General features: G+C 41.8%; 4 protein-coding genes across 7 annotated transcripts; 1 reads left to right on the top strand and 3 right to left on the bottom strand.

Moving 5' to 3' along the window:
* Positions 1-16,235: 16,235 nt before the first annotated feature.
* Positions 16,236-21,568, top strand: vma21 (vacuolar ATPase assembly factor VMA21). The gene is made up of 3 exons (XM_079503593.1): positions 16,236-16,458; positions 19,123-19,232; positions 20,426-21,568. The coding sequence occupies exons 1-3, from the start codon at positions 16,397-16,399 to the stop codon at positions 20,566-20,568; spliced, it is 315 nt and encodes a 104-aa protein (XP_079359719.1). The 5' UTR covers positions 16,236-16,396; the 3' UTR covers positions 20,569-21,568.
* Positions 21,569-33,088: 11,520 nt separating this feature from the next.
* Positions 33,089-37,500, bottom strand: LOC306922300 (gap junction alpha-3 protein-like). 3 transcript variants are annotated; one of them, XM_079499793.1, is made up of 2 exons: positions 37,219-37,500; positions 33,089-34,533 (listed from the first exon to the last, which is right to left on the bottom strand). In XM_079499793.1, the coding sequence occupies exon 2, from the start codon at positions 34,498-34,500 to the stop codon at positions 33,415-33,417; it is 1,086 nt and encodes a 361-aa protein (XP_079355919.1). In that variant the 5' UTR covers positions 34,501-34,533; positions 37,219-37,500; the 3' UTR covers positions 33,089-33,414. The 3 variants fall into 3 exon arrangements, with proteins under 3 accessions (XP_079355919.1, XP_079355918.1, XP_079355920.1); XM_079499792.1 differs by having other exon boundaries at positions 37,206-37,500; XM_079499794.1 differs by lacking the exon at positions 37,219-37,500 and adding an exon at positions 36,533-36,641.
* A 5,158-nt stretch (positions 37,501-42,658) lies between these two features.
* Positions 42,659-44,691, bottom strand: LOC306924612 (gap junction beta-1 protein-like). Its single transcript, XM_079503185.1, has 2 exons — positions 44,599-44,691; positions 42,659-43,664 (listed from the first exon to the last, which is right to left on the bottom strand). The coding sequence occupies exon 2, from the start codon at positions 43,648-43,650 to the stop codon at positions 42,820-42,822; it is 831 nt and encodes a 276-aa protein (XP_079359311.1). The 5' UTR covers positions 43,651-43,664; positions 44,599-44,691; the 3' UTR covers positions 42,659-42,819.
* A 4,769-nt stretch (positions 44,692-49,460) lies between these two features.
* LOC306930087 (uncharacterized protein) lies at positions 49,461-60,059 on the bottom strand. Of its 2 annotated transcripts, none has more exons than XM_079510830.1 (8): positions 58,994-60,059; positions 57,264-57,402; positions 55,041-56,079; positions 54,650-54,783; positions 53,520-53,686; positions 52,869-53,023; positions 51,231-51,319; positions 49,461-51,109 (listed from the first exon to the last, which is right to left on the bottom strand). In XM_079510830.1, the coding sequence occupies exons 1-8, from the start codon at positions 59,153-59,155 to the stop codon at positions 51,036-51,038; spliced, it is 1,959 nt and encodes a 652-aa protein (XP_079366956.1). In that variant the 5' UTR covers positions 59,156-60,059; the 3' UTR covers positions 49,461-51,035. The 2 variants fall into 2 exon arrangements, with proteins under 2 accessions (XP_079366956.1, XP_079366955.1); XM_079510829.1 differs by having other exon boundaries at positions 55,041-56,082; positions 58,994-59,164.
* Positions 60,060-71,713: the final 11,654 nt, after the last annotated feature.

Raw genomic sequence — 71,713 nt, forward strand, 5'->3', positions numbered from 1 at the left:
ATATAAGTGTCGGTGTCATGTGGAGACATTGGTCTTGCCTTGCATTCAAGGACAACACAGGCCTTTGATCCTTGCAGCTCAAAGTCTTCCAGCCAGGCCCAGAATGCATGACCTTCATGATGATTATACTGTACACACATCCATGTTTGATCTCCTGGGATCAGTGGTGGAGCATATATACCCATTCCTTTTTCTTTTTACTTGAGCAAAAGTAGCAATATCCCAATATAAGGCCTGTTTCCAAAATAAGGAAGAACAAAATACAGCACTTGCACACTGAGGGCCCCAATGGGACAGATGCACACTGAGGGCCCCAATGGGACAGATGCACACTGAGGGCCCCAATGGGACAGATGCACACTGAGGGCCCCAATGGGACAGATGCACACTGAGGGCCCCAATGGGACAGATGCACACTGAGGGCCCCAATGGGACAGATGCACACTGAGGGCCCCAATGGGATAGATGCACACTGAGGGCCCCAATGGGGGCTCCAATGGGACAGATGCACACTGAGGGCTCCAATGGGACAGATGCTTTTCATTGCACCAAATGATCTGTGTGACGTTTCGAGCACAAGGCTCTTCTTCTTTAGACAGGGGCTTTATTTATCTTGTATCCAAAATGTCACTTGATTAAAAGTACATAGTAGTATATGGGCTATTAAAGGGATATTTCACTTTCAAATAATTGTTTTAATTAAAAAAGTAATCGTGGCCCCCTCACGTTCTTCTAAAGGTTGAGGGGGACTTGTGCTTTCATAACTTTTTCTTTTACATTTATTTATTTATTTTTTTAACTTTGTTTTTATTTCAAAAAATGAAACACGAACAATGAAACAGAAATCAAACATAAATGTGAATGCAAGAAAACAAAAATACATAACAAAAACAGAGACAATAAAATAAATCAAAGAAAAACAGAAAAACAGCTTGACAAACTTCAAAAACACAGCATTCTTCAGACAGTACAGGACAAGGCAGGGAACAGCAGGAGACATGACTCACAATATAATATACAGCAGATATCCAACATTCAAAGCATTTTTATAGACTCAACAACCCCTACTCAGCACTCTTAGACCTCTACACATACACCGAAACACCCAAGTACAATATTACAGAAGTCCATTTAAGTATGAAACTTTCCATTTTTAATTGTAACCTTGCAGTCATTTCCTCCATTATATAAACCTGCTTCAGTCTCTGTTTCCATTGGGTTATAGTAGGTGGTTTTAACTCCCTCCAATTTACTGTTATCATTTTCTTAGCAATCAGTAAAAGTATCCTTAATATGTAACTCCATCCACGCACGTACATTTATTTTTTATATTTATTTTATTTGAAAGTGAAATATCCCTTCATGTGGTTAATGTATGTTTTGTACAATCTAAATCTGAAAAGTAACAAGTAACTAAAGCTGTCATATAATTGCTGTGGAGTACAAAGATTTCCTAAAAAGTATTGAAAAAAGTATTGAAAAAAATGTGTTCTGTTCCATCACTTCCAGGGAGCATTTTACAAAGCATGCCCATGCACCCTCTCCCTCCTCCGCCCTATCGCTCACACTGTACACACCACCTCCTCCCTACTGGCTACTGGCTGGGTGAGCTTGTGAAGGCGTATTAATAAAACACTGTGAGTCATAAGGACATAAATCCATCCAAACCAATGTGTCACTGGAGGGGAATATGTCATTTAGTAAATAGGAGCAATGACATTGATTTACTGCCTGTTATGGGCCACTGGGGCGGGGCAGGTCTCCCTGTCTGCTTTGGTAAATGTAGCCAAGCCCTGAGAAGCCAGTGCAGTGCTCTGGGCAGCATCCATTTGATGTCATTGTATGATCGACAGTATATGGTGGACAAAGTACATCAAGCCCAGTATGCGGGTGGAAGTTCTTGTTAAAAATGTTAAAGCTCCATATTGTCATTAGTCATTGCTAGAGAGCAGAGACCTGCTTCATATCCCTCTCTCTCTCTCCCTCCCTCTCTCTCTCTCTCTCTTTCTCTCTCTCAGCTAAGGGGTCCTTGGCCTAAACAAAATGTCGAAGACTCCTGCTAATGTGTCTGTTCAGTAACGGGGGTCTCCCTGTCTCTCCAGCTCTTTACTAAACACAAAATACATTTTCAGGCGGGATGCCAGTCTCCCAGCCAATTGGGAGAAAGAACCCATTTATCTGCTTCAATTTGATCGTGTTCCAGTTCCAATGTCTTTGTGTCATCACTTCCAATTACACTACGGGCCAGATTCACAGCGCCGTTTACGCTCACATTTTGAGCATACGGACATTTACGAGCATTCCCAGGTTACCTGTGGAATTCATCATTTGAACTTGGCTGTAAAATCCACTCATTTCCAAGTCAGCTTGGAGGGTGTCATACCAGTGATCAAGGCATGCGTACAGTATTTAGAATGCTTTAGTCTTCATGCTGAATCAATTAATAGTCCCCAAACCTCAAAAAAGATATGTAAGTATGTGCCCAGCATTTGTCAACACACATACATAAAAGAAGAAAATGTGTCAGCTTAGCTTATGTTATGCACATTCCACTGGTTTGTATTTGTATTTATTTTGTAGGCTTTGTAGTTGCATTCAGAGCTGAATTATTAGGTCGCTCAGCGTGTTGACAGACTTAGCCAATTAAAGTTTCATGTAATAATTTAAATGGATGTATCGTGCCTTAATGTCGCTGCATGAGCACCTATCTGCCTCCATTTGCGTCCATTGCGTCGTGGTATTTATTTATAATAATGTATATTGATCACATGCCACACACAGAATAATAGCCTAATAGAGCACCGAAGTCCTGACGTCACTGCCCTCTACTGTCAGTAGAGGGCATCAGTCCACAGGTTCATGTACTTTTTATTTGCATTGTAATCTCCATAGGGGGATTTTAGATCGCCTCATATAAGAACTGTGTTTGAAAAATAAACCGATCACCCCGGCCTTTTCACTCATATGGATATGAAGCATCGACTGAAGGTGGAAATGTACAAATATACCCAAAGAGTAACAAAATAAGCGTTAGAAACGAGTCAAACAACCCAGAGACTACATTTCCGGGTACACGGGTGGCTGCATCTGCCCGTCGCACAACAGAAACTGAATGTCAATTACGTTTATTTTTATTTTATTGATATTTAATGTTTTGTGATTAGTACGAGTCGAGTCACCACCAGCTGAGCTTACGTCAACGAGGAATCTCAGGAACGCAATGTGTTGACAGCTGGGCGTGACGTATATTAGCAGCGACATTGCCTTCATATGTAGTTTCAAGGCTTTTGCGGCCACATTAATTCCATTTTCTCCATAAACTGGCTGTATCAAATATGAATGGAAATCATTAACGACGCATAGCCACTCCCCTGACAGAAAGGCCGGGGTGGTCGGTTTATTTTTCAAACACAGTTCTTATATGAAGCGACCTAAAATCCCCCTATGGAGATTTCAATGCAAATAAAAAAATACATGAACCTGTGTGTTGGTGCCCTCTACTGAAAGTGACGTCAGACTTCGGTGCTCTATAACTCTTACCATTAAGGAAACCGATAGCTGGATGAAATCTAGCTTTTCTGACATATAGAACAATGATCCAAAACCGTTTAATCCTCAGTAAAAAAATAATAAAATGGATTGGATTAAATCTGTGTCCTGTGTCCATGTCCATTATTGCATTTGTTTTTTAAATCCGATGACAGAATCAATCACCCCAGTAATCAATAAACCTCTGATGAAAATTATCGGATTTTATTTTTACCTCTGCAAAGGTGCGGTGCACAATTCATCAGTAGACAGGGCTTTTATAACATTATTCTTGCCGAGTTTATAGCATTTGGTCGTGAGGTTGAACTGTACAAATTAACTTCTTTCTCATTATGCGTGAAAGTAACTTTATTAACATCAGTTATTAACGTTCAGCAAGGAGTGAAGGAATCGAGTGCCAAAATAAGTTGGCAAGTTTCTAATCTATGGGGTGCACTCGCACCGTGCTTCCCAATCAGGTTTGTCCGTTTCGTTTATAATTATATATATAACTTGTGCTGTTTGCTTGAAGATCTTGAAGAAGTCTGTGCCTGTCAAAATCAAATCAACACGATCATGCAGTGTGATGCATCGTGGACCACCGTGTTCACCGTTGTAAGCTTGAAGATCTGTGCATTTTACAGGAATGTGATGACGTTTTTCACCCGAGGAAATATATTTCCTGTTGCCTTATATGGCGTGGAATGGGCGTGGATGTTCAATTATATCAGGCGACACCAGGCGAAGCGCTTGGGAAAGAGGCGAAATGAGCTCCAGCCGCGATCCGCACAAATGAAGCCATTATGCAACCTTTGGTGAATGACACGTGAGATTGATCGGACTGATTAATACGCTCTCATTACGCGCTTAATTTACACCTGGTCGTACATTTCTGGCCCGTACTTTGTAAGTTCTCTCTCCTGATTGGATAAAATTGCTACGCTGACATATCAATAATAGTGAAAATAGCAGTTCATTAGAGCAACAAATTGATATAAAGTACTATTTTTTTCCAGAAACTTAAGTCGGGATTTAAAAGGCGTTTTTAGAATCGTCCTCAGTCCTAAAATGGGTTAAAAAGCAAGTATTCAGTATACTCCACCGATGATGGATAATGAGTCTGACCAGAGGATTTCTGATCTTCTGGAAGAAGTCAGGAAACCATCTTTCGGAACAATTTTGTTGTTAACGCTATACTATCGCAGTTTGTCACCAATCAGCCCAGTACAAATAAACAAGAGCTCAATAATGGAGCGGCATGTGATTTGCAAACATGCTTATCCAAGTTATCCCTCATAGTTAAACACATGCACAGAATGAAGGATAACATAACACAATAGTACAGACACCCCATAAAATGTTCCTGTGGTAAAAACTAACTTAATTGAATTACAATAGAACAATAAACTCTGTGTGTGTGTGTGTGTGTGTGTGTGTGTGTGTGTGTGTGTGTGTGTGTGTGTGTGTGTGTGTGTGTGTGTGTGTGTGCGTGTGCGTGTGCGTGTGCGCGCGTGTGTGCGTGCGTGCGTGCGTGCGTGCCCTGAGGCATGCTGGAACGTCCCTCCCCTTACATATGTGACCCTCAAATTAGAACTAGTTAAAACTAGATTCAAATGGTTATGCGCCATATATGGGTGAAATATTTTTACCACCTGCAAAGCAGAGCTCGTCTATTTCTTCTCGGGTTGGCTTCCGCAACCAATTTCTCATTGGATGCCGTAGTCACGACCTGGCGTCCTGATTGGCTGCCTCGTCTCTAGGCAACCAGACACTTTTAATGGCAGCAACAACCCATTGTCTAAACGGTCGCGTGCAGCCAGCCAGACACTTTTTGCCTCTAGCAGACCTCTCAGCCAATGGGATTGGGATAGCATTGCAGCCAGCAAGTTGCAACAACAACCCACTAGTCTTTATCATGTCGTACGCCAATGTTATTTCACCAATGGATTCTAGTTTGGGGACCCCCACGCCGACCTCCATGGGGACCCCCACTGTACCCGCGGGCCCCCATGCAGACTACCGCGGACCTCTGCACCGACCTCCGTGGGGACCCCCACTGTACCGACCTCCGCGGGACTTCTTTATACCTGCCAGTGCCAAGCCTATGTCAACTCAACACCACTACAATCGACAGCTGTGTGTGAGGTGCTACCTGAGAGTAAATACAACCAAATGGACCCATAAGAGTCCATTTGTACAGTCTCAGAGTTTATTGTTATAAAAGGGTGCTTTGGTTCCATTTGTAGTATAGACTACACTCTCAGAGTTACAGGACAGATACTGTTGTTGTTTCCACACACACAAATACAGATAGACACAGATATTTCATAGTACAATTCTGCAGATATAATAACGCGGCTGGTAATTATGACTATGTCATCAATTCTTGTTTCTCAACAAGAAAAGCAAATGTTTTATGGTTACCCCATAGCGGAATAAGGGACAACAGAATTGTTGTGGGGCCACCATCTCATAAAAGATTATTGGATGAGTACAAGGGAATTAGCTCTATGACTTTATTGTGGCACACTCAATGATTTAATTCATACTACATGCGTGCAACACCCACACCCTCTGCACCACCCATGACAAATGACATAATTCTACAAACACTGCTTCTCAAAGTGGGATCAGAGGACCTTAGGGGTTCCAGTGGGTCCCTCAAAATGAGTTAATATAGCATACAAATCTGTTTATTTAAATGTTGTCTGTATGGTACAGTATTTGTTTATATACACCACAATTATACAATTGGGGTGGTTGTATTTTGTGCTCTACTATTAGGACATTTAGATTGTGTCAAAGGTCATGTCTCACCTATAGACACAGGATCTGACACAGATTTTGACCTGAAGGTCAAGATTCAACCATTGAGGTAGCTCTGTTACCTCAATGGTTAAAACAAATGTTACTTGTACCAGAAACTGCAGGGTTCAAATCTGCTATCAGATCAACTATTTGAAAATAGCCTATCAAGCTATGCTCTGCAAAAAAAAATCTTTATAAAATCGTTTAAAAAAAAGATACAATTTTGAAACATCTTAACAACATCTTGTATGGGGGTCCCAAGCACAAAATCTTCTCAGATGGTGATCCGCGACTAGATGCCTTGACATGAAAAGGTGTGAGTACATGTCTGTCTGCATCACTGAATAATGCAAGACTCTAGTCTATTTCTGTATAATCGTTGTGTTGTGTAACATAGACATTTTAGTCAAGTCCGTGCAAAAGATCTATGTTTTCATGTCTGCCGAGTGCGGCGGCTCTGGCTGCTGTGCTTTAGCTGGTGAACTGAGGAGTGTCACTTTCTGCTCCAGTTGCTTCTCTACAGGGGTGGAAGAAGTACTCGCACATTTTACTGAATTAATTTGAATCCTGAAAAGTATCAGTTTTGGACAATGGACATTATGTGGTTTCCATCCGACACTGGCCAACAGAGACCATTAACTTGATTCTATAAACTTGTCTCTTTGTGTTCACAATGAGCTTTCTTTATCATCAAACTGCATACTTTGGCACCACTCTATTTGTGTTAAACATGACATATATTAGTGTTGAGTGTTTTTATTCTCCAGAGGTTTTCTTTTTTTTCCCCAGCTCTTTCAATTGTTGGCATTTGTGATCAATTTGTAAGTACAACATTAACAGCACTTAGATCAGAAGAGCCAACGGATGGAGTTGTTTTGAGTCATTAATCATTGCTGGTAGAAGTGTTCCACACAAGCGCAGAGTGACACGCAACCCTGTTTATACCGCTGGTGCTGAGTGACCATTTGCCTCAGAAGGGCAAAGTGACAGACATGATTGCGGGCAGCTGTAGACAAGCTTTGGTATAAATAGAATATGGAAAATCCTCCTTTCAACTGCTTTACACTGTGATTATATTTTCAATCCCATAGTTGGAGCGGTGGGGTGTTGCCATAGGAACCGGACCAATGTTAAACGCTGCCGTGGGACTCAACCATTATATAGACAGTATACGTTGGTACGTATATATAGGGACCTGGGATATGACGCCCCCTAGTGTTTGGGAAAGAAATAATTAAGGTGCTGTTTCAAGTAAGACTCCCTGAGGGCGAGAAGTGACTGGGTGACAGCAGACTGCTGGGCGAGCGCTGGCGCTTTGGCATGGGGGATCAGATCAACATATGGAATTAATTCTGTACTGGCCACATATGGAGCATGTTTTGAGTGTACAGGGTTTGATGAGGTCAGATCAACATATGGATTGTCAGAACAGGTCAGCTCCATATATGGAGATCTAAGGGTGGCAGCGGGGGCAGTGTCTTCAGTGTACAGGGTTTGATGAGGTCTTGCCATATATGGAGCATGTCTTGAGTGTACAGGGTTTAATGAGGTCAGATCAACATATGGAATGTCAGAACAGGTCAGCTCCATATATGGAGATCTATGGGTGGCAGCGGGGGAAGTATCATGAGTGTACAGGGTTTGATGAGGGCCCAGGTAGGGCCGGGCCTTAATTTTCGGGCCGGTTGAGAACTCTACTTTTCGCCGGCTGCCGGGCGTGGCTGCACTAATAACTTTGGGGCGGGCCCGTCTAGAGTTTGAATGGACCGGTATCAGTCAAAAAGGAGGCATCGAAGAGGAAGGACGGCTGGGGGAAGGATCAACATATGGAATGTCAGAACAGGTCAGCTCCATATATGGAGATCTAAGGGTTTGAGGTCAGATGTAGAGTTGCTGGCCAGTTCATATATGCAGATCTAGGTGATGATCCAGTCTTCTCTATGTATGGCTATCCAGGGTTTGATGAGGTCAGTGTCGTGATCTTCATATAATGGAGATGGCCATATATGGTGGCGTGACGTGTCACGAGGCGTGATGTCACGAGGCGGGACCATATATGGAGGCATGATGTCACGAGGCGTGACCATATATGGAGGTCTGACCAAGTCACGGACTGACGGTTAATGCAGGTTTTCATAGTAAACTGTGACCGTAGGTCGCAAAAAAACAGTCTAGTCCTAGTCTTTTGAAAAAGAAATCATCTGAAATGTTTTAGTTTATAGTCTAGTTTTGATTTTGTCAACAAAAATATATGTTGACGGTATTGATGGCGTCGTAATAGCTAATTTTACACTTGGTTGCATGCTGAATATTTTATAGTTTTTATTCCTTGACCAAATTGTCAATATATTTAGTTTTGGTCATCATATATAGCTTAGTTTTTATTTAGTTTTCGTCAGTGAAAAAAGGTAGTTTTATATATAGTTTTATAGTCGACGAAATCAACACTACAGTGTTCACTTCATGCCCTGTTTCAACAGTGTGATGGTACAGTAGCCTAGTAACTGTTGACATGTTGGCTGTGTCTGTGTCCTCAACGGAAATGTCTTATAATCCCATCGAGTCAGAAGGTCTTTATGTCCAGGTTCAGTATCGGGACAGCCATCCTCTTGGGTCTGACCTCTGACCTTTCAGTATCTTTTCCCATCACGTCCTCTGTGTGGACACTGGACACTGTTCCCGTTTCCACTCTGCCTGTCACACTGCTCCTCTTTGTGTCAGATTAATTCAATACGCAATGATAAACATCATTGAGAGGAAGTACAATATACATTGTGCAAATTAATAAACAACTCATTAATTTGTACAGCGTTGAGTCCTTTCTCTCTGCCAGTGCCTGGGCTGTCTGGCATGGTGGTCTGTCACAGTAGGGGTTCTTCTCCACACGTAGGGAGCATGGGAACAATTTGTCAAGCATAACTTTAACACAAAGGAAAACGTAAACGAACCGTAATGCCCTGAAGACGTGAGGCCGAAACATGTACAGTATAGGCTTGATTCTAATCTGTTCCGAGATTAAGAGTGCCAAGGATTTTCTTCCTTTTTGAACCGTAATGTCCCGATTCTGTCTGAAAACAATTAAAGGGAAGAACTCTGACACAAACAATCACTATCCTCACGTGCTCCTCAGCACAACGCAGCGCAGCTTGAATTGATCTAAAAGTTGTTGGTAGCAGTTAGTAGTGACCCTCTGGCCTGCCCAGACAAGTATAGGAACACCCATCGTATGCATGGGAACACACACAGGCTCCATGTAAACTGAATGCACAAATCCATTAGGGGGACATTATGACTGTAGCTTCTCTCTCTGTTGTGGTGGCAGCAGGCCCACGGCCAGGATCATGGTGCTGTAAAATGCACTGGCGTGCGAGAGCCGTTCGACTCGACATTCCTCTGTGCACAGAAACGACTACCTTGAACTCCGTCCAGCGGGGAAACATATCATGCCATGCCAGTCCTAGTAAATTCCATATAATGCTTCACTTCGTGTCCATTTTGTGTGGCAGACAGTGTTGCAATAATAATCACCCTCTATTACTGTCTGTCTGTTTCTCTTTGGAGGCCTTTTGCTGCTCACGTTAACCTTAGTTTAGACTGAGGAAAAGACAAACAAATGAATGCATGTAGCTGTGTTCATAGATATATGCATTTATTTGTTTAACTTAGAGCTTTGTTTAAAGTAGATCTGCTATTTTCTCTGTTTGAAATGGGGCTTAAGTGATTAATTCACATTATACAACAGGTCGTTTCTAGGAAGCAATCTGATTGGTTGAAACAGCCTTCTAGCGTGGATCAAACATACACCACTCCACACCTAATCAAAACAAAGAATTCAGCTGCTCTGTTTTCCCAGAACGCAGCAAACTCTGTGTAATATTGCTTAATTGTAGTTTTTCCTAGAAATGGGAGTCAAAAGTACATCTGTCTCTCTCGTACAAATACAGTACTCACGTAAATGTACTTCAATAATGTCCACCACTGAGGGAGGAATGAATTGGCATAATGCTAAAATGTAAAAAAGCTAAAAATGAGAGGATATTGACCAGCTTGCAGCTGGTAATAAATTAATGTCCACCACTGCAAACGGTGGCCAATAGAAATCTGCACTGCTATTTGCTAGTGGCTATCTGGCAGACCTCCAGGACGAGTGCATCATCAGAAGGGATCTATAGTGGAAACATTCCACCAGCCTCCATGGGCTCAGTCACTATAACTCTTCAGCATCGCCCTGGCATGTGAGCCAATAATGCCAACACATATTACTGCAGGCATGGCATCTGAGCCAATAATGCCAGCTTTCTACCCCAGTCATGTGGTAGAATGCTGGCAGATCTACATTTTAAGCTTGTATATCTGCTATTTACGGCACGTGACGTCACACCGCCGTGTCAATTAGGCATTACATAGCGTGCAACATTGTACAAGTATAGTAAGTTATAGGCAGCGTTACACATGCAGGCTCAGCCAGCTGCCCAGAGTGTGATGACAGCTTCATTGCGTGTCTAACGGCCAAGCTCGACGCCACTTTGGTTTATATATATTATATAAAAGGTTCGGGCAACCACTAACCTGTGTAGCAGTGGAGGAGCTCTTTCAGCACAGCAATTTGAACTGGGACCCCCCCACCCTGACTAGCACTCAGAATTGTAGTTGACATTACATTTTGTTTGACTCATTTTGTGAAAATAGCCAAACTACAAGCTTGTAGCTATTTTCACAATTTCACAATTGCCTCTTTCTTCTGTAATATTTGGCAATTTGGCCAATGTTTGACCATTTCTTTTATAGTAATGTTTGTTGTTTCGTTTGGAGTAGTAATTGTCTTATTATTATTTACCCCCCCCCAATCATCTGGGTGTTATGATTTGTCCATGGCCATCTAACGTCTATGTACTGTTCTTGTTACGAGATACAGCTTGTTGTTGTCCTAATACAGCATGTTATTGATACGAGATGCTGCGTGGTGCGATCTGTTAGATGCCCACAGCAAGGTCATCCTTATTCGTTCTGTTGTTTCTATGTCTCATATCTTCTGGTCATGTCATGTGCCCTATATGTATTTCCTATATATAGTAAGAGAAATCTATGAAAATCTGGGAACTAAATCGTTACCAAGAAATTTCTTCACCAATGTGTTTCTAAAGGTGTCTAATAACATGTACTAAAAGTTTGAAATTCAACTCCCGTGGGAAAATTGAGTTATTAGCATAATATGTGACCATACCCATAACATCCTATATAAGGCAAAAAAGTCCAAATTTCATCATTCTTTAAGTAGCATGTGACATATGAAACTAGGGTGTTTGCATGATTCTGAATCCATTCCAAGCATTAGTTTTGCACAAAAAACACTCCTTGGGAGGAAAACGGCCACACAAACGTGATGAGGTCAGCACATTTGGTCAACTGGATATGGCCTAATTTAGCCCAGGGAGTGTTTTTTGTGCAAAACTAATGCTTGGAATGGATTCAGAATCATGAAATCACCCTAGTTTCATATGTCACATGCTACTTAAAGAATGATGAAATTTGGACCTTATATAGGATGTTATGGGTATGGTCACATATTATGCTAATAACTCAATTTTCCCACGGGAGTTGAATTTCAAACTTTTAGTACATGTTATTAGACACCTTTAGAAACACATTGGTGAAGAAATTTCTTGGTAACGATTTAGTTCCCAGATTGGTCAAATACCTGATAAAATGCCCTTACTAGGGAATTCATTCATTTTGTGAACCCAGTGGCGTAGCTACGCAGCACCAGGCCCTGACGCAGGATGGTCTAGAGTGCCCCCGACAGTGTTGGTTTATAAACAGCGGGGCACTGTACAATTACTGTAGTTGTGATTTGGGCACGTACCTGGCTGTCGGGACTCGAGACTGGGAAAGCCCACTGCATGCACACTCGCGGTGCGCCACAGACACTACTGACTTCCTTCACATTATTAGCCTACAGCCTGGGACCGACGCTACACTCTAGACAGGAGAGCTGTTGGGGGAGGCGGGGCACATGTTGCCTATGCATATTATGGTATGGTGTGGGGCTGTGTGTGCTATAGCAGCAGCCACCACCATGCAGGCTCCGCCAAACTTTGTTCAACTCAACTGTCATTGCATCTCTGTAGCCTATTATAATTAAATTTTACAGACGGCGCGGGTGGGCGGCCGTGTGCCCCCCTTGCCTCTGGGCCCCCACGCAGTCGCGTTGTCTGCGTCACGGTAGTTACGCGCCTGTGTGAACCTGTCATCGCGTGATACTGTCTATGTGTCATCTTGTTCTCCCGGGCCCGCTTTTACTGAATTGTCACACGCAACCCAGTACTGAGTAGGGTCTCTGAAATTCACAACAGTATGGACCCCCCAAAGTAATCTGGGGCCCTGCAGATTAATTTGCTCGCACGCACGCACTGAAGGCAGAGGCAACGGTGCAAGCAAGGCACCAACCTGCTCATAGAGAGAGAGAGAGAGAGAGAGAGAGAGAAAGTTTTCATTGTCTTGCTCAAGGACACTTGAGGGCAGACAGCTGCTCACCCTACAGATACACTGGGCCCATTCACAATCAATGGGAAATCACTTAGCCTAATGAATGACCAAGTGGCCAAGGGCGTGTGATGTTCCAGACCACTGATGGTTTATGGGCCCATGGGTAGCAGGCAGTGGTGGTAGATCTGTACGCAGATTTTTTCTTTTCTTTTTACTTGAGTAAAAGTAGCAATACCTCAATGTAGACAGGCTCTGTTACAAGAAGAAATATGGTTTGTATTAATAATCTGAAATCTGGAAATTACCTTCTACCACTTGTGAGATGTAGTGGAGTAGTTATATTAAGTACAGTATAACATAGTATAACATAGTACAAGTATAGTAGTTATATCAAGCTAAAGTACAGTACTGATAAATAAAAGCTGGGGACAGGAATACCCCTGACGTGGGACGCCCGGGTGTGCATTGGACAGGGGAGGGAATTCCCAGCATGCCTTGGGGTTTCACAAATGTTTGTGTTATTGTTTTATTGCTATTTAAGTCAGCAGTTTATTGCCATGGGAATGTGGGGGTGTTGGTTATGCATGTGCTGTATTAATGTTATGTCTATAACCATGAGGGATAAGGATGGTTGCAAACACCCTACCCTCTCCCTCCAAGCTCCATCTTTTCTTCTTGAGTGAGTTGTTTCGTGACATGACATGACAAGTGGTATGAGAATGCTCTAAAAGAAAATCGTTGTCATGACTTCTTCCAAAGTCAGAAATCCACCAGTCATTTAAGCTATAATACATTTGAGATATTAGCCTGGTCGAGTGATTTCTGACTTTTATGAAGATGAAAAAGCTTTGGAGCATCCTATTTTCTTTTTACAACATAAGAACAGAGAAATAGCAAGAATAACTCCTTACACATGGCACAAACACAAGTAATTTTCTAACAGTATAACATATAATGTTTGTTTTAGTCCTCAAAACAAACATTAAAATTCTCTTTATAGAAGGTATGCGCATGCTTAAAGTGAATGGCACATCGAGTGGCAAATCGAGTGGCAAAGTAACAGGCAAAGTGAGTTTAACATTGTTTAATGTTTTTTTTGTTTAATGCAATCAGATAGGACTTTTCTGTTTGGAATGCATGGGCTGTCAAGGCCAGAAAGTATTTTTTTGCCACTCAGTATAGGCGTTCCTGCATAACTTCCGGGTTTGATGATGTCACTCGCAGTTTGTAAATACATCAAAGACTCTGGGGTATTGCTCATTTGTACGGTCTGTAGCTTGCGTGGTGCCCTCTTGCGAGTGCTGCAACAGAGGTTGCTAACCCCTGTTGCCCTGCCAGACTTTCCTGGCGGTCAGCTGTCTCTCCAGCGTCACCGACCTTCCTCGGTTTCCATCCAGACTTTCCTGGAGGTCACTGGTTGCCCAGGGAGTTCAGTTTGTAAATACATCAAAGATGTATGGATGCCTTGGCCTGGAGGAGATACACTCTATTGTCTATGGTGTTTTCTTAAACAAGCATCGTTGAAAAACAAACATTAAAGCTGTATAACGCGTCGCATATATATATATATATATATATGGTTCTCTCTCTCTCTCTCTCTCTCTCTCTCTCTCTCTCTCTATATATATATATATATATATATATATATATATATATATATATAAACCACTTTGGTAGGCATTCACATTCACAAGATGATTTGTGGGAACGAGTCATTGGCCTTAAACCACTTTGGTTTATATATATTATATAAAAGGTTCGGGCAAGCGGAGTTTGATGTCAGGTTGCCCGACGGGTAAGCGTGTTTGTATGAGGAAGCAACAGTCTTCATTAAATATCATTGGTTATTCATGAAGAACAAATAATGCTTTTTACAAGTAGCTCATTCAGATTTCCAAAGTGATTGTCGCCACTCTATATATACTGTGTATATATATATATATATGGGGGTGGGCATGTAGATTCTATTCTACTTAGAAAGCATAGAGATTTTACGGAAAGACATGCAACACAAAAATAATCTGTTATCAGATTAAATCAATGACTCATTCCCACAAATCATCTTGTGAATGTGAATGCCTTAACCTTACAACGTGTGCTCTTCTCTGACACCTAATTTTACTTGAATTTGTTATTGTTATTAATTATTGTTATTGTGTAAAGCACTGGTTCTCAGAGGGGTCCAATAGGGATTTCACAGGTGGTCCTCAGCTAAACTTACCTTATCTTTTCATATGGTCTAATTGGTCCTCACTAATGTTCACGATATAATGCCACCATGTTTTCCACCGGTCCACCAGTGACATCATCGTTTGGCAGGGTTTTTTTGTGTGGCTTTCGCCTTTATTTTTTATATTTATATTTTATATATATATATATATATATATAATTTATTTTTTATGGAGGGACAGACAGTAGGCTGACAGGAAATGGGGAGAAGACATGCAGTCAGGATCGGGAGTCGAACCCGCAGCACACTGCCAGACTGGATTACCAGCCAAGGTGCCTGGACCACTGAGCCATGGCCCAGGCTTGGCAGTTTTAAAAAATATATATTTAGATTTGTATTATCGCAAGAACGATGGCTTCCATTTTTGCAACTTCCATTGCAACTTTTCAGGAATAGAAAGCCTGCAGTTTATATTAGCTTGGATTCCCCATCGATGTCACTGGTGGACGGGTTTCTGAACTGCCCACAGCCCTCCTGTGAGACACAGACTGAGTAGAATTAGTTTTGCTATTTTATCATAATCATTATAAGGACCAATTATATGAAGAGAGGTTGAAAAGTGGTGAAGTGGCCCTTTACAGTTTACACTAATTGTATGTGGTTCTCTAAATAACTAATTTAGCTGGGGACCCCCTGGAACGCCCTCAATGAGCCCTGGGGGTCCCCGGACCCCACTTTGAGAACCACTGCATTACACTCCTAAACAGTAGGTGGCGGGCGAGTGCTAGACTAGTCATGTAATGTGATGTGACTGTCAGTGTTGCCATGTCCGCGACTGGGATTATTTTTCTGTAAAGTTGCTTGTAAATAAATAAGGTAAAATAGTTACTATGTTGCGGTTTTGTGCGCTTCTTTCAAGTAGTTGCTTATTTGGGCTTGTTTCTAAAGTACTGTAGTTGCTTATTTGGGCTTGTTTCAAATGTGTAGTTGCTTGCTTATTTGGGCTTGTTTCTAAAGTGTAGTTGCATATTTATTATTTGGGCTTGCTTAATTCTCAAATGTATACTATATTTCCATGATTATTTGTCCAAGGACCCTACATCTAAAACATATTTTGTGCCAGCAGGGACTAAAATCGCGACGCGTTGTGAGCTTGTATATCGGCTATTTTCAAATATCTGATGTGGTTTCTTTTGGGCTTGTTTTCATAGGCTTGGCTGCTTATTTCTCTCACACAATCTGGCAACACTGGTCATACAGTCAGTGTCACATGACCACACGGGGAAGGGAAGTAGCCAGAAACAGCCACAAACAACATTACAACACACAGTTGGAAGTCTGAATGAAATAATCTCATTTTTATTACACTTTAATCCATCCTCTTATCGTTCAACCACAACAGCGATGGACGGAACGGTCAGATCTTCATTAAACACCGCGCCGGGACCAGCGCCTGATTTCAGGGGGTGAGATAAATAAAACAATACAATAACAGCAGCTTCATCATAGCGAGCTAGCTTAGCATTATTAGCTCGCGTCATCAGGCATTTCCACTCACTGCGCAGCTAAATTCACGCCAAGGCCAAGCCGCCAAACTACTTGTTTTCCTTGTTCAGTAGGGTTTAAAAGTGCACGACGTTGTTGTGTCAACGAGACTAACTTTACCGTCTCAACAATGAATGATTATGAAAGTCATGTCAGCAGCACTGCGAAACATATCAGTGGACGAGGACCCCAATTCAGTGCAAACTCTTGGGGTGAATGTGACATTGTATTCCCCCCTCCAAAATAGGAGAAAACCTAAATAAAAGTTAGCTCTGGAAAATGGTTTGATGATTTGAACATGCACGAAACATCATTATCGGTTCTAAATTTACCCATTATGCCACTGACTGGCTAGCCACACGTTTTGTAGTATTTTCTAGCAATTGTTGAATGGTTGAGTATGTTATACAATATAAAAATCACACCTGTGTGAAGTGAGGGTCATACATCTCATTCTGGCCAATCACAATTTGCGTCCACACTTTGTCTTAAATGTTTGTTTACAGAAACACAAAAAAAATGGCCATTTAATGTTTATGTTGGGACAAACACTCAAAACTGGCTATTCATTATCGATGGCATTCAATGTTTGTTTTAGGACAGTGTTTGTGTTTACACACACACCCTCAAAGCTGGACATGGGCCCCTCAATAACTGACTGGGGTCGACACTAAGGCCTCAGAGGCACTTGCCCGTTGAGCAAGTACAGGTCAAGTACTACTTGCCCAAGGTCATGCCCACTTGCCCTTGGAAATCTGAATGAGCTACTTGTAAAAAGGTAGCATTATTTGTTCTTCATGAATAACCAATGATATTTAATGAAGACTGTTGCTTCCTCATTCAAACACGCTTGCCCGTCGGGCAACCTGAAATCAAACTCCATTTGCCCGAACCTTTTATTCACTGTCCACGGGCAGTCAGGTTGTTCAAAAAATGATATATACATTACTTTAACGTATTTCAGACCATTTTCCAAGCTATACATTTATTCTTTATTTTTGTTACATTTTGGGGAGAAAAATAACATTGAAGTGCCCAAACCTCTGGTTCCCCTTTGAGAACCCCTGGTCTAATATGATGTCAGGTTTTGTATTTTGCCGCATTGATCATTCATGTAGTGAAACCACATTGATCATTCATATAGTGAAACCACATTGATCATTCATATAGTGAAACCACATTGATCATTCATGTAGTGAAAGAAACCACATTGATCATTCATGTAGTGAAAGAAACCACATTGATCATTCATGTAGTGAAACCACATTGATCATTCATGTAGTGAAAGAAACCACATTGATCATTCATGTAGTGAAACCACATTGATCATTCATGTAGTGAAAGAAACCACATTGATCATTCATGTAGTGAAACCACATTGATCATTCATGTAGTGAAAGAAACCACATTGATCATTCATGTAGTGAAACCACATTGATCATTCATGTAGTGAAACCACATTGATCATTCATGTAGTGAAACCACATTGATCATTCATGTAGTGAAAGAAACCACATTGATCATTCATGTAGTGAAAGAAACCACATTGATCATTCATGTAGTGAAACCACATTGATCATTCATGTAGTGAAACCACATTGATCATTCATGTAGTGAAAGAAACCACATTGATCATTCATGTAGTGAAAGAAACCACATTGATCATTCATGTAGTGAAACCACATTGATCATTCATGTAGTGAAACCACATTGATCATTCATGTAGTGAAACCACATTGATCATTCATGTAGTGAAAGAAACCACATTGATCATTCATGTAGTGAAATAAACCACATTGATCATTCATGTAGTGAAACCACATTGATCATTCATGTAGTGAAAGAAACCACATTGATCATTCATGTAGTGAAAGAAACCACATTGATCATTCATGTAGTGAAACCACATTGATCATTCATGTAGTGAAAGAAGCCACATTGATCATTCATGTAGTGAAAGAAACCACATTGATCATTCATGTAGTGAAAGAAACCACATTGATCATTCATGTAGTGAAACCACATTGATCATTCATGTAGTGAAAGAAACCACATTGATCATTCATGTAGTGAAACCACATTGATCATTCATGTAGTGAAACCACATTGATCATTCATGTAGTGAAACCACATTGATCATTCATGTAGTGAAACCACATTGATCATTCATGTAGTGAAACCACATTGATCATTCATGTAGTGAAACCACATTGATCATTCATGTAGTGAAACCACATTGATCATTCATGTAGTGAAACCACATTGCAGATTCATATTTCATGGGATGCAGAAATCAATGTTGGAGTGGTGTTTTTATTTCAGACACCATCAAAATAAATGTTTTGTCATCATTTTTGATATCGTTCATGAATATCATAGCATAGCTAATATCATAATTGTACAATTTTATGTATTACTAACCAGAAATGATTTTGTACAAAACAATAGCCTACTGTATATATTTATTATATATATTTTTACATTTACTCAACTCTAAAGCGCTGAAGATGATACATTTATCACAGCCAGTCTTCTGTATAAAAATCAAAATAATTAATTGAATATTGAATTGTATTTCTCTACAGAAACGAGAGCTCCTTGGTGTCTGCTTTGAAGACATTGCTGTTCTTCACCGTCCTGATGATCACGTTGCCCATAGGGTTGTACTTCGCGTCAAAGGCCTACGTCTTTGAGGGTAAGTTTTAAGTGGATTTTGCGTTCCTTCCTTTGTAAGAAAAAAGTAACCGTAGAATATAGCTACTCTTTTGTGCAGGGAAACTGTTTTATGCAGTCTGTCCTAACAATGATTCTTAATGTTAACAGTTTTCATAGAATTACTGCATTATGTTCTACTTTAATTATTTAGTGAGGAAAATAAATGGCATCATGTTAGGGCTGGACGATATAAATACTGATCAATGTGATTCTTTCAAACTATTGTCTCGATTGCGAGAAGAGCGATTCTTTTTTAAATTGGTTGTAGATCGGCTATTTTCAAAATCTTTGTAGCCACCATTGTACTACAACCAAGTATAATACAGGGTTACGTGGTTAGAGTGATTCTTCGTTTTGATTTGTAAAAATATAGGGAATAAAAAAATATATGTAAAACAAAAAAAAGAAATACTTCTTGCCCTAGTGGATTGTTAGCTGCATACATGAATGAGCAAGATTAAGTCGGCTATTTTATTGGCTCTAAAAACTGATGTGGTGAAGAAAGACCCTGGTGCGGAAAGCACAAATGAGCTGGCCACTGGCCAGATGTGTGGAGAAACGAGATGACTGGAGTAGGGCTGGAGGCAATGACCACATCACTGACATACCGCGGTTATGTATGCATACCACAGGGTCGCAACTTAAAAAAAAAAATTCTCCACATAAGTTTTCGGGGGTTGCTGTTGAAAGTTATACGAGTGCATATTGCGTGATATGAAATGTAAAGTTTACCATGTAAGAATTATCATTGTTTAGTGTTATGATTATGACATGTCTATTCTAGTCTGCTTGTGTGCCAGCAGGCAACTCGGCAAGTGTAACAGGTTGAGTCGGGTCAGTCTTAAAGAGCAGCTCACTTTCAATCTTGCAGATCTATTTTCCGGCAACTGATGGCACTGTCTAAAAAAAATACGAACAGGGGGACGGCTTCCCTTAATCCTTTATTTCAGTGGTTCTCAACCTTTTATGGCTGGCAATCCCGAAAATAGACTTGACCAAGTCATGCGAACCCCGTCCGCCGAACCGTCGCTAAACGGTGATTTTACCCCAGGCCTAGACCGGATACGCCGATGGAGGGCTCGTCTGAGGACGGCGTAGTAGAGAGAGAAAGAGCCTAGACCAACCTCTCCATCGGTGGATATTCGCCATTGAAACCCCTTCTTTTCTTCTCAGGTTCCATGAAGATGTCAAGTCAAGACAGTTACTTCTACGCTGCCATCGTAGCGGTGCTGGCGGTCCATGTGGTTTTGGCTATGTTTGTTTACGTGGCGTGGAATGAAGGCAACCCGAAAGCTGGCAAGGGCAAATATGACTAAGGCATGTCCTCGCCTAAACTCGACCACCAGAATAAAGAGAAAGGACATGGGGCGAAGGAACCACAGCCCTCACCGCAGGCTGTCCAAGCCCCAACCAATTGCACCATTTAGCAACCAGACGGCTAAGCGGGTCTGGTTTGGAGCTGTGGTGTTTAAATCTGAGGTTAATGCCTGTCTGTCATTAGTGTTTTTTTCTCTGTGATGGGAGGTCTGTCTGGGATTCCTCCAGCCCTCATCTATCCCCAGAATTGCTCTTGTATACATTGTCGCTGTTGTCAGGGTGGAAACCTTGTATGTCCAAAACTGTTCAAGAAATGTGTGGGTGAGGGACCTGTGTTCCAATGGAGCCAATTATTTAGTCACAAGCTCTGGTTAATACTTTTCATTGGTTCAATATCCATAAAGCCCACAGACAGACTTAACCACTTTCACTTCAAAACAGACTTTTGTGTGATATACTTTATTACACTAGTATGACGAAATAGGACATACATTTAAATTTAAATTTGGAGATACTAGGTTTCTGCCCGACAGTCGGCAAAGCAACAATCTATGCTGTAAAGTGCCATCACCACGGTACAAGGGTCATTACTGTATGTAGCAAATCATATTAGTTTCTTGTGTGTGTTTGTGTGTGTGTGCGTGTGCTGTACATGTACTGTACATGCATGTTAATGTGCTGTCTCTAAACTATTTTGATTTTGTCATTGCTTCTTTTCACGTTATACATTTCAAACATTTGTGTGTGTATACCATAGCATAGTTGTTAGTTGATAACTATTTAAATTATTTTTGTCAAACAATTTACTGTTTTGTATTGACAAAGTTGGCTAATGTGACATGTTTGGTATGAAAGCAAATGTTAAGAAATGATCAAATATGAACCAAGTAAACTATAACCTGATCAGTTGTTTAAACATATTTTTTACAAATTGAACAGAACACTGTCTGCTACTGTCATCTATTTGAGATACAAATTAAAACATTACAGTACAACAAATGATTAGTGTTGTTAATTATAGTGTCACTGGGAGCATGCAGGTGTACTGATGAATGCCTGAAGACAACAGCATATTTTAGGCCTAAGGGGGGGTGGGGGAGCAGAACTCTGACATTAATGAACTCTTATATTTCCGATATAGTTGCTTTAGACATTAAAAATGTATGCATCCTTTGAAAAAGAAAACAAATATCAACTTTCAATGTTTTACTGTGACGTACGTCATGTGCTGTAAGCTTGCAAAAAAGGACTTTCTACTTGAAGGTCTTAACCCATTTTGGGCGGGAACCCCTTTTGGTGTTTTAAACATTATGTTATAATTTAGCTATTGAAAAATAGCAGATCTACAAGCTCATAGCGCGCCATCGAGTGGGCGTTTTTTTTATTTCGACGTCAGGCCTGAAGGTCTTAAGTGGTGTGGTTCCGTGTGTTTCCCATGCTGTATCACGCTACGGGCTTGGCTGGCTGGCTGTTGTATAGGCTTCTTCACCCAAAACTAAATCTGAACACATGTTTTTATTTACTCTGCTCCGCTCAGAACATCAAAACAAAGCTCTGTGTGCGTGAGAGAATGAGGATCCTGCTGCTCCGTGCCTCGCGCCTAGATACACACAAATAGATAATGGAAAAGAAACACTCACACTTTCTGCAGCTCACACTATAAACAGTCAAATGAGCAATGAGTCTCTCTCATGAAACACTAGACCAGAGAAGGCCAGCGGGAGCATACATATATTTAAAAATGACATTGAATGTGCAAAGCATGTTTACTTTTTCATTGACATGTATATTTGTACATAGCCATCAAAAGGAGAAAACATCTAGTTATTTTCATTGTGGTCATTGTCCTGGCTTTACCTTTGAATGTTTATTATGTACTGTATGTATATGTATGGCATACAATCTTGTTTCTTTCCTGCATCTTTTTTTATTACTCCAGTTCCTTTCCCTGAGTTGGTCTCTAACTTATCAATGTAATCGATAGGGATAATTATGATTGTCTATTATTACACAAGCTCAGAATGCGTCATTTCGACATGTGAGCTTGCCATTTTGTTTACTAAGGTTAGCAGCTTGCATCTTCTGAAACTGCAACCACAGACAGAAGATAGAAGAGCCTTCTAGTTGCATTTTCGAATATTATCACAACTTTGTCATAATTAAACTGAGACAAAGTAGATGCCAGTGTGATCCTCTGTAAAAGCAAACGGGGACTTTAAGCATGTCCGTTTGGTGAAGCAGCCTCGGAGCAAAGAAGAGTGGATTGGTAAAATTTGAATGATTCATCTGACTACTCAGTAAAGTCATTGTTAAACCTGACCTACATAATCTAGCCACATTTGGGAGATATTGTGTATTGCTGTTGTGGAGTGCGTGATTTAGTTAGTAGCCACACCTGGCCTGAGTCAAACTGGTGTGACAACATACCTGTTAAGCATCAAGCCAATGAATGCACACCTAGATAAATCAGCCACCTTCACACACTCAAGAGAAGGAGCTTATGTGATGACGGCATGTTTTATCTGCTTTTGAGACACGCCCCCCCCTCATTGTTTTGGCAAAACAATGAGCAGCATTGAGCGTTTGGAAGAGCTCGTTGGAAATCACTCAACGGTGCTGTGTAGTGTGTACCACATGTTTCTAAGGGCCTTTCTTGGCCCCGCCCTGCTCCCATTGTTTACTTTGTGTTTAGGATCCAAGATGGCCGCAGCACCAGGAGGGGCTTGGTCAGAGGGGAGTGGGGCGTGGTCGCCATATGCCCTTACTGGGCTGCGTTCACACATTCAAGACACCTGTCTTGTGTCTGACACCCGTCTTGTGTCTGAACACAGCTTTGGTTCCTAAATACAATGTAAACAATAGGAGCGGGGTGGGGCAGAGAAAGGGCATGTATACATGGGCTGTAAAGACCAGAAAGTTGTTTGGTTTGGACATGTAGGCCTACAGAGGAGGGATAGTGAGTATATCGGTAGAAGGATGTTGAGGTTGGAACTGCCAGGCAGGATGCATAGAGGAAGACCAAAGAGAAGATTTATGGATGTAGTGAAAGGACATGTATGAAGTTAGTTGGTGTGAGAGAAGAGGAGGCAGAGGACAGGGTGAGATGGAGGCAGTTTAGTTCCATGTGGTGCCAAGCAGCATAACTGGTGTTACTTGGCCTGGGCTGTGGCTCAGCGGTCCAGGCACCTTGGCTGGTAATCCAGTCTGGCAGTGTGCCGCGGGTTCGACTCCCGATCCCGACGGCCTTTACTGCATGTCACCCTCCATCATAAAATAAAAAACATTTATAACTGTTGTTACTTGTCTTGGATGCACTGGTCAGTATAGCTGGTGGTGGACAAAGTACTTAACTCCACCCCAGTACTTGAGTCAAAGTATAGATACTCCTGGTCAAATATTAGAATGCATGCTTCCATAAATGCACAAGTCAGCCTGGGTTGGTATGATTTGATTTATTCATTAGGTTTAAAAGAATAGCGCATGTACATATAACAAACACATTTCTAAAAGAACGTCAAGCATAAAAACAGACTTATTGTGGTTCCTTTCATCCTTTGTCTTGAACAAACAAAACAAAGAGCAGCCATTGGTGCATAAGATTATATAAAACACTTTAAAAGACCATACAAAAAACTTGACAGCATATTAAACATGGCCATTCTTATTCTGCATAATTTTTATGAAAGCCATAATTTGACCCTTTTCTCAAAAAGATAAGAGCTAGCCTTAATACAGATTTTATAAACTATTTTTTAGCTGCAATTGTACTGACTTAGTGCAGTGGTTCTCAAATTGTGGGTCCCCAGGGCACAACGAGCAGGTTCCAGGGGGTCCCCAGCTAAATGATTGATAGTTGGTAAACACATGGACGCCTATGGGTCATTGGGTCTGTACTGTACTCTGTAACTCTTGTACACACTCAGAGATCATGGGGGGGCTGATTCATACCAAACTGGGGGTCCTTGACCTCGTGTCCAGAGGGAGTCAGCCCAACTGCTAGAAGTGCTGTGGGCCAACATGCCCCCCTGCGGTTAGCCGCAAAGCAACCATGACACGACGGCATAGTCAAAACGACATAAAATAAGACTGGCTGACCTGTGTCCATAAAGGAAGCTGTTCTGCTCTTCACCATGCTTAATATGCCATAGTTCCACCTCCCAGGGTGCAATCTGACATGCAAACCATGGTAGATTTTGTAGGAAAAGTCATGGCCCCTGAGGACGATACCGGGCAAAGCCAATTTGCACGGCCTCAGTTGGGAAACAAGATGTACCCAGTTTTGGGCCACTGGACAAGTGGATAACATGTCTGTGAGCCATAATTCTTAATATTGAATTCCTCGCTACGAAGGGCCTGTAGCTTAACTAGCTTTACCACATCCTCATCTGGCTTAGTCGTCAGTCAGCATAACAAGCAGCTTTCAGGTCATTATTATGAATTAAAAAACAACCAAGTGTCCAAAACACTCAAGTCACAGGCTAAACCTTTGAAAGATGGTCTTTAAGTCGTTTGGTCACCGTTGGAGAGGTAGCAGATAAGCCATTTCAGTTTGGAAGGGCTTAAGCGTAGCAGAATGTTTTATTAAAAAATAAGCTGTGGTCAACTGTGTCGAAGGCCTTTTGTTCCAGAGCACATAATCACAACTTGCTTTCATCCACTGTGCCTGTATGTTCTGAATGTGATATCAGTCCAACTAGGAATATAATGTGCTGTGTGTGTGTGTGTGTGTGTGTGTGTGTGTGTGTGTGTGTGTGTGTGTGTGTGTGTGTGTGTGTGTGTGTGTGTGTGTGTGTGTGTGTGTGTGTGTGTGTGTGTGTGTGTGTGTGTGTGTGTGTGTGTGTGTGTGTGTGTGTGTGTGTGTGTGTGTGTGTGTGGGTGGGTGGGTGGGTGGTGTGGTGGTTTCCACAAGTATGCACTCTGCAGGTAGCCTAGGCTACATGGGGTTAAAATTGCACTACGTTTTGTGGCGTTTGAGTCCCCCTAGTGGTGTAAACGTGAGTCCTACAGTCAACTTTAAATGCCTTGATCCTCCCTTTATAAATCACTTTCGTTGGCCAATGCTATAGAAAGACACTTCCCTTACCCCATCTATTCACAGACACTTCCCTTACCCCATCTATTCACAGACACTTCCCTTACCCCATCTATTCACAGAAGACACTTCCCTTACCCCATCTATTCACAGACACTTCCCTTACCCCATCTATTCACAGAAGACACTTCCCTTACCCCATCTATTCACAGACACTTCCCTTACCCCATCTATTCACAGACACTTCCCTTACCCCATCTATTCACAGAAGAATCAAACTACTAATACCAAGGCCTACTATTTATCTCACAATGAAAAGTTGTTCTTCAACTTTTTCCATGTTCATTGTCAAGCACCCCCAAAATGTAGTTAGGCCTACATCTGGAATCTGAAGAGTCTTTGTGCCAGGGAACCCCAGAAGAGGAGATTTTTGTCACGTTTTCTCAAGATTTTTTCCTAAATCTGCTGGTGTCCACTAAAGGTCCCTCTCTGTAGGCCTACTAAAACCAGTCGTTCTCAAAATGTTCAAGTCAAGAAGTTAAGAACCCTCATATTTTGTGCCAGGGAACCTCCATATAAGATCATCGTTAAATATTCCAAATTTGTCACAGTTTCCAAGTTTTTGGGGGGCAAATAGCAGATAACTATATAGGCCTACACAATTGTCTACAATTGACCACATTCACATTTTGCTGCATATTTGTATTTTGCTTTGTTAAAGCCCCTTTTAACATGAAGAAAAGTGCATTACAAAATAAAGTGCATTATTATTAGTGGTGGTGGTGGTATAGTAGTAGTAGTACTACTAGTATGATATCTATCACCAGCCAAACGTGTCATTTATATGTTCTTATCATCACCAGCAGATGGCAGACTTGCAGGCCTAGCTGCTGTTATCTGTGGAGCTCTGGTTTGTCTGGTTGCGTCATCAGTGGACAAAGTACTGAAATCAACCACAGTAGGCATACTTGAGTCGCCTTATCAGACAACGTCGTCACACTGATAAGCAGTGGTGGAAAGTAACTAAGTACATTTACTTAAGTACTGTAATTAAGTACAATTTTGAGGTATATATTTTGTACTTGAGTATTTCCAATGTCCAATACTTTTACTTCTCCTCCACTACATCTCAGAGGCAAATATTGTACTTTTACTCCACTACATTTATTTGAAAACTTTAGTACTTACAAGTTACTTTGATTATTATTACAAAACATAGGCCTACATTAAACACTTCAGCCCTATATACATTTTGGCCATTTGAAAATAGGCGATACCATGTGGGGGTCCCCGGGGGGATCCTGGGGGTCCCCGGAACATCCAGACCCCCAGGAACACGCCCAGGGGGCAGGGCCGGTTCCGGCGAGCCGCCCCACGTCCGAAATGGTTGAGAAATGACAGTTATTGTGTGGGGGTCCCCAGGGAGTCCCTCTACTGTACTGTACTGTAACACCCCAAATCATCATATATACTGTGTGTGTGTGTGTGTGTGTGTGTGTGTGTGTGTGTGTGTGTGTGTGTGTGTGTGTGTGTGTGTGTGTGTGTGTGTGTGTGTGTGTGTGTGTGTGGGTGGGTGGGGGGGGGGGTTGGGGGTGGGTGGCTGCGCAACAGTGACACTTGGTTGTGAAAACCAACCAAAAGCTATTTTCGTTCTCGTACAGACCCAGCCAGCCAGGGACACACATAGCTGTATATAGGAGTGGTTGCACCACCCAAAAAAGTAGATCCACAAGCTCACAGTGCGTCACTTGTGACCTTGTACATCTGCTATTTTTTAAATGTAGAAATTGTATTTAACAAAGGTTTTCTCTTCTGAGGGTCCCTGGCACGAACCATATACAGTACATTTGGGGGCCCTTTCTAAGTACAGTACTGGAGTAACTTGGATAGGTACCCACTACCGTCCTATCAGGGTCCTATCAGACAACATGTAAGGGAGGGAGATGGTAGTAGACGACTGTATTACCACCACTGGTGAACAAGCTGGAATATCAACCGTGGTTCTCAAACTTTGTCAATTTCAAGGACCCCCAGTTTGGTTTAGGCATTGGTCACGGACCCCCGTAACTCAGAGAGTGTGCAAATGCCATTTTTATCCGTGCGCCTAAAGCCGAAGAATAGCAGATCTACTACACACTCACAACACAATTGATCTTGTGAGGACCAGGAAAATAGTCCTCACAATGTTTATTTCTCATATTGTACTACTCACAAGTATAGTAATACACGCACGCACGCACGCACGCACGCACGCACGCACCCTGTAGTAGTATTACGGATAACACAACTTTGACAGTTCTAATTTACAAGAAGCTATAACGCAGTAGTGTCTATAAAAACCCACACAGCAGCCATGTCATTCCTCGAGCTACACTATAATTATCAGTCACTTCCCCAGGATGTACGTAGACTACACAATGAATTATTACCATCCTACTTATAGTGAGATGATCATCACAGCATCGCTGCCAATTTCACTTCAGGATATAAAGTATCCCAATGTGCTGCATTTACATGTCTTAAATATAATGTCACTGGTGGAAAATGTATACTCGCTTTGATTTACTTAAAAGTAACAATACTGCAATGTAGAAATACTTGTAAAAGTCTGCAATTCAAAAAGTACTTGAGTAAATGTACAAAAGTATTGGTTTTCAAGTGGTAATGATGCACGTTATAGTGGCATTTATATGCTTGTGTGAGTTGACATCTTTAGTTTGACATGCGTGGGGCATGTCCCCAGCACATTTCATTATCTGAAATATAACTGTTATAGTAGCTAAATATACTGTAGTATGTCCCCAGCACATTTCATTATCTGAAATATAAAAAGCAAGGCTTTTTCACACCTACAGGCGACAGGTGCATAGGAGAAGGACAGAAAAAGAAGTGCCCGACGTACTGAATAAGAAGGCACACTGCATACTGTCTTCAAATGTAGTGAAGTAGTTTATTAGGGAACCAGCAACGTTTCGGCCTATACGGCTGGTTCCCTAATAAACTACTTCACTGCATTTGAAGACAGTGTTCGGGAGTCCCTTCTTTTTCATTATCTGAAATATAGCTCTTATAGTAGCCTAATATAGTATGTCCCCAGCACATATTTGAAATATACGGTAACTCTTATAGTATCCTAATATAGTATGTCCCCAGCACATATTTGATATAAAAACTTACAGTAGCCTAATGCAGTAGTTCTTCGTCAATGCTATTTGGCCATGCCAAAAAAGTTGGCATGGCCTATATATTTTCCTATTTTATAATGTATGTGATATCTTTCACCATTCTAATGTGAATTCGCTCATCAACATAAGAAGCTTGTCAAGTAGCCTATAATTCTGACCTGTTTGACGTGCTTTTTGTTCTAACATTTACCCCCAAAACTTTTCTTCAAAAATCAAAAATGATTGAGAAATAAACTGTCATGGTAAATGTTTTACCATGACACAGTTTACTGGAAATTGTGAGCATACCAGTTCAAACTTGCAAGGACGGCTTCCCAGACATGATTGCCCCCGTCTCACTCATGTCAAGGTTTTTATGCCATCGGTGCCATCTGCTGTGCTTCCCGGGCATGTATGAGTACAACGTGTGGGTATGCAGGAAATGCAACGCCCTCCCTGGCTGAATATATGAAGCGCTCGCTGAAGCTCAAACGGTATAGTGTTTAACAGGTGCAAATGTTTATTTACATATGCTGGCCTTGACAAAACGGCATGCATGTTCTTAAATGCATTTCAAGGCAGCGTTCACTAAATCATTGGTTCCAAAAGTGGGGTCTGGGCGGGGACCTCAGGTAGATTCCAGAGGGTCCCCAGCAAAATGTCTTACTATAACATCACAATCATTGTAACCACTTAAACCATTTTTTATACTCTGGCAGCGTTTGGCTATTCAAAAATAGCAGATATATACAGTATACAAGCTATGAGATTGTAGAGCTGCAATTTTTGAAAAATCTTGAACATTTGTGCAAATCTTTGGACACTATAACCTATAGGGCAACAACACTCAACACTACTGCGGGGGCCACAAGCAAAATAGGGTTGTGCACAGCGACTAATTTCACTAATGTTTGAAAAACGATTTCATAACACACTACAAAACTTGTCTTAAGGAAACGCATACAACGACCACATTTTTACATTTAAGGACAAACCTTGCTGGACAAAAAACTTTGTTTTTTTTCAACCAAGGTTCATGTTTTAGGTTATTAGAGAAAGTAAAAGATGAGTGTTCATTTATTTGTATTTGCTGCTTTCTTTCATGTTAGGGATATATATATATATATATAATAATAACACTCATCTTTTACTTTCTCTAACAACATCCTAAAACCTAAAAAAAATAAAGTTGTTCTTTAACTTTGTCTTGTTTTCATAATTTGTCTTCCATGAAAGGAGAATAGGCTAATTATATTCTTATTGGTATTTTTTACGACAGTAAAGGGCCGTACAAATGCAGCCTGCGGACCTTGTGTTGAGTAGTGTGGACCTATAGAGATAGACTAGAGTAACCACTTAAGTTCAGCCCTATATACATTTGGGCCATTTGAAAATAGCTGAATAGTAATGCGTCACGATGCGACGCATAATAAGTACTTTTACTTTTCATACTTTAAGTACATTTTGATGTCAAATTGCCTTGTCAATACTTTTGTACTTTTACTCAAGTGCATTTTGAATTCCAGACTTTTACTTGTAACAGAGTACTTCTATATTGCAGTATTAGTACTTTTACTTAAGTAAAAAATATGAACACTTTATAAACCGGACCACCATTGCTTTCTGTTACCAAAGGAAGGACCACAGAAAGCAGTAAATCACAAATGATTCAGGAAACATGTTTATTTAAATTACAGTTATTTACAGATAAAGCTCCTTTATAGTTTATGCACGGCCCTTTCGACAAATGGACCCTTGGGAAATAAATAAATAAAAATAACAGCCATTGTTATTTTTTTTCATAGTCTGGAAAAAAACAACCATGGGATACGTGTTAAATGAAAAGATGCTCTGTATGTATTGTAGACAGCTATTTTGTTTTTAACCTCAACCACCGTTGTCTGAGTGAAAATAAATAAAATTGTGTAGGCTACACATACAGTAGCATCGATATTGTTTGGCAATACTCTTTGGTGGGCCTACATTTAATCAAAAAGCCAATGGCTGGGTTTCCCAAAGACATTTTGTGTTGCACGTAGCTTGAACACACCCCTCTAGGCCGCACACAGAAGCCTGTGTGTGGCCTAATTGGCTGCATGTCAGCCAATCAGACACTATGTCCTTTTTTGGGAAACACTGTCAAACACAACAACATAGAAATAGACAACCTAGACTATAGAGCACAGCCTGCATGAATACATTTAGAAGCAAACCTTTTTCCCTAAAGCCTCTTTAGCCTACACACACCTGTCGACATGTGGCAGTAGTAAAACCATTCGCAGAGAAATGTGTGATGTGAGTGGTGACTTTATTCATCTCATTTAAATATAAAAACTTAAATTAAACAAACATGTTTAGGCCTACTTCAGCATCAAAGAAATTAAAAAAAGATATATAATTTTTTTTAACACTAGCTAGCTAGCATTTATTGAAGAATTAGGATCTAATTCACGCCAGCATTTTTCCCAATTGAGCTCTTATTTTGAAAAGCCACATTTCCAGACTTCCGGAAGTAGACATATCCTAGTAAGTTTAGCGGGTCTCGTTCAACTGTTGTTTACAAGATGGATCTATGCCGGGGCACTGGAGGCCTCCACAGCGTCGGCTCTGTGCCATCAAAGAAACGTTGTTTTGACCAAAAATGCCATCTGGGACAAGGAATAGGAGATACAGGCGATTGAAAGAAACGGATAGAATGGATTATTATGGCGAGGACGATCTAAGATGGGCGATCCATTGTCATGACAACAGGTAGCTACCCGATGCTAACGCAAGTAGCATTATGGCTTGATCGATCGAAAGCGCTATAAAAGCGCAATTGCCATTGATCAACGGCAATGGCGGTAAGCGTAGTATTAAATAATAGGCTTCAATTGACCTAGATCTACGGCAATGGCACGGAAACGGTTAAGAGTGAAGAGAGCCTACTGTCAGCTGTCCAGCAGTCCAAATATTATTACATTAAATTTCAGAGGCGAAGTGATGTCGGCAAGGTAAATGTAGACCTATATGATGAACACTACTGTCCCATTGTGTCGATTGTGGGTTAATAAATATAGGCCTAGACAAGGAGGTTAAATGGGAGGCAGTCAAAGTTACCAATACAAGCTAGTTAATTCAGCATTAACTAGCTTGTATGTATTGCATTCTTTTATTGACCGGTCAAGCCGGTGTGGTAGGCCTACCAGGCCATCTATGCACGGAATATCTATGTTCACAGTGAAAGGGGGTGTTGTTGAGAACCACACGCATACTCACTATGCATATTTCCTTTGGGAAACCCAGCCATTGATACTTTGGTGAGAAGTGGTATCCAGTAAGGCTGGGAAATTAACCACACATAAACCAAAACCGAAATATAGAACCAATAACAGACTTAATCTTGTTCATGTAGGTTAATCGAAATGTCGAGATGCAGTCTTTTCACATATATAATATAAACAAATGTACATTAGAAACATTTCAAATAGAATTTGAATAGAAACAAAATGACTAAATCTATTAGTCTTATGAACCACTCTGTATTACACTTTGGTGTACAATTGTGGGTTCAAAAATAATGAAAGTTGCAGATCTACAAGCTCACAATGCATCGCATATAGGTAGATCTGCTATTTTCACTGTTTCATTGAAATCGTATAGCCCAGCCCTACTATCCTGTCAGACTAGTAAGCTATCATCGAAGAAAGAAATCACACCCGTGTGAACTGAGTCTGCATGCTCAACAACACAACACAGCTGGCTGGCTGCAGTTATAGTTATGGTGCTCGTTGTGAATGGCACTTTAGGTTACCCAGCGGTATAGAGCGTCGCAGTCCCGCCTCCTACCCTGGACCAGGAAATGAAACCCAATGCATTTTCCTCATAGACATTTCTTAAAGTATTTATTTAAAGACGGTTATTAAACAATATTTTGGACCAAACAAATAATTAGAAAGAAGAAAAAAACGGCAGGTTACAACACTTTTTTTGTTGTTTTTCTTCTTTGTAATTATTTGTTTGGTCCAAAATATTGTTTGTGTTGTCATGAGTTGTCACGACTCGAGTTGGCTTTGTCCGCGGCGTAACCGTCTTTAAATAAATACTTTAAGAAATGTCTATGGGAAAAATGCATTGGGTTTCATTTCCTGGTCCAGGGTAGGAGGCGGGACTGCGACGCTCTATAGCGGCTGTTCGTACACCCGGGTGAACATAGCAACCATGCTCATTTCTTCTGCACAGACTAGCAAAGCCACCCGGGTGAACAGGGTGAACATAGCAACCATGCTCATTTTTTCTGCACAAAAAAGCCAGTTGTAGGAGTGGTTTACACCACTCAAAAAGACGGACAGATGGACAGACAGACATACACACACGGCCAGTCATTGGAGCGGTTAGGCACCACTCAAAAACACGGCACAGTACAATGCAAGTTGTCCTGAAGATAATCTGTCAACAGCAGCATTTAAAGCAGGCAGTGATCACAGCATGAATTACATTTTCTTGAACAGATCTAAGACTTCACAAATGATAATCATGCAACCGACTCCATTTTCACAAACCGTAACAAAATGTCAATACCCCAACGTGTCTCAACACCTTGGAGGAGCATCACAGCCGCTTTGCCGTCAACATACTGTAAGACTTACTCAGTGCAACTGAAGCCGCACTCATATCTTCAGATCGTCTATTCTAGTCTTGTTGTTGCTGAGTTTGGCCGTGCGGCCGGCCCTGCCCTGGCTGGGCGACCCGGGGGGCGACTCCGCTCCCGTCTTTGCTTTCAGGTCACATTCCTCCGGCTTGCTGCTGCTCCTCTCCACCGCCAAGTTGTCCTTGTTCTGCTTGTACGCGGCGGCCTTGCTGTGGTACGGGTGGAAGGACGAGTCCGTCTCCTCGGCCAGGTTGTAGCCGGGCACCGGTGGGTACACGCCGGGCTGCCCGACCTGGTGGAAGTAGTCGTCGTAGCTCGGCGCGTACGGCACGGCGGCCTCACTGGGCGGCTTGGACACGGAGTTCATGGAATTCTGTTCCTTCCGTTGCTGTTTCCTCCTCCTGTAGCTGATGCCCTGTTTGCACTTGGTGAAGCCCAGGTGGTAGATCTCTATGAGGTTGAGTAACAGCGACAGGCTGGCCACGCCGAGCATGAAGATGATGAAGATGGTTTTCTCTGTGGGCCGTGAGATGTAGCAGTTGACCGTGTTGGGACAGGGGGACCGGTCACACGTGTACATGGGCTTTAGCTCGAAGCCGTACAGGAGGTACTGGGCCACGATGAAGCCCACCTCGAAGATGGTCTTGAAGATGACGTTGAACACGTACGTGCGTAGGAGCTCTCCCTGCAGCCGCACGCGGCCCTTGTCGTCCCTCACCAGGGCCTTCTTGTGCTTCTGCGCCACCATGAGCGCGTGCTTGTCGACCATCTCCTTCTCCCGTTGCTGGTGCTTCTCCTCCATGCGCACCAGGTGCAGAATGTGGCCCAGGTAGATGAGGCTGGGCGTGGACACGAAGATGATCTGCAGCGTCCAGAAGCGCACGTGCGAGATGGGGAAGGTGATGTCGTAGCACACGTTCTCGCAACCGGGCTGCTTGGTGTCGCAGGTGAAGCCCGACTGCTCGTCGCCCCACACCTTCTCGGTGGCGGCGCTCAGCACCAGGATGCGGAAGATGAAGAGGACGGTGAGCCAGACCTTGCCCACCACGGTGGAGTGCTCCTGGGCCTTCTCCAGAAGCTTCCCCAGCAGGTTCCAGTCCCCCATGGCTTAACGTGATGACGTCACACCACCGCCAAGCTAGGAAAAATAAGGCAAAGAACAAAAATTAAGACAGTGGTTTGCAAACTCTTTGCTTTTAGGAAAACTCCATAACTGAGAGAGTACAAATGTTTCATTAGTTGCGTACACTCTCAGAGCCACCTGCCACTCAAGGAACCCTTACGGTCCCTGGACCCAACATTGAAAACCACTGAGTTTAAGATAGACCTTAGAGCAAGTATATTATCTCAACAAAATGATATCTTCCGAAACAAAAACACCTGGACAAAATCACAAGCCAAAATATAATAATAATAATAACTAGAACTGCACTCTGTCGAGTGCCTACTTGCTTGTTGTATACATGGATGTAATATCACACCACTGCTATATCAAGCACAAGTAGTCATTACTCATACGCATGAGTGACGGCTTTCGATGGTGACGTATATGTCGATCAGTGTCGGGTGGATTAAAGGAAATGCCTATGTATATGTATATGTAATTTGTAAGTTGATTAGTGGTATACTGTGGTTACTTTTGATGCTTATGCACCGTCCCAGCATATGACGTCAGGGTATAACTGGTATAGCTAGCGCTCAATGATGACTAGCCCTCAACGATGACGTAATACAGATGTGGATTAAAGGACCCAATGCCTTCGATGGTGACGTATATCTCGATCAATGTCGGGTGGATTAAAGGAAATACCTCTATGTATATGTATATGTAATTTGTAAGTTGATTAGCGGTATACTGTGGTTACTTTTGATTTGTATGCACCGTCAGGGTAGCATATGACGTCAGGGTATAACTGGTATAGCTAGCTCTCAATGATGACTAACTCTCAATGATGACGTATTAAAGATGTGGATTAAAGGTCCCAATGCCAGAGTGTAATTGGTTTTCGATGGTGACGTAATGACGATATGTTTTAGTGTCGGGAGGATTAGAGGTAATGTTCCTATGTATATGTATATGTAATTTGTAAATTGATTAGCGGTATACTGTGGTTACTTTTGATGCGTATGCACTGTCCCAGCATATGACGTCAGGGTCAGAGTACTGTCGACCGCTACGTCACCGGCTTTCGATGGTGACGTAGATGTCGATCAGTGTCGGGTGGATTAAAGGAAATGCCTCTATGTATATGTAATTTGTAAGTTGATTAGCGGTATAATGTGGTTACTTTGCGTATGCCCCGTTTGATGCGTATGTATTGCAGCAGCATATGACGTCAGGGTATAACTGGTATAACTAGCTCTCAATGATGACGTAATAAAGATGTGGATTAAAGGACCCATTGCCAGGGTGTAATTGGTTTTCGATGGTGACGTAATGACGATATGTTTTAGTGTCAGGAGGATTAAATGCCATATCAAGCACAAGTAGTCATTACGTCATACGCTGGCACGGCGAATACGCATCAAACGGCGACATACGCATCGAAGCACTGGACGAAAACTATTATTTGCGCGCTCTGCTTGCGCAAGTAATAATAATAAAGAGTTAATCATAAGAGTTATAAAGGCAAGTTAAAGGTTAAAAGTGATTTCTTTTTTTGGTTAAAACAAGTTTGTTTTGTTCAAAAGTTATAGCTCTAAATTCTGATACTGTTTGGTCAGTAACCGCCAGGGCTCTCCCCGTCTCTCTAGGTCTTTAGTAAACAGAAAAACATTTGCAGGTCGGTCACAAAGACGGGAGAGAGTACACATTTATCAGCTTCAATTTCAATATTCCAATTCCAATTTCATTTAATTCATAACTTCCCATTGCACTTCCTTATCCTGTATCCTGACATCTCCTCTGATTGGATGAAATTGGCATACCAACTTGAAAAAACATTTTATGCAGTCAGTGTTTACTAAAGAGCTGGAGAGACCGGGAGTTACAGATCAAACACTCTAGCTATGATAACTATCAGAATATAGCCATTTAACACTTAATTTAACAACACAGAAATCACTTACAGTTCCTTTATGTTTTGGTACTGAAAACAATTGCTTGAACTACTAATTTCTTCCCTTCTATAACTCACCAAATGCAGATGAGTCTTTAACCAAACGAGTCCCCTGAGAGCCGAGCTCTGGTCTGAGTATATACTCCTGTATCCTGTCCCTTCTGAAGTGCCAGTCAGGTAGTGACCATTTCCACATGGACACAGACAGGATTATATTTACTTTAGGGGCTAGAATGTATATTTGGCAAGTGTGGACAGGGGGAGGCATGTCAGGAAAGTGATGGCCTTCATGCCAGGAGTCACAGTAACTTGATCCGTGACAGGTGAAACACAATACCAGAAAAGAGCTTTAAGCTGTTCTAACACATTACGTATTCGAAATAATCACCTACTGTACTAATATTTGTGGACAATGAAAGAGGGCTCTTGGATAATACTACTGTGCAAGCGCAAGAATTGTAAATAAATAAGAAAAACATTTTGGATGAAACGCCCTTTCATGTTACTTGGAAAAGCAAGTAAAACAGATAATACCATAAGAAACAGCCAAGATATACAAGATCTTAATTTGGACAATATCAACACTATAAGGATTTCATATCCTTCACAGATCCTATATCACATTCATCTTAGGCACGGTAGTTTGAATAAACCATGGATATGTTCATTACCTTCCATCACAAGCTCTATAATACTGCAACCCACACATTAGGAATCAAACTTCAGAAGCCACATTTGTTGGTAAACCCACCTCATCAACTTACACATCCCCTGTGGCGGAGCGCTCTGTGTCTGCAAGGATCCATGGAGGGTCTCCTTTCTCGCCTTCAGGCCTCAGAGAGGGAGGCCGGTCCCCGGGCGGCCCCCCAGTAATGCCCTTGAATGGACAGGAAAAGTGGACTCTTGCTGTCCTCAGCCGCCGCTGTTCCACTCTACTGAGTCTCCGGCCTCTTCTCTGTCCACGGCCACAGGCCACAGCTTTTCCAGGATTCAGGGCCCTGAGGGGTCTTCCACTGGCCACACAAACCTGCCAGACACACTCACAAGCAACTCTGACTGGGCTGCCCGCCCCTCCTAACCCCCCACCCCCCCAGGGTTAAATTTGGCACAGGGCACACTCTAATGTAAGCTACCGAAGTCCCCCTACTCGCTTCATACCGTGAGTGACAGGGCAGTCAGCCAATAAGGTGCTCTACTAATCCTGTCTGGCCACGGGTGCTACTGTTGTCTAAATATAGCGGCAGAGTCTCTCCTATCACGGATAGAGGCATAACTCTGAGTTGAAGGGCCTTCCACGTCTTCAGACAACAAATGACACAGCCAGAATAACGAAGTGTGTGATGTGGGGATCTGGTGACACTATGATGACCTAAAGCAGAAACATTATCACAGCGAACAACCTCCTGTGGTCACATTATAGTCCCTCCCTCCTGTACCTCGTACCAGAATCCAAACGTACACCCCTGAACACCAAAACATTTGATCCCAAATCCCTTCTAGACCCCCAAAATAATGATTGAAATATACAGAAATTCCAAACAAGACTTCTAGTGCCTATTTAGAGTGAGAAGGATGTTTTAATTAGGGCTGCAACTCTCTCTCTTCTTGACAATTACTATTGATTACTTTTTCTTTTTTTTTTATTAATCGAAAAGTGCATTTTTTGGATAATAAAATATCAACTCTGTCGGGTGGAAACATCATATGTCCAAAACTGTTACTTTGAGATTCAAATTCAAAAGTAGCAGATCTATAAGCTCAAAGTGTGTCGCTTTGCGCTGTGGATCTGCTACTTTTGATGCTTTTGTGTGACGCTGTAGTAGTGTGTTATTGAGTGACGCTGTAGTAGTGCGTTATTGAGTGACGCTGTAGTAGTGCGTTATTGTGTGACGCTGTAGTAGTGCGTTATTGAGTGACGCTGTAGTAGTGCGTTATTGTGTGACGCTGTAGTAGTGCGTTATTGAGTGACGCTGTAGTAGTGCGTTATTGAGTGACGCTGTAGTAGTGCGTTATTGAGTGACGCTGTAGTAGTGCGTTATTGTGTGACGCTGTAGTAGTGCGTTATTGTGTGACGCTGTAGTAGTGCGTTATTGAGTGACGCTGTAGTAGTGCGTTATTGAGTGACGCTGTAGTAGTGCGTTATTGAGTGACGCTGTAGTAGTGCGTTATTGTGTGACGCTGTAGTAGTGCGTTATTGTGTGACGCTGTAGTAGTGCGTTATTGTGTGACGCTGTAGTAGTGCGTTATTGTGTGACGCTGTAGTAGTGCGTTATTGTGTGACGCTGTAGTAGTGCGTTATTGTGTGACGCTGTAGTAGTGCGTTATTGTGTGACGCTGTAGTAGTGCGTTATTGTGTGACGCTGTAGTAGTGCGTTATTGTGTGACGCTGTAGTAGTGCGTTATTGTGTGACGCTGTAGTAGTGCGTTATTGTGTGACGCTGTAGTAGTGCGTTATTGTGTGACGCTGTAGTAGTGCGTTATTGTGTGACGCTGTAGTAGTGCGTTATTGTGTGACGCTGTAGTAGTGCGTTATTGTGTGACGCTGTAGTAGTGCGTTATTGTGTGACGCTGTAGTAGTGCGTTATTGTGTGACGCTGTAGTAGTGCGTTATTGTGTGACGCTGTAGTAGTGCGTTATTGTGTGACGCTGTAGTAGTGCGTTATTGTGTGACGCTGTAGTAGTGCGTTATTGTGTGACGCTGTAGTAGTGCGTTATTGTGTGACGCTGTAGTAGTGCGTTATTGTGTGACGCTGTAGTAGTGCGTTATTGTGTGACGCTGTAGTAGTGCGTTATTGTGTGACGCTGTAGTAGTGCGTTATTGTGTGACGCTGTAGTAGTGCGTTATTGTGTGACGCTGTAGTAGTGCGTTATTGTGTGACGCTGTAGTAGTGCGTTATTGTGTGACGCTGTAGTAGTGCGTTATTGTGTGACGCTGTAGTAGTGCGTTATTGTGTGACGCTGTAGTAGTGCGTTATTGTGTGACGCTGTAGTAGTGCGTTATTGTGTGACGCTGTAGTAGTGCGTTATTGTGTGACGCTGTAGTAGTGCGTTATTGTGTGACGCTGTAGTAGTGCGTTATTGTGTGACGCTGTAGTAGTGCGTTATTGTGTGACGCTGTAGTAGTGCGTTATTGTGTGACGCTGTAGTAGTGCGTTATTGTGTGACGCTGTAGTAGTGCGTTATTGTGTGACGCTGTAGTAGTGCGTTATTGTACAACACACACAAAATATCGAGATAAGAGGTTTCTGCCCCGACAGCAACATATCAACAAATCAAGGTAAATGTGAGTATGAAATAAAGTCCCAAATAATTTGCTGCAAATCATTCCACTATAGACTGCATCCATTTAGCATCTTTCTGACCCTTAAAGGAGCATTCAGTGATTTGGGTGATTTGGAGGAAAAAAAACGGTCCACCCGGTAACAAAATGTGCACATGCACACGCTCTACAGTGGGGGAAGTACAACAGACCAACAGCACGTGCACCAATGCCCGCCCCATTCGATCATGATTGGAGGAAGGCCCCTTTCATCCTGATTGGATGAAGGCTTTGCCACCCAAAGCCCAAACCGAAACTAGGGTTTTTTGACCCCAGGGGTTAACTGGGGACAGGGAGGAACTCCTTATGTGGTCAGCACACTTTATAGTAGGGAGGATTATCCAAAAAATAAGAAAAAATAATTGATATTTGAATTAAGTGATATCACTGAATATACCTTTAAAAGCACTTCACAATGTATTTCACATGCACACGACTTTCACACAGCGACAACGGAGGCAACGACACCCGCCTGCTCATCGTGAGCAGGAGGAGGAAGGGGTTCAGCCTCGGAGTGGAACCGGGAAGAAATCATTAAATGAATGCTTAATAGTTTGTGTCAATGTATTTGTCAAATTATCATCAAGTTTAATATACAGTAATATACATACAATATACATGTATAAAATTCCAAGTCATTTTCATATTTTGAATGGATTGTTTACCTGGATGTCAATTAATGTATGCAAACTCAAACCTGTCTGTTTTTATAAACATATTCACATGTGTTAATAAAACCGTCAATAAGGTTAGCCTAAATGTTTCACCGGACCGGAGAGATATGGATAAAATGCATACTATTGCATGATGAGAAGTGAAGAAAACCAGGGAATGTTCTGACAGTGACAGCTGTAGTGTTTAAACAACTTAAAATGACTCGAAAGTCGTACAATTTCCTTTGAATGGCTAAACGTATTATTTATTTAATCAAAAACACCCCGATTAAGTCTTCATAGCTGACACTTGAACCCTATATACTTAGTTGAGGGCTCAATACTACGTCCGCTAGCATTTCCCTCTACACCAGTAGTTCGCAACTTTTCAGGATCAGGGCTCACTTAAAAATATCAAAAGCATTCAAGGCCCACCCATATTGTTTTGATGTTATATTGTCATTAAAATCTTGTGTGTTTTGCCAATTATTTGGGGGCCTACTTATATATCTTCACTGGCCATCAGTGGGCTCCAGCCCACAGGTTCACAAACACTGCTCTACACCAAATCTCTCTTCCGAAAATAGCTACATTTCACTGAACTTTGTTCCCAGACTAGTGCCGCCAGGGTTCAAGTAGTTAAATGTCACTGAGGAGGAGTGGATTAGTTAAATTTGCCATGTCACCAGCACCAGATGAGATGTGTTGGCAGCAAGATGCTGCACCGCCCAAACAAACGAGGGAATAAGAATGAATGAATTCTTCTGATCTTGCCTATTCATTGGTCGAACATCATGTGGTGTCTTGAACAATGCCACCATTTTGAGACTGAAACACGCCTGGGAAGAATCAAGAATGACTTTGTTTTGTTTTTCTTTTCTTCACAAAGTAAATTCATTGAAAGGTCCAGTTGAAGGAATACCTCCGGTCTGTGACACATTTTGATTTTATCACTATACTATATGTTGACTGGAGCAGGGGTTCTCAACCTGGGGGTCACGACCCCTCGGAGGGTCCCACATTTATTTTGGGGGGTCCCCATATTATTATTTTTTCCCCTTTTTTTTTTGCACAACTGAATGGCTGGAAAATGGAAATTTAGAGTTTACTTAGTACACATAGTACATGCATAAACTTTCCTTAATGATTATATCTGGTTTCAGTATTTATTTATGATGTATTTTATTAAGGTTATTGTAGCGGCCAATTTGTATTGGTGGTGGGGAGGGTGCGGGGCGGAGGTCGAGACATGGCCAAAGTATTTTTGGGGGTCCCCAGCCAAAAACGTTGAGAACCCCTGGACTGGAGCTTATTTATATTAGGTCCACTAGTTAGTGGACCTAATATAAAAATACTAGTGACTAGTATTTCCCTGTACACATCTCTTCGCCGAAGATAGCCAATCTACAAGCTCACAACATGCTGTGTCACAATGAATTGTGAGCTTGTAAGTCTGCTATTTTCGGCCCTAAGAATAAGGACGCTAGGATTAAGTGCTTTTAGGATCATTATTAGAGGTATAAGGGAATTTAGCTTGGTTTACATTTGTTTCTTGTACTATAATAATTTTGTGTCAACAGTCCTCAACAGGCTCCCTACATTTTCTGTTACTACCTAATGTTAAAATAATAAACAAAAAAGAAAAAAAGAAAAGCAGCAATAGTCATAACTGTCATAACCCTTTGCCCACAATATAATGACTGAACTGGTCTAATACAATTAAGTGGGTTCGTTCCAGGAATCAAGTATTACTGTAAGACATATTGAAACAAACGCCCCTTTTGCTGTACTTCAGCTCCGACTGCAATTAGATTATGTAAACCCACATTTTTCAATTCCAAATAAGAAGTTCTCTCTCCTATCCAGCATATTATTTTGTATAGGACCCTGTTGTTCACGTTTCTACCTACAACCGACTCTGTTGCATGTTCCACGCTTGTGTCAGTAGAACAAATGGAATAACAAAATGGAATCATCAATTTTGACTACACTACATTTATATTTAGTAGCTCATACCTAGACAAGTGCAGAGGGCCAAACAAGAGTACTGTAGTATACGTACATCTCCTGGTTTCTGACTTTATTCTAATCCCTGTACTTTACTACGTGCTTACTCTTTTGTATCATTTGTTACTCATAGCTGTATGTCTTTGTCTTTATCTATCCTGTTTCATATCTGTGGTACTGCCATGACAACTGAACTCGCCTTCTGTGGGACGAATAAAAGGTCTATCTAATAAAGAATGAATGTATGAATTACAAAGATAACGATGGATGGATAAACAACTTTACAAACCGCATAAATAAGCATATTCAAAACGAGCTAATATACAGTACATGCTCCCATGGACGTGACCAGTTGATTAGTTTCATGTGTAAAGGAAGTGCCAATCTCAGCAAGCGGAACACCTCTCTCCTTTTTCTGCGGGGCTCTTGCTCTTGGTCACAGTGAACTTAGACTTGAGAGAATGGTCCGCTATCAGCTGATTGATCTCGTTCTGCTTGTAGGAGGACAACCTCTGCGTTATCCACGCCACTTTGGACTCTTCATCGGAGGGGTGGAGGCAGCGTATGCAGGCCCTGCCTAGAAGGTACGCCACCTCGGCCAGGTTGAGCAGCACGCACAGTCCAGAGACTGCCAGCATGAACACCGTGAATATGGTCTTTTCTGTGGGTCTGGAGACAAAACAGTCCACCGTGTTGGGACACGGGTACGACTCACACTTCACCAGACGCACCATCTTGAAGGTGGGGTAGATCAAGTAGAAGATGTAGAGGAAAACCACCTCGAAGACGATCCGGAAGATGAGGCTGATCATGTAGGTCCACCACAGGGCTCCGGTGACCTGATACTTCTGGTTCTTGATGCGCTCGATGTCCTTGGGGCTGCCGCGGCCCGACCTCTTCAGGATCTTCTTCTCGATGTGGTGCCGGTGGGCCACGTGCATGGCCACCAGCAGAGCGGGGGTGGACACCAGGATGAGCTGCAGTGCCCACAGGCGGATGTGAGAGATGGGGAAGAACTGGTCGTAGCAGACGCTGTCGCAGCCCGGCTGCTGGGTGTTGCAGGTGAACTGGGACTTCTCATCTCCCCACACGCTCTCAGCGGCCACCACCAGCACCAGGATGCGGAAGATGAAGATGACGGAGAGCCAGACGCGTCCGATGCCAGTGGAATGCCTGTTTACGCCGCTGACCAAGGCATAAAAGGACCCCCAGTTCATTTTCGATTCCAGCTCTGGAAGAGTAAACGTTAAATGCTGTGAGAGTGGAAGGCAAACCTACATATGCCATCCTGAGAGAGATGGCCATTATTGTGGCATGGGTTAACAACAAATGTAGTTAGTGCTAACACAAACAAACCTAATATATAGCCTTTCTTAAAAACACACCACTGATATGAAGTTGTAATGCACTGAATAGTTTTAATGTTATTGCCATTGCTGAACTCCAACATACTACCACTATAATGAAGATAATTATTCAAAGTCTACCTTTACAACATCATTTTGGAAGCGGTTTGCCGAGGTCAGCCGGCGGCATAAGCGGCATAAGTGGCGCCAGGTCCAAAGTTGACCATCTTCAGATATCGCCCGGACATGAAGCTGGCTTGGCCACGTAGCAAAATCTACCGAGAATTGCCAGGTCACTCGTTGGCGGTATAAAAACCTGGGCGATGGCCTGCCGCCGTGCACCGTCATCGCACGTAACAGATCGAAGCCAATTGCAAAACATTTGACGCACACGTGATCCACCAGCCCCGTATTAATACAATACTCCCAATCTGACCTAGGGTTCAGTCGCAGACAGACCGACAGACTATATGCCAGTCCAATTCTCCAAGGCGTTGCCAAGAACTCCATCTCATTGGGAGACATTTTTTTCCCCGGACGTCTGAGACTGTATTGTTTATGAGAATGATTACAAACGTGCTCTTATTTGCTTATGACAAATAAATACAAATTATTACTCATGCCAAAAGATATTTCTAAAATGCCTAATATGAAATGATTTGGTTTCTGGTAAATGCTTTGCCAAGTGTACATCATAATTTAACACAGCAGCCTAGAAACTATCCTTGTATGGCTGGGGTAGATCACTCTGTGCACTGAATGTTAGTCCAAAACAACACACATTTGATGAAGGTAATATAATGAGAGCATTTATTTTACCTTCGGCTGTGGTGGTACACAAAAATGTGTACAAAAGGGGTGAAAATGAATAAAAATATTGTGCTTTTTAGCCAACGGAAAGGCTGGATTGAGAATACCATGCGTTTGGAAAATGCTAATCATTCCTCCGCCACTAGCCAGTGCTAGCCAGTGCCCGGTCATATGCTCTTATATAAACTATTTGCATACAATGGCATCCTTTATGGGGCTGCAACAAGACCCTTTAGAATTCAGATCAAACGCCTCGATATCCGCCCACCCCGGGCCAAAGAAAGAATCTGTGTGGACACAAAAGGACTCAGCCTTGCCACATTATTTATTGTGCGGGGCAGCTAGGGGAGTGGAGGGTGTTTTTGACCTGGTCCACTATCACACAGACAGTGGTGGAAGTAGTCGTCGGATGATGTTTTCCTTTACTTAGAATAGAAGAAAATACTCGCATTGGCGTCAAAATATGAAATACCAAAAGTAATCATTATGAATAGCCTCCCCCCAACCCCCCAAAACATAGCAAATCTACAAGCTTCGTAGATTGACTATTTTTGTCAAAGTATAAAATAGGGCGTTAATGTATGTTGTATGTCGTTTGGCGACACTTGTCCTGGACAGGCCTCCTCAGACTTTGCTCAGATCTAAACCCATGTATGTTTTTGTAATATTTAAAGTAACTTCAAATAATTGTAGTGGAGTAAGGAAGTACAATATTTGCATCAGAGATGTGTAGAAGTATCGGAAAATGGAAACAATTCAAATAAAAGTACCTGAAATTTGTACTTAGTTACTTTCCACACCAGTCACAGAGGACAGCCAGTCAGAGATTTTGCAGAACTGCTGGGTTATTTGAAGCACTTCTATGGAAGGAAATTAAAAGCAGAAGGTTTTTTGAACAATGACTAATTTTGTAATTTTACATACTGTAGATTTCATGCCACAGGACAGGCAAATAATTGCACTAAAATAAAGATAATGGTTTTTAATACAGGCAACTTTCCTCATTCAATACTAGCTTTTTGTTCTTGAGCAGATTATATCAAAGGAAAGACATTCAGCAGCATTTGGAGAGCTCAACAAACTTTCATAGTAAATCCAAAGGCCTTTTGGCTGACAAGGCTTGCATTTTATCACATAACGCCATAAGCTCAGCTCTTCAAATATCTGGACATTCACTGGAGAAAGAAGACAGGTTTACGGAGCATAGCTTTGCATGGTTAAATTAACCACCACCATATAATAGTGTGTGAAAAACTGAAAATGTGCCCCTGCTGGGGAGGCATACTTTTCTGGCTCTGGAACCACCTGCCTGAGGTTAGACTCACTAAAACCAGTGGTGGAAAAAGTACTCGCCATTAAATATCAATACTACAATGTAGATTGTAGAAACTGTAAAAACTTGAGTAAAAAGTACAAAAGTATTGGCATCAAAATGTACTTATCTTACAATAAATGCACCACGTCTCTGTGTATGTCTGTAACTCGAGAATCGTTGGCCCCACTGACTTAAATTTGACACACACGCTAAACAAAATTCGGTCTGAGCAAACACTCAAACCTGCTGAGCAGACATCAGCAACTACTGAGCAATCATACATCACCTTAGACAACAGTCTAGACAACAGTAGATATGGCCCTAGGGAGTGAGTGTGTGAAGTGAGCGCCCCTCACTTCACACAGGTGAATTCTTTCTTTTTTCCAAATGGATTTTGGTATACGAGTGAATCAATGAATAGTTACATAAGGTTACGCAAGTTACATTTTTGAGTGGTGCAAACCACTCCAATAACCAGCTTTGTCTGTATGTATGTGTCTATGTGTACCTGTACGTGGGACCCAAAAAAATGAGCATGGTTACTATGGTCACTGACATTACGTCAGACCACAGCTGATCAGGCTATATAAGACCTTGCACCACTCAGTTCACACGGGTGTGATTTTTAGGTGGTAGGCTAGCAATTTTAGAAATATTCTGTTAGTCTATATCAGTGAAGGTTCTCAACCTTTTCAGGCTGTGACCCCCCAAAGTAATCATATTTGAACTGGGGACCCCCCACCCAGACAAGCAACAGAATGGTTCCACAGATAAATATTGTGAAAATAGCCGATCTACAAACTCGTTGTGAACTTGTAGATCGGCTATTTTCACAATTGTCGCCTCTTTCTTTATTATTTAATAATCTGGCCAATGTTTGACCAGTTTTATAGCATGGTTTGCTGATTACTTTTCATGCAGTAATGGTATTTTTCTTTTAGAGCCTTTGAGGTATTATAGAAGTCTTAAAAGTCCTTAAATTGTCACTTCACTGTCATCTGGCCCTGGGGTCCTCCCCCCCACCCCCAAATCATGTGGGGACCCACAGGTTGAGAACGACTATGAATACTCAATTGTGCATTACATGGGGGGCATGAGAAAACGTAAAAACTTTATTCACACACACACACACACACACACTAAAACGAGTTTGTTGGTGTGTTTTTTAACTCCTAGTTTCTCAGATTGTCGAACGTCAGCAGCCCCTTATGGCCCCTACTACGCCAGCTATGGGCTATCATTATATAAGCTACATAGAGGGATTTATTGATTGAAGAAAGATGTATTAACAGATTTGAGAATTACAGAGAGAGGTTCCATATGGGGCTAGACCGCTAGAGATGAACGTTAGCTTCCACATGTTTCATTCACAAGCACACCGGACTGGGGGCTTGTTGTGCTGTAGTGATAACCACATTAGCTAACCAGCTAATGCGAAGCTAACGTTAGTCCCCCTCTCGTTGTTGCGCACAGCCGTTCTTTTATCCACACTTCCATCCGTTCGCCTTTTAAATCTAAATGTCCCATCAACGCACGGGTCCAAGCAACGCAATCTTATCTGGTTTCATTAACACTGACTGCAGTGCTGCCTGCTCCTGCTGTTACGTCTCCACCTCTAAGGTCCCCACTCGCCGTGCAGACGGCGCAGTCATACACAGGAGGAGAGGAGAGGAGACCAAAGAGTCAAAAAAAAGGAGGGGAGGAGACCTGTCTGGGCAAAGTGTGGGCAAATGTGGACACGGGATAGGTATTAATACTGTAATGTAGATGATACTCGGGGGGGAGACAATATTTTTTTTAAAGAAAACTTTTTTTTTTTTTTACACCAGCGTCGGTGCGCGACAGATTTCAGTTGTGCGCGGGAGCATTTGGCCATGTGCGCGCACGGGCGCACCTTAGGGGGAACATTATCATCACACGGAGTGCAGTGCCAGGCCTTGAGTCGGTTGGATACACTGTTGTCCAGAACTGCCACAAAAGGCTCTGGTCAGGCTCTGCCAGTGGACCACCTCAGCCAGGGGCGGCAGGTTCCTATAACGGCAGTGGGTGCTCACGAAAGCAAGATCCTTGACCAAATTACAGCCACTGCATCTTACCTTTTAATTAAAGTAAAAGTAGTCTGAGGAAAGGGAACAGTTCTGTTCCCCGGACATTGTTTTGGGATATTTTTGCTGAGATGGCTCTGTTTGTCAAGTCTCAAGTCAGTGTGGAGATTGGCCGGCGGTGTTGCTGCCCTCCCCTCCCCTCCCGACTCATGGCTCTTTACAGACGGGCCGACGGTACACAGACAGCAGCCTCTCCGCTGACTGTGTTAGTGTTGTGTTGCTGCAGGAGACGGAGTGTGAATGAACCGTGCGGTCACTGGAACAAAGCCACCGTATTAGCATTTGAATACCTGTTCTGTGAACACCGTAAAGGTGTGTGCCTACGTGACAAAATTACCAGGGGGAGGGGATCTTCAGCCTTAATCTCAGTGGGTGCTATTTGCCTTATTCTTTTTTCAGTGGGTGCCCAAGCCCTCAGGCACTCCCAAAGTTGACGCCGTTGACCTCAGCCAATTGATTACCATGGTGACACCTGCCATTCTATTATTTAACCAGTCCACATTTCAGTCAGTTTGCACTCTTCAGACACAGGCGGACGGACAGATAGAGATCTCCATTGTGAGCACAAAATGGACACATGACAACGGGTATTGCATACTAGGTTCCATCCCAACTTGCATCATTCCCAATTATGCCGGTGGCCGATGGGCACAGGTCTAATTGTACCAAGAGTAAAGGTACTCATTATGCAGAATGTCCTGTTTCAAGTTTTCAAATTTATGAAAATAGCAGCGCTACAAGATCACATCGGCTATTTTTAAATGGCCAAAATATGCATGGGGTTGAAGTGGTTAATGTATGTTTTGTAATAATAAAAATCTACAAAGTAACTAAAGTTTTCATATATGCCTAATATATTTTGCCTAAAAGTATTTGAAATACTATAACTCATAATTGTACTTAATAAGCACAGTACTTAAGTAAATGCAATTGGTTACTTTTCACCATCATTTAAAAGTATCTCTAAAAATAATGACAATTTTCAATGCAAACCTCTACTTGTAACAAATGCCTTTCCATAATAGCATTTTATTCCCTCGTTTTATTGTATTTTTCCATCCTCAATTGCAACTTTCTGTTGTGCCGTATAAATAATCCCCTCGTCGGCACACTAGATTGCTTGCGAATGAGCAAAGCAAAGTGTGTGGTCACGTGGAGATTGTGAGAATGATGGATGCAGGCACACACACTTGCCCCCCAGACCTCAGTGTACACAGCCGTACTCCTACTGCTGTCAGTTATCTCACTCTGTTCTAAGCTCTCTAAAAAAAATGACAGTAGGAAGAGAGAATAAATGTAGGTAAAGAAGGCACAGCAGCCGTTTGTCACATGAAGTTGCATGTGGGAGGGCGTGGGTGGCCTGGCAATTCTCTGAATGAAATTAACCTAATTTTGCATTCTTCCTTCAGCATGCGCTATTCATTCAGCAATCGACTGAGACTTGATGCGTTTCAATAACATGAACTTTATTAAGTATATCCTGGCAAAACAAATTAGTATACAAATATATACACACACACACACACATTAACAAAACGGTACGGGTTAGAACTTTACCAAAACTAAAATAAAGCAAACCAAATAAACGGTATGGGTTAGAACTTTACCAAAACTAAAATAAAGCAAACCAAATAAACGGTATGGGTTAGAACTTTACCAAATCTAAAATAAAGCAAACCAAATCAACGGTATGGGTTAGAACTTTACCAAAACTAAAATAAAGCAAACCAAATCAACGGTATGGGTTAGAACTTTACCAAAACTAAAATAAAGCAAACCAAATCAACAGTATGGGTTAGAACTTTACCAAAACTAAAATAAAGCAAACCAAATCAACAGTAATCAAAATTACTCGACACAAAATTGAACAGCACATCATCCTAAAACAGAAAAGAAAAAGTAAAGCAGTCTTAACTAAATTAATATCCATTCGCACAGCAGACAATTTTACAGTCAGATACTCTGATAATTATCATTGTCAAGGTATACTAAACATCAATATAAACTTCACAAAATGTTCGGTCAACCATTTCCCCTCTTCAATAATACCAATTGGTTTTGTATTTTATATCATGATTAGTCACCGTTACGAGGTATAACTTAAGGATTGTGCAATCGTGGAATGACGATTTGGGTAGAAAACGTGTGGGTAGCACACCCCTCCCAAAACAATTGCCAGAATCTCCCAATGGGCTTCCGTTGGTATTGGGGAAATATAATCATGGTTAAATTGTGAGGAGTTTATACAGTATATCTTAATGCTGGGTGGAAACTTGTTGAGAAGACTGTACTGCTCATCTCTGACCAAGTTCAACTCTCAGAATAAAAAAAAAAGAACCAGGAGATAAAGCCTTTGCCTAATCCAGAGTGAACTTACACACAAAGAATGTTCCAGAGGAAAGTGCCAATGCCACTGATGCATGTGTGTATCAATCATCATTCCTCTAAGGATGATTCCGTGATGACAATGTATTAGGAGTTTAAAATATGGTGTAAGCGATTGGATCATCATCCTCATTGAATACAAAACGCTATGTGCTGGGTCCACAATTACTGTTACAAATTTTAATACACAAAACACACGCATGCAAAGTAGATGCCGTTCGCTACTCATCTTTGTGCTGCTTCAATCAATTGCCTTCAACTTGAGATCTAAACCAGCCTGAACATTATTGATTTCTCAGAGCGCTACAAAAAAGCCAAGTACAACAGCAGCTCGTCCACATCTGACCTTTAATTAAAATCCCATCGTGCTTTTGCTTGTAAACTGATGTCATACGAATGAATCTGGTCACGATCAAAGTCAGATGATCAATACCAGGCTTTTTAAAATATGAATGAGTCATAAACGTTCTCTGCGGTTAAATCCGATATGTCAGGACTGCCATACGGGGGTTTTGGATTAGACTTAGGCGCGGACTCTTGTTTCAGACAATTGAGACAAAACAGGCTTACATTGATCCAACGAGGAGGTTTCTACAGTAACAATTTACAAAAGAACAGGCCACTTCAGTTAGACTGGCTTCCTACTTCTTCTGAGCACAGAATGAGATGAGGTATTCCTCCCAGGGAGAATCTTGTTTTTTCATTTTAAACGTACCTAAACAAAGAAAGGCAAGATTCTGGATGAGATCTGCATCAGTTCTGCATCAATCATAGGAAAGACTATACTGCCACCTAGACACTTGAATATGAAACGTGCAGCTGTGAAAGCTACCTACCTCTTTTCTTCATGCCGTTGAATTGTTTCAGTTTGTCATGTTTTGCGTGTCCATTCTGGGTCAGCCTCACAGACAGCGACGCACCTCTCCTGAAGTGAACAGCAAACACCGTGGAATTAGTGATGATGATATGTTTAAACATGCATTCTACAGGACATTTGCATTTTCAAGGAATGTTCCTGAGAATGTATGTGCCAGACCAGTAACCACAAGGTAATTAATTCAGAATAAATTGTGTTATCATATTAGACTGTTCCTCAAAATGTCTTATGAAGAGTGCAGAGCATTTTTTTCGGGACAAGCAGTAAAATAAATTATTAAAAAAGGTTTAGCATCCAATTTGCCCGACAACATTGTGATGTATATGCTGAAACGATATTGTTCAAGCCTAACACGTATAACAAATGTCATTTGCATAACGACAGCAGGCATAACTAGAAAGGTCGCAATTTTAAAAAATTGCAAAGTGTGGTTGCCGCAGTGGCTTACATATGCCCCTCCCACTGATATTGCCAGCCAATTACAATGTCACGTCACCCCTGCGATCATGCGTAAGTAATTCGGAGGGGAATTATCCCCCAAAAATCATGTTTTTGCGACAAACTGTTACATTTTTCGAATTTGCGGCACCCCCTATGGATGAAAATGGAATTGCTTTTGGCTTTTGGTTGATTGAACCACCCGCGACATGTGATTCAAGTTTGGCATGGATCGAACATTTCGTTCGTGATTTATGGCATTTTTTGTAAAATAGGCCCCTCCTACTAACTTCGGAAGCCGATTACAGCCGAACGATACGCACTATCAAAATTCCGCCGTTCGAGTTTTCATCGGAAAGGTCCAGAGATCACGTGTACAGATTTTTGTGAGATTTAGACAAAATCTGTAGGAGGAAAAGCAAAAAGTGTGTTTTGGACAAAATTCAAAATGGCGGAAAATCTATCATGACGCAAATGGGCGTGGCCTATATGGGGAGATGCGTCATGACCCAAGGAATCCAGGGAAAAAATTATTTTGATTTTACGACCTACGGTTCAAGAGTTATAAGCCAAAACGTAAAGTGGGCTGTTATAGCGCCACCATGAGGCCGACCGATAACATTATAAGTTAATTAATTTTAGTAATTATTATGAACCTACCCTCCAAGTTTTGTAACTATAGTGCTTACAGTCTCAGAGGAAAAAATACTTGAATGTGATTTTTTGCATTTTCCCATTCATGTCAATGGGGAGATTTAATGCACGAATAAATTCATATCAATTAAACTATACAACATTTCTCTTAGCAAAGTACAAGCACACCATTCTGATTTTTTCCGGTCGATTTGACATATGGCTCAAGTGCGTACAGTCAAAACTGTGGGAGGAGTAGCATTTCAAAATAAAGGTTACTCCAGGGTGAATAATAAAGTGTTACGATTACAATAGTCTGGTTGCCCTGTTAGGGCAACCACACTAATAATAATAAAATGGAATGCATATCTCCAGTGATGAGACATGTCTCCCGAACACACGGCCAAAATCTGCGGGTGATATTATCAAGTTCCATTGCACGTCATTAATCATTCCTTTTCATCTGGAGCTAACAACTGCATGCCGGGGGAATGCATTTAATGTGTTTCAGACTAAAAAAAAGTACCTTGTGGTTCCGATCTTTCCCCTATCCAAGAACAACTCTGCCATCACCCTGGTCCCCTGCGGGTACAGCCTGGCATAGAGGATCTTGTTGTCCACTATGGCTCTAAACCAGTCCACTGCTTCCTCCGACCAGTACCTCCCATCCACCGGAGTCACCTGGGGGTGAGGATACAGACGTAAAGTACCATGTCATCCTGTGCTAATTTGTTTCCTTTATCACCTGACTAAAGATAAGGCTGTGACTAAATTGTATTTCTGAAGGCCAATTATCCTGGCTAAACAAACTCTCAGAGCGGGACAACATATTAACCCCTTACATTCTACGAATACTGGCGTTTTAGAACAGAAGGGAAAATACATCTGGACATGTGCGTTTTCTTCATTATTATTTCTTTATGGAATTTCTTAGATTTGTTTGTTTTAACATTTATTTTACCTTTTTTTTTATTTACAAAACACATTTTGAAATATCTTTTAAAAATTTAGGACAGATTCGTGAACTCGAGTCGTGAACCATAAAAATTGTTTTGGGACCCACAAATGGGTCCTGACCCAGTGTTTGGGAAACCGTGCTCTAGTCTAAAACAGCTCACTTCTTTGGTTAAAAACAAACAGTTATTTTTAGTTTTCCACCTATTATGCAACCACTTACGTTTGCCAACGAGACCTGCACAGCCTGGAGGGGAAGGAGCAGCAGTTCAGGGGTCAGTTCTCTGATGTTCCTCAGAGAAACGCAGCAAGTGTCTCCATAGTCCAGCCTCTTCACCTCTACCTCAATGTCTGGAGTGGCATCCATGACATCGCTGTCGGTGGTTCTCCCTTAAATACATGAGCGAGAGAACACTATCAGTTGAGCAGATAAACTAGATAAAGTGCCCTTCGGGGCACAGGTCTCTACCAGGGCAGGTCAGGTTGTGGCCTCCTGGTGGCACTATAATAGGCCAATGTGAAAAGGGTGCCATTTCTTCTTACGCCTTGGATGGCAATTGGATGATTTGAGGCATTTTGTTACAAAAATGTGTTTTGCAAAAATCCACCTGTTGGTGGCGCTATAACAGGCCAATGTGAAAAGGGTGAGATATATTCCTCAGCCTAGTTGGAAAGTCTGTGAAAGATTTCACGTAAATTGTACGCTGCGTTCATGATTTGAGGCCTTTTGTTCAAAACGGGCCAACTTTGAAAGCCAATGTTAGCCAATTAGGATGGAATATGAAATATCCGACAGATCTGTCTTGAATTCATGACTATAGAGATACTGTGTAAAGATTTGCGGGATTTTTGGACAGAGTAATGGAGGAGTAATATAAAAACAATGTGTTTTTCAAAAGTCGGCCTCCTGGTGGCGCTATAACAGGCCGTTCTGGAAAATGTGGGGCAGAGCTTCATGTTGGCATACAGGGAGTGTTAATGGTGCTGGAGATTAGCTGGTAACGGACAGACGGGAGATTAGCTGGTAATGGACGCGCACACACACACACACACACACACACACACACACACACACAAACACACACACACACACACACACACACACACACACACACACACACACACACACACACACACACACACAGAGTGCAAAACATACCCTCTCCCCATGCCTTTGGCCTGGTGGAGACAATAACTTAAATCCATCGGTTTTCAATTGCAGAAATGAAAACCTAGCTGTGTACACATGTACTATTAAGATCTTAAGTGGCTGCAGGCACTATGAGTGACATTACTACCATCTAGGGGTAAGCATTTGCTAAATCAATATCACACAATGAGAAATGGGCTCACCTCCTCTCATGCCACATATCTTTGTGACACGGGCCCTGCACCATTGTTCCTGCTTTGGGAGCCAACCCAGTACCAGAGTTCCAATGTCTGGAATGCAGTTTCGCTCCACAAATGAACTAGTGGTTTTCCAGTCACTGCAAAATGAAAGTAATAGGACCTCAGTGTCATGTGGAATAGATTAATAAATAAATAAACATGTACAGTCAATTGGAACAATTAAGCAGAGTTATACAAAATGTAGTCCAAAAAAGCAGCGTAGGGCTATACAAGAGAAAATGCTGTATGACGAGTTGACGACGCACACAAAAATAATTCAGGCATGATAAAAGTCACATGTCAGAAGGATAAAGTATAAAACATACACAAAATGAGTGTCTTTCTAATGACTCACTCTGAGATATGGGCCTTCAGACACGTGCCGGCATCTGCATGCTGGACATGGAACTTTCCTGGGCTGGCGATGTGAGACACCACAACCTCCATCTCGTCCAACTTCTTGATCGCGAAGGCTGGAATGCTGACGTGGTTGACGGCGCTTGCGACAACAGAACTCTTCTCGTTCGGAGGTTCTTCTGCCGGCTTGAGGCCAACGGTAGAACCGTCACTTTGGTTGTCATCAGTCGTATCGCTTTCGGACGTGCTGGCTTCGGACGAGTCTGTAGTGATGTCTCCGACATCCCACAGCTCTGTCTTTGTGGCGTTCACGTAGGTGTAGGTCATTGCACCGCTGGAATCGACTCGCTTCAGTTGGAAAACCGGGGCTTGGTTTTCCACGTCTCCAATCATCTTCCTCTTTAGGGCCAGTGGTTCTGCCACATCACGTCGATTCTGTACTTTCATGACAGGTGAAGCTGGCCGGGTCAGGACTGAGGGGTGCTCCCCAGCGTTGCTCCTCCACTCTATAAAAGTGACTTCCATCGTACCCTTGTTCCTGGCACTCGTTTTCAGGAAGTGCAACAGCTGAGATGTGGTGTGTTTCTGGTGTTGCACGTGGACAGCCCTGTCAAGTAACATTTCCCTGGGGTTTGGGTTACTGATCTTTGGATTTAAAGGTTGAACAGTTGGTACAGACACCTTCCGACAGTGAACCTTGGTTGGCGGCTCAACCGATGAATCATTTTCAAAACCATATTTCTCTTTTTCTTTTAAGTGACAGGATGAAGCATCTTTTCCCTTGCCTTTTAAGTGACAGGGAGAAGTGACAGTCTCAACAACAGTGTCATGGCTAGATGAAATGCTGCAGATCACATCATCATCACTCTGGGCGGCTTTACTTGGGGGGATTTGAGACTGTTTGACTTGTTGCGACAGCACCTTCTCTGTTTGGGTTATGGGGCTGGCCAATAGGGAATTCTCAATCTTCAGCACATCTGATGTCATCGACCCTGCTCCAACTCCATCTTCAGAGCGTTGAATAGTACGCGACTGTGCTGCTAAAAATAAGGGTATGGTAGAGAGACAGAGAGAGTACTTAATACTGAATCCATACCATAATAGACATCATCATGGCTACGCCTACACAATTATTACGTAACGCAAGTGTGTTATATTATCTAATCATCTGAGGTTTCAGTGTATTCAGGTTTTCTGTGCTACCCAAAACTACACCAGGTAATCTTAATAATAACTAGTTATATCCATCATGATTTGCCCTTCGCAAGGTCCTGCCTCCCTTGATTACCTGTTGCTAGCCTGTCAAACCATCACCTTCACCAATGTTGTCAACCATTTCAGTGGTTCCAATGTTGGAGAGTGAGTGCACATGTGTGCGTTGCTGCTGGGGTCTTTTTTTGTTACAGTACATTGGCACAGAGCTACGTGAAATTCGCCCTCTGCATTTATTTAGTTCTCATCGTAACCATTAGGAGCCGTGCATGCATGCTTTAAAGCTTGTCCCTCCACAGACATGGTTTTCTATGCCATTCTTCTGACAGGAGTGATGTAAGTGCCTGGAGAGCATATTTTTCTTATCATATGCACAGTCACAGTGCAGGGCTTGTGGGACTGCACTGATCTTTTGTGTGATCTGGTTATTGGTTGTTCTCATCTTCTCTGGTGCAGAGAAAGATCGAGAGAGGGCGGGAATTGTTGTTGATCTTCATGGATTAAAGTGTTAGTGAGGTCTTCCACTCGGTTTAATCCATATCCCACATCTCTCCTCGTGTTTTTGGCTTCAGAAAATCCTCCTCTAAACTTTGAGAGCATCTGCTGTTCACTTGAACATTACGTATCACAGTTTTCAGGCAGGAACCTTGTATCTCCATGGCATGTTTAATTTTTTTCCTGATCTGTACATCATCATACAAGTGTCACACAACAGGCCCGGACAGTTAGCTTAACCATCTGGGCACCTAGGCTGCTGAGCCCTCCCTGTGGCGTTTCCAATACCCTCCTGCTGTGCATCTGTGTGACTGACACCCACAAATGGCTGTGCCCACGAAATTGGCTGAATCCTCACCTATGCCCAGGTTGTCATTAGGGAATATCATAGCACCTTCATACAATTAATAAACAACAATTAAAATCAAATTATCACACAATTCACAAAACACATATTACACTTACTATGAACAGTCACATTTATAGCATTACTAGTCTTGACCTTTTTACTTACGTTGCGTTAGGTCTTTAAAGAAGCCCAACAGCTTGTCCAGGGCTCGGCATTTGGTGTCCAGTGACACGACAAGGTCATCATGGTTGAGGTCTTTGGAGAGCGGACAGGAATCTAGGAAACCTTGGACGTAGTTGCTGGCCTGAAATGTTTTTAAACAATCTTTTAGGTATTGCACAGGGCCATTGTTAGTTATTAATGTTACAAAAGAAAATGTGAGGGCTAAATAAGTATGCATCATGCCTCCTACAAATTCCAGTACTCGTTATAGATATTAATAGTATTCAGTAAAACTTATTTAAGCTTGAGGTACTGAGGTTACCCCCCCCCCCCCCGAGCAATATATATATATATATATATATATATATATATATATATATATATATATATATAAAGAAAAAAAATCACATCTGTGTGAAGTGAGGGGCGCTATATAAATATACACGCACGCACATCTTTTATGACGGAATTATCAGACAAAACAAACATTAAACTCTGTCCATGTCAATGGCGCTTTTCATGTTTAAGAAAAAACAAACATTAAACCTGTATATAGGAGGGGCTAGCGCCCCTCAAAAAAGTATAAAAACAGCAGCACACAATGAGAAAAATCACACTCGTGCTCTTATCATCATACATCACATTCTGTGATCAGCCAATCAAATCACAAAAGTCATTCCGGCCAATAACCTTTGGGGTCTTCACTTTTCTGCCCTCATTTTTGAGGGGTGCTAGCCCCTCCTATATACAGGTTTAATGTTTTTTTGTTCAATGTTTGTTTTAAAAACACCATTGACAATGAAGGGGACATATACGTCATCTTATCCCTAACAAACATTAAATCCCATTAACAATAAATAAACAATAAAGTTTGTTTTGACAGTTTGTTTTACATCATCATTACATCACCTAATCATAGCAACATGAGTTAGACTTTAATATATTAGCGCCCCTCACTTCACGCGGGTGTGATCTTTTTTATTTACTTTGCTCAGCCAATCAAATCATTGCTATGGGGTGATCAGCCAAGGTTTGTGTTCACAAACCCGGAAAGCTGGGCATAGTGAGGGGTTATCCCTATGGGTTATGCCCTGTAGACCTCATGCTGTTTACATTTATGCCTAATAAAAGTATTCAATAAATCATAAGACAAAAAACTACTCATACAAGCTGCTGCTACTGAAATAAAGGTGAAATACTATTCAAAACTATTTCAGATTTACATACACAAAAGAGCATGAAAGGATTTGAACTGTGAAAAAGATGGTTTCAAGGCCAAAGCCAACATTTTCTACTGTAGGCCTGCCTCCTTGGGTCATCATGTGAGAATAAAGGCCTCTATGCCTACAATGCCTCCATCTCAGCTAGACGGATAAAGGATAGGTGGGCACTATAATAATAATGCATTTTATTTATAATATAAAGCACTTTACATTCTTTCGAATCTCAGATTGCTACAGGGTTTAAAAGCATTGCATTAAAAACAGCATAGGCAAACAATTTCATGGGACCCAGGCACCTAGGCTAGGCTAAACTATTAAAGGGTCATGTTAAAACTAGGCAAAAGAAAGAGGCCAGGTGTAGCTAATCAAGTGTGATTCGTCAAACTGCTTAAGGCACACCTCAGCTGTGGCTGCGCCCAGGGCGTCTGGACACCTCCACGTAAAATTGGCTATTAATGTACTAGCTAAACAGTAAACACCTGGTTCTATGCCGTTTTAATTTGAACCCACCTGGTTGGTGAAGTCTCGAAGCTCTTGCTCCAGTGCGCTGCGGGCGTTATCCAACATGACGACTTTGTAAACTACCAGACATTTCGCCGCCATGTTGGACATCATGTTTGGGCCGTTGTTGTTGTTGTAGTAGGCTTGCTGTGGTCTGGTCACCATCATCATGGTGCTGTGGTACAGGACTCTGGTGGAGCCGTGGAAAACGTCGCCACGCGGGTTCTTCCTCGCCTCAGTTTGGGAGGGTTTTAGCAGTCACGCCCGTTGATGAAGCTGCTCCGCACAGGTGCGAATTCTGTCTCGGTCTGGTGGTGTGGAGGAAAGATGCGTCTTTATTGAATGCACGTGTGACTGAACCACGGCACACGCTCACAAGAGACTGACACGTGGTGTCCTCCTAAAACTGGACACCCGAAATAATTCTGGTTCTGTCTCTCTGCAAAGATATGAGTCTTTGAATTTGAAACGCAACTCAGTGACTGATCACACAATTTCTTTACTGATTCTGTCCAAGGCAGCCCTGAAGAAGACCGAGCACGTGTTTCTCTTCTCTATGGAGTGGAAAACTGTGCACTTGAAATAATTCTGGTTGTGTTCTGGTCCTTCTTCAGCTCGGAGAACTGTGTGCACTTGGAATAATTCTGGTTGTGTTCTGGTCCTTCTTCAGCTCGGAGAACTGTGTGCACTTGAAATAATTCTGGTTGTGTTCTGGTCCTTCATCCCGGAGAAGTTCAACTCGACCTGCCTTTGAAGCGGCAAGCACAAGTTGCACAACACGTTCTGTTTCAGTCGGAACTCAACTCACCTTGGCGTTTTCTCTTCAAACACCGTGTGTGGAAGAAGTAACGAGGTAACATAACATTAACCTGATAATCTTTTTCTTCTTCTTTGGGGTTTTATGGCGGTTGGCGTGTGCTGTCGTCGCTGAGTGATTCTTCTTGTTTTACGGTGGCCTGGCATCCATGCTTTATGTGAATAATCTGTGTAAACAGGCACGCACGCGATCGTTACGTCACCAAAACTTGCCCCCCCAAAAATGCTGGTGCGTTCACAAGGGCAGATGAAACAATGCAAAGACGCGTTGTGTTACGAGTTGATTTGGAGCAGCTATGCATCATTGCGTCTTTGCAACGTCATTGTCGCTGGCTTCCATTGACAATGAATGGTAGACTGCATCGTTTCATCTGCCAACATCCCAACTCCTTGGCACGTGTTTCCTATTATAGTAAATATGATCAGGGCTACAACTTTTTAATTGGGGCCGCCACGCCATACCTATTCATGCCGAGGCTTTGCAAATGTATTCATGTTTCTGTTTCAAGCCACATGGATTTAGGGACTTGGAGGTGCATACAAATACATGTGAACAAAACATGCTGTGATTTGTTCAACAAATCACAGCATGTGAACAAAAATAAATCAAACTAACTGTATCCGAAGCCAATAGAAGACATACAAAACAATAAGAATAAACAATCAAATCAAACACAATGTTGTGGACAAATTGCTGTTGCAATAAATCAGAAAATATACTTTTTTCTCTGGCCAAGATGGCACACTGGCTTCCTCACATGTTGGTTGAAATGATTTAATTATTTGTCCCATACTGGTGCTTAATGAAGCATAAGTATCATGGTTCTAGTTGATGGAAAGTGTCTGGGGCAGGGGTCCACACACATACAAACACGTACCCTATGTCTGTGGACCCTATGTGGATTCTCCCCCCAACCACCACCACCTGTTTTAATGCTTGAAGTGTGTATTTTCTGATTCTGCCATGTACCAGGCTGGAAAAATGTTCCAGGGGGTTAGGTTAAATGGGTATCATTAAGATTCAAGCACATCTTGACTCTATTTCAGGACAAAAACTGCAAAAAATGAGCAGAAGATCTACAGTAGGCCTATATGTAATGGGGTCCATGTACGTGTTTTCTTTTTTTAACAGGATTCCTGGTAACGGGCTGGAAAAAAGTCCTAAGGGGTTCATTTTAACCCTTTACACCTATCCCAAACATCCACACCCTAAAATAAAAGGGATTAAATCGACTAGTTAAATTAACTGTTGGACCACTACTCTTTCAATGTCTGCAGGACAGGTGTCTCAGGCACCGATACAGCAGCCCAGCTAGCCCCTTTCGGGACCCTCGGTTACCTTTTCTGAAGTTTGGACGTCGGTACCCTAGGCCTAGGGTCCCTGATCGCTTATTCCACTCTCCATAGGATGCAGATTTACCCACTCTCTGTTCACGGAGAGCCGCGCCGCCGCTTGAGTGTTGGTGAGATGTTTCAAAGATGCATAACACAGCTATAGGAGTTTGGACGTCATTCAAAGATGACGGCCAAACTTCAGAAAAGGTAACCGAGGGTGCCGAAAGGGGCTACAGCCCAGCCAGCCATCCAGAATGCTGTGTGGGTCAACAGGGAGTCCAGCCAGTTGGGTTTGACTTCACAAACGACACACACCCAGTGGTCACTGACTATAGCTACTCTCCAGGATGAAAACATTGTAGCAGAGGACGGGTACGTCTATTAAGTTCCCGCAGCGCTTAAACACCTGCCGACCAGAAGGGTCTTACCCGGTGTGTGCACGCCACATGAAAACAGTGTCCAGCTCTGTCCCACAATCACTGGAGTCCCATCCACGCCTTTGTCTCCTCCAGGCTGGGTAACTGCAATGCACTTCTCATCGGTATCCCACTAACAAGAACCTTCAAAGGCTTCAGTACATCCAGAACACAAACTCACAGAGCTTGTAGATCGGCTATTTTTGGTGAAGACGTGGTGTAGATGGGACAAAAAAATGTACAGAGCTAATCCAGGTTCAGTTTAATAAGTCTAGACTCCAGGATGGTTTAGGATGGCGGTTAACCCATCCTAGCTACTGTGTATCTTCAGAGCAGTGGGTGCTACAGGAGCAGTTAGGGGTTAAGCGTCTTGCTCGGGAACACTTCTACACACAGACTGGGGCCAGGCCAGTGCACAAACCAGCAGGGACCATCTGTTTCCCAGGCGGTCGGTCTCTCTCCCATTCAACTGTGGCTGCCCTAGAAAGAAGGGAACCAGATGGAGACTCTCCTCACCACACTGGGCGACTCTTAACAATTGGGCATCGGAGCCTCCTGGCCTCGGGGAAGCGAAGGAGGTGCAGTCTCAGCATCCCAGGACTTTGTGTTTGTTGAGTGAGTTTACGGCAGTAGTTCTCACACTGTTTTATGTCATGGACACACTGTCATGGGGCAACCCGTCCCCTGTAGACATTAATGAGGAACTTTTCATGCACACACTGTACAACTGCTTCCCAATGCAGGCTGGAAACGAGGTTTAGTAATGTATTGCATATATCTGAAGACAAGACATTCTAACGCTCAATGACTGAAAGGGTTTATTGTTTGACACTGGGGGGAAGTGGAATTATTTGTGGGGTCACCTGTTTCTCCTCTGCAGTGCTGGCAATCATGTTGATTGTAATGGGCCAAGCACTGTAGCGGAGGAGGGGTGTTTGCTTAATTGCTTGTTTGTATCATGTTTTGGATTTCTGTGACTGAATTGGCGCCTGGGAGACAATATTGAATATGTTTAACTTCAATACCTCCTCCCATTGTGTAAAATTCTCTCATGGACCTTAGTTAACCTTTCCTTACCTGCTTAAAAGGCATGCTACAGGTAAAGGTAGGGGTTCAGTTTGGCTTGAGGCTAGCCGTGTGCTGCTGTGTCGGAAGTTAAGAAGGAGTACATCCTGGACTTCTATGATAAGTACTACCCCGTGGACAGCACTGAGTGTCAACACGCATTCTTCCTAAGCAGTCTCCCTGAGCAGTGAGCACACACCAGAAGTTAATTTAGAATAGCCTATTAGTTTTTTCCTATATCTTTTTCCTCCATAATTTATGTCATGAATAGGTTCAAAAAATCCTCCTCTACTTTCAGGCGATGCTGAATCTGGTCTCGTCTCCTTGACCAGGAAGTAATCGTGTTCTCCAATATGATATCTTTTCTCCGATTGTGTCACTGAGTGTTTGATATTCTTTATAGCACGGTGGACATAGCCCGGCTTTTCTTCATCTATAAACACCAGTCATCATTATCCCTGTCGACAGAGCCCAACATATCTTCAGTGATGTGGTGACACTGAGGGGTCTTTACTGTAGGGAAGCCTATTGTCCCTGGGGTCACAGGCCCTGAAACACAAACTTGTCGTCCAGGGGAGAGCTGTGATTAATACTGATTATAGTTTCTTGAGTTCTTGTTTTGTTTGATTTCTTTAGCTATCAAGTGTTTATGCAGTTCTAACTTCTGTTATTTGTGGGGCTTTGTTTTGGCCAGTGTTTCATTTTGACAGTAAACAGTAAAATCTTAAAATCAATTCTAAAAGTTACTGGCAGCCACTACAGTGTGGTGCTGTTTGCCTCAGGGATGCGCTTAATACATTGTTGTTTTTATTGTTGCATAACTGTTGTTAATTTGCTACAGAAGATGTGTTTGAGGCATTCATGTGTTATAGTTTGTTACATCATGTATTTTATGTGTACAATTTGGTAGCGGTGGCCGAACGGATTGCGGAGCGGTCTTGATACCGGAAGGTCGCCAGTTCGAATCAGCGGTCCGACACATTACAATTACCACCGCTGAAGTGCCCTTGAACAAGGCATTGAACCACTACGATGAAATGTTCTATGAGCAGGGCCTGGCTGGAAACAAGTTATTGAGCTTAGCCCAGATACCCTGGGTAAATATAGTAATCATTTCATTTCATAGGAATCATGGCTAACATTGGTAGTTGTGTAATGCGCACCCTCCTTTTGTATAACAGAGTCAGTTGGTTGGAGACATTGTTGTGAAGTGTGTAATACAAATAAAATTTCCATCAAAAGTCGTTCTCATGACTTCTTCCTCACTGGTCACTACAGTATAATTTATGCTGGCAATCTTTTGCCAGCCAACGTATGTGTCATCATTACCAGTCAATCACCACCACCACAACACAAAAGTGTGGATACAGTCACAGCTCCTAAACAACGAAGTTTATTATTTGGCAAACCTTATTTATGCATTATAATTCCATCAACGGCTAAAACAGCCTTTGGGCTGACAACCTAGTTTATGTGCATGTTTGAGCTGCATGGCTCAGCATCTCTGACTTTGACCATTGATCACCAAGTTGCACCAGATCCAATATTAAATGAACCGCTCGCACCCTAGTGGTCCTGTTCTGGGGCAGACACTAGGCAAAAATATATAATCTACAAGCCCAAAATGAGTTGTGAGTTTGTAGACTGTTTATTTTCAGTGAAGATATTTGTATTGGAGGGAATAAAGGAGTGGTCCGACTAGTATAGAGCCCTGGGCCAGGGGGTCCCCAGTCAAGTACACCTTGTGTTGTGTTGTGATTTGATGATGACGCAGGTTATATTGAGTAATTTTGGACGGAGTGACCGACAGCCTCAATTCAGATGGCTCTATTAAAAGCTGTTTAATAGATGTTTAGAGGGGCATGTATTTCTTTGAATATGAATATAAATCAATACAACCTGTTCAATCGATTAAACTCCATCCAAACAGCACAATGAGCTCAAAGTATCATTTGAGAGCCGGACTAATGCAGATCGAGTTCCAATGTGTTAAATATGTAATCATTTACTATAGCCTTTTGCATTTAGAAATTCTGTGTAAATGGAAAATGTATATAGCACCTTTATCCAAGGCGCTTTTACATTGTGCATTACATTCACCCATTCACACACCGATGGCAGTGGTAACCATGCAAGGCACCAACCAGCACATCAGGAGCAATTAGGGGTTCAGTGTCTTGCTCAAGGACACTTCGACACTAACTCTGGGGGAGCCCGGGTTCGAACTTCCGGCCACTCTACCCCTGAGCCACCCTGTGTATTTCTAAACCTAAATTTAGACCTAAAAGTCTGTTATCAATCAGCCGTGCACTGCTTCTAACTTCACTAACAACTAGATGGCAGCACAGTTTGTTGTTTCAACATTGTTTAGGATTGTTTATGACATAATGGGATGAGTTGCTTGTTTTTGTTCTATTGCTTATGCTTTCTGTCCCACATTCCTTGCAGCTGAGCAAGTGAATGGATGGGTTTTTACCTATACCATCATGCATTGTGTAAAGAGACAAAGACACATTAACATCATTAAACCTGGGCATGCTCAAAATGTGAACAAAATAAATTAAAATAATGTAATAATATTACAAGAATCTAAATTCAACCCCCTCCCCCAATCGAGAGATAAAAACTAAAAAACTACAAGTGCACGTTGTTGTCTGCTTGTTGATGGCCTATTTTCAGCGCAGGGATACCCACTACATACTGAATAAAATGGTGTGGCAGATTAAACATTCATCTATTTCATAGATAGCTTCATAGAAATTTTCAGTTTTGTGCTACATTAATGTTTAGTTTGCTTACACATGATACTGTGACCCCTTTTCCACCGGTTGGTTCCCAATGGGAACCGGTTCAGTTCTTTTTGGTTCTTAGTCCATGAGCCAGAGCTCCAAAATTGGTGGGAAAACTAGACCTTGTTTATAGGTTGGTTATAGGTTCAATATAATAAATTAATACATGATAACCCTTCCACAGTAGTAGCTTTTTCATATTTTCGATTATTTTGCATAATTTCCTACATAATGCCTCATTTGCATATTTAAAAATGTAAAATTTGTAATACAATAAATCATTGTCTTCGTGTAAGTACTAAATTGGGGAAGTTTCATGGTGATAAAAATCTAATATAGGTATGGTTTTGCACATACAATTCATAATTAACGTTCTAATTTTAGAGCTCTGGCTCATGGACTAAAAACCAAAAAGAACTGAACCGGTTCCCATTGGGAACCAACCGGTGGAAAAGGGGCCTTTGTGAGATTTCTATTAATATGTTGGATTCATGTTGATGTGTATTTCAGACATTTAACCACTTAAATCCTAAATACTTGACCTTTGGCCTTGTCCATGTTCTGCTCTTTTTTCCCCCCTCTACATAAAAATAAAATACCAGATCTACAAGCTCACAATGTGTCGCCTTGCAACATTTGTTTTAAAGCTTGTAGATTGATGCCCTAGAGGTCCCGGACCCCATGTTGAAGACCCATGATATAGGGCTCAAGTCGTTAGGGGGGGTTTATATCTGTAATGTTATGTCATGCCTGTGCCATTGAAACTGGCTTATAAGCTCTGGCTTGCAAGTTGCCATAGGCTTGGTTAAAAGGAATTAATGTCCATCCAACTCATTCCAATTACAGGGTCTCCAAAGAGTCCTTGGATTGCTATTTTTTGGCACTGCCTCACCGTGCCAGGAGTGGATGATCTGCACACCTGCTGCCTGCCTTCCTTGATGTGGTTACTGTTTCTCAGGTGCACTCTCCGGACTTCAACCCTGATTCTGTTACCCATTATCACCATGGTAAGCAGTATACCATTCATAAAAGGTTGGACAGACAAACCTAAAATAAAAACAGTCAAAGTTGACACTGGCTACGTTTACATGGACAGTTAAATCCCCTTTTCATTCAGAATAAAAGTTAAATCCTATTAAAACTTGTCATGTAAACACCTACAAAAACTTAAATCGGAATGAAAATGGCCAATCTGATTTAAACTTAAATCTGATGTAACTGACCGGTTTATTCCATTTTAAAATCCTATTGAAACAATTTTGGACTCATGTAAACACTCATTCGTATTTAAGTTCATTCTGGTCTTTCTGTGCATGCTTGTTTCCATGTAATTTGGTATGGCTATATTATGCTCTTGTTTTGCGATTCATTACAAGTAATTAGACATGTTTAATTTCACATCTCTGAGAGCAACCTCTCAGGCTACAGGATACATCAAATATAAATTAATATGGCATAAAAGTGCTTTTGTCTTTAGTGGAGTAAACATTTTTTTTTTTTTTTTACTGAAATGTAGTGGAGTAGAAGTAAAAGTATTGGAAATACTCAAGTAAACTAGAAATACCTCAAAATTGTACTTTAGTAGAGTACTAAAGTACTAAAGTACTTATTTACTTTTCACCACTGGACCTAAACATATCCGCCCCTATCCAATCGGAAGCCTTCCCAGCCCCAAACCTGATGTGGAATGAAATAATAGGATTTAAAAGTATCGTCCATGTAAACACTCATTCGGAATGACTGTTTACATGGCGTGCTGTTTGAGGTAGTTTTCGGATCCCAGAGAGGATGTCAAGTGATATTCCTCTGCCTCACAGCCACAAAGACTGTATTGCAGTGTATGCATGTTAAGAGAGAGTACCTGTCCTGTACTGCTGCTGTGATAGTGAGTTTACATGGGGACTTAAATCCCGTTTTAATTCAGAATTAAATCCTATTAAAAGTTGTCATGTAAACATGCACCTACAGAAACTTAAATCGGAATGAAAATGCTCAATGAGATTTATTCCGATTTTGAATGCGATTTTAAAAAATGGACTCATGTATACACTCATTCAGATTTAAGTTAATTCTGGGCTTTCTGAACGTGCTCATTTCCTTGAACACTCTGGTGCGAGAAGAGCATAACAAACAAGATGGCGACAAAGAGCAAGAGGTGGTCGAGAGCGGAGACTCTTTATTTAATACAAACATTAGAAGAATGCTGAATTATACACCAGTGCGCGCCAAGGGAATGTTTTCTTCCGGTAAACGTAAACAATATCTATGAATGTAAAGACATAAACATATCCGCCCGCCCCCTATTCAATAAGAAGCCTTCCCAGCCACAAAGCTGAAGTATCGTGTATCGTCTATGTAAACACTCATTCGGAATGACCATTTCCAATGTAAAGTCGTAGCAAAAAACATTCCAAATTATTTTATTCTGAAGTTTTTATTCTGAATTCACTTTCTGCATGTAACCGCAGCCAATTGTGACCTGATAGTGCTGCTGTTATCGCGCCAACGTACCATCTGTTGCAAGTGTACTGTATTGTGCTGTTCGGTAAACATCCTGCACTGGAGATTCCTTGTTGTGGCATTACTTACCACTCTCCTCCACAGAAATTAGTCCACAACACTAAGGCAGAGCATCTCTCAAATAAAGACATCACATATAGCAGCAGATATCAAACATGATTCCCAGTGAGCCATGTACATAATGCAGTGGTGTAAAGTACATTTTGATACCAATACTTTTGTACTTTTACTCAAGTCAATTTTTAATTCCAGACTTTTACTTGTAACAGACTATTTCTACATTGCACTATTGATAATTTTACTTGAGTAGTAAAACATTTGAGTACTTTTCCCACCACTGACAAAATGTGATACTGTAGTGCCAGTGGGTGGGAGCTTCTATGACTGGCATGCTGACAGGGCTCAGTGCCTGCGCAACAGCCTGACAGACACGGATAATGTGCAAACCTTTGTATGTCAATGGCTTTACTTACATGGAAAAGCGGAAAAAAAATCAACCTAATTTTTCTTTCGGCCTCTGAAAATGTGTGTGCCACATGAACAATAACAAAGATGGAATTGCTGAGCCTGCGCAGCTGATTATCACATACTATAGGCCAATTTCTTTATTCTTTGGAGGAATGCATGGTGGGGTGGGTACTTTGATTTATCTTCTGCTTCTCTGGTGCCTGTTGCAATATGGCATCACGATTAGAGTGGAGGGAGGAAAAAAAAGTTAAAGCATGTGGGACAAGTTTTTCACATTTGGCAAGTTTGGCACATTAACCGTGATCAAAGTCAGCCAAACGCCAGGGAATGATTCAGCCAGGGCTGCAGGTGTCTGAAGCTAGATTTACATGTATCCACTGGGGACACGGAGAGAGAGAGGAAAATGAGATGGTTTCGTGGTAATCGGGATGGGAAGTTGGCAGTGAGGATTAATCTGAAACCATGCATGTCCTCTACTGAAATGCTACTTGTTGTGAGCAATATGGCCATGTTCCAGTCTTACAAGGGAACTGATTTGACTTTAGAGATGTGGTTTAAAGACATGCAAGGAGAGCAGTGTGCTTTTGTAATGGAAACTTTAACCACTTCAACTATAGGGCTTGTAGCCCCCCTCCTGTTTCCCTCTACACCTGCACATCTTATGCCACTGTGTTGCGAGCTTGTACCGGTATATATCGGTTGTTTTCCCGAAAGTTCGTCCCCCAGAATAGGGATTGCTATATGGTTCATGTGGCGGTTTAGTCTTCTTTGTGGTGTCTGTCCCAAGTGGAACTATAGGAGGCAAGAAAACATGAAACGATGATGAAGGAGAGAGAAGTGCTGAAGCAGCGAAGAGTCGACGGAAGTCGTGTGATTTTTGCTGACAAGAGAGCAGCTCAAACAGTAAGCGGCTTCATCTGGATTAAACAAGGCATCTTGGCGAATAGATTGCAATGGTAACAAGCTGCTGTGGAAGATTAGAGGAAGAGAGACAGGAGGGGACATCTGAGTATATTAAAAGATGCAACGGCATAGGAGAATTGTCCTCGCCTGTACATGGACGCTAGGGCCAAGAAACGCGTTAAGAAACGCGTTATTATTTAAAACCATTACGATTTAAGTTAGTTTGTAATATCGCCTGTCTATTTGCACTATTTACTTATAAAGGAACCGGCAGCTAGTAACGCAAGCATGCCAAATGACATAAAACACCATGAAGAATGAATGAATGATGCATTCCTATGGTGTTACTGCTAATACTATCCGTGTTCTTTTCTTTGAGTGCTCTTTGCTCGAACATGTCAAGCTGCTACTTGATCTAGTAAATCTTGTGGGTGGGGCGAGGAGGAAACTTCCTTGAGTATAACTTGCATGAAAACGTGTGTGTGTGTGTGTGTGTGTGTGTGTGTGTGTGTGTGTGTGTGTGTGTGTGTGTGTGTGTGTGTGTGTGTGTGTGTGTGTGTGTGTGTGTGTGTGTGTGTGTGTGTGTGTGTGTGTGTGTGTGTGTGTGTGTGTGTGTGTGTGTGTGTGTGTGTGTGTGTGTGTGTGTGTGTGTGTGTGTGTGTGTGTGTGTGTGTGTGAAGACAACACCTGAACCCTGGATGGCATAATATTAATCTAATCTAAGTATTAGAGTTTCATAGCAGTCTTTTGCATCATTTTAACCACTTGTCTTAAGCCCTATTCGACAATGTTCAACAATAGCCAATCAACAAGCTCACAACTTGTAGAGAAGTTGTTTTTGTATGTTTTTGAACATGTATTATTTGAACTTGTTTTGTTATTTCTAAAGCGTCTTTGATTACTTAGAAAAGCACTATATGAGTCTGATGCATTTTTTATTTTTAATATGCCTGAACTAGGTTGGCCAGCCCAAGTTTAAAGTTAGAGGAGCACATGGCAAATTGAGGCAGTTCTGTGTGCATAATGTACAGCAGTGGTTCTCAAAATTCCAAGTCGAGGACCTCCAAATGAATTTGGATGCAGACCCCCATCAGAAGACATTTGGTGCCAGGGACCCCATACATTTGTATTTGTTTCAATTTTTAAAAAAAAGTTCAATATTAGTTTTTTGCAAATAGCAGATCTACTAACTAAGCTCATCGCAATGCAGTGTCACATGTTGTACGGTATAATGTAGTTTTACAGTGGTTGAACGGCTGTTGATGCCCCACTTTGAGAACCTCTGACCCACTAGCCTGGGCACCATTTCATTTCGGGTATATGATCCGGTCGGGAGCGGATGATATCGTTACGTCATGTATGTGAACCAGACCGGTTCACACAGCACTTTTGGAACAGAGACCAGGCTTTCCTCCGAGGTGGAAAGCCTGGTGAGGCGAGGTTACTGACCCACAGAGGCAGCTCTGTGAAAATGTACCATTCAACACTGTTTCTGTTCCCTACAATACCTCTAGTGGCAGGAAGCTGTACTGCTACCTACCCCACTACATCTCAGAGGCAAATATTATACTTTTACTCCTACAATTATTTAAAAACTTGAGTTACTTTGTAGATTTTGATTATTATTACAAAACATACATTAACCACTTCAGCCCTGTATACATTTTGGCCATTTGAAAATAGACGATCTACAAGCTCACAATGCAACGTGTGAAACAGGACATTCTGTTTCTACTTTTGGTAGATTTTGATACCAATACTTTTGTATTATATATTTTGTACTTGAGTATTTCTACATTGCAGTATTGATACTTTTACTTAAAACATTTGAGTACTTTTTCCACCACTGGTCATCATGTTGCCATAATTTGCAGCAGGCTTTCCCATTCACACCGATATCTGTTGCTTCTCAGTATGTTACTGGAAAGTTCATCCATCCATCCATCCATCCATCTTCAACCGCTTATCCGTAGTCTGGTCGTGGGGGCAACAGCTCCACCAGAGTGTTCCAGGCGAGACAAGATTAATTTAGTAACCCATTCTCATCTGTCACCAGAACAAACAAAAAAAAGTCATTTGTCCTTGCACCCATTTATCATATGCTCCCTTTTGTTATTCGTTTGGTAGAAATTCATGAAGTAGAATTTTAATGTGCACTGATGAACATGTTTTATTTTATAATATTGATACTCGTTCATGGCGTTCAATGGCTTCAGGAAGAAGTATAATCATGAGCTATAAATATAATCTAATAAATACATATCCAAAATGTGATCTTAAAAATGCCCAGACAGGCCAGGGACAGTGGAGAGGGTTGTGGGTGCATTCATAATATTAATATATATAATAATATAATATTTGAAAAGGGTACAAAAAACAAAAAAGAAAGTTACAGAAACCTTGAACAAAAAGTATGA

The sequence above is a fragment of the Electrona antarctica genome, assembly GCF_951216825.1.
Source record: "Electrona antarctica genome assembly, chromosome: 1".
Classification (NCBI taxonomy): Eukaryota; Metazoa; Chordata; class Actinopteri; order Myctophiformes; family Myctophidae; genus Electrona; species Electrona antarctica.

Excerpts from the sequence above, each read along its gene's own strand:
- vma21 (XM_079503593.1), top strand. The coding sequence starts at position 16,397 with ATGGACGGAACGGTCAGATCTTCATTAAACACCGCGCCGGGACCAGCG. Across the intron at positions 16,459-19,122 it reads CCAGCGCCTGATTTCAGGGG|AAACGAGAGCTCCTTGGTGT; the intron begins GTGAGATAAATA and ends ATTTCTCTACAG. Across the intron at positions 19,233-20,425 it reads AAAGGCCTACGTCTTTGAGG|GTTCCATGAAGATGTCAAGT; the intron begins GTAAGTTTTAAG and ends TTTTCTTCTCAG.
- LOC306922300 (XM_079499793.1), bottom strand. The coding sequence starts at position 34,500 with ATGGGGGACTGGAACCTGCTGGGGAAGCTTCTGGAGAAGGCCCAGGAG.
- LOC306924612 (XM_079503185.1), bottom strand. The coding sequence starts at position 43,650 with ATGAACTGGGGGTCCTTTTATGCCTTGGTCAGCGGCGTAAACAGGCAT.
- LOC306930087 (XM_079510829.1), bottom strand. The coding sequence starts at position 59,155 with ATGATGATGGTGACCAGACCACAGCAAGCCTACTACAACAACAACAAC. Across the intron at positions 53,687-54,649 it reads GATATGTGGCATGAGAGGAG|GGAGAACCACCGACAGCGAT; the intron begins GTGAGCCCATTT and ends CATGTATTTAAG. Across the intron at positions 51,110-51,230 it reads CAACGGCATGAAGAAAAGAG|GTACGTTTAAAATGAAAAAA; the intron begins GTAGGTAGCTTT and ends TTCTTTGTTTAG.